The sequence below is a fragment of the Salvia splendens genome, chromosome 21 (genome assembly GCF_004379255.2).
Source record: "Salvia splendens isolate huo1 chromosome 21, SspV2, whole genome shotgun sequence".
NCBI classification, from domain to species: Eukaryota; Viridiplantae; Streptophyta; class Magnoliopsida; order Lamiales; family Lamiaceae; genus Salvia; species Salvia splendens.
This window is the reverse complement of record NC_056052.1, coordinates 27,581,927-27,653,336: the sequence shown is the minus strand read 5'-3', so window position 1 is coordinate 27,653,336 and position 71,410 is coordinate 27,581,927. Positions and strand designations below refer to the sequence as shown.

Here is a 71,410-nt window from a genome sequence, read left to right as displayed (position 1 = left end):
ATCCATTCAGTGCTATACCACACCAACGTCATCATATTTCAATAAGGCTTAGAAATAATCGAACTGACATTGCAACCTTTCACGATAGGTAGTCTAGGTCTATCTGGGTTATGAAATTCTTATTTTTCTTTGTTCAGAACTGACCGCGTACCTTAAATTGAGCGCAGCCCACAACCGGTCTACTAGAACAAAGACTTAGACTTATGTTATGTCCGCTTATACATTTAAATATGCAATAAATATCCATTAAATATAAAACATAACAACATTATGACAAAAATAATCTGTTGCATTCATTGGAAAATAATTATTAGAGTTTTACAGTATTCAATCACTCGAAAGGTGATTTCTAGTATACAAACCCTAACAATTTGGCAGGTTATTCATCATTTGCGGATCTTGGTGGCGGCGGGCGTGCTCTTACCCCTTCACTGGCGCGGTTGCACTCCGGCTGTCGACTTCATGCCTTCGGTTCCTCCTCGCCGGCGAGTTCTGAGGTCTTTGAGTGTGCTTTGGCATCCACCCGACTATCCTTGGGTGAAGCTGAACACCGATGGGGCCTTTATCACCTCGACGGGACAAGCTGGCGGTGGGGAAGTGGTTCGTGGTTCAGACGGTTCTCTCTTGGGGGCCTTTTGCACGCCTCTCGTAGCTGCGTCGGCCTTTGAGGCGGAGCTTTTAGCTCTTCTTCACGGCTTGACAATGGCTATGGAGTTCTCATCGCAGGTTTGGGTCGAGATGGATGCAGCAGCAGTGGTCGCGGTGTTCACTTCAGGACGCGGGGGAAGCAGCGGATGTGAGACATCACATGGCTCGCATTCGCACTTTGCTCTCACAGCTGCAGGTCAGGTTCTCTCACATCTATCGAGAGGGCAACCGGGCAGCCGACTTTCTAGCAGGTAGGGAGGCCCAGACCCCTGCCATCACCTTCTATGATGCAGATTCAGCGCCTCGGTATTTGAAGTCACTCGTGAGGATGGACCAGTTGGGCTATCCGAACTTCAGATTCAGATATCGAGATGGATGACTTCTACACTTGGTTCGTGGTTTTGACTTTTGGTTTCTTATTTTCCCTTTGGATTTGGCCAATCCTTGGCCATCATCCTTATGATTATCATGTTTTTATGTTTCTTTTCGCTTTAGATCTCTTGATTGTTAGATGGGTAGTACCCGGTCTGTGGGGATACCATAGTAGCTGTGTTAGCTCTTGTGATTTGTATCTCTTGTGCAGACCGAGTCACTTTTGGACTTGGTTGATGTATGTTTTATGGATGGTTTTTGATATAGATAGGTTGGGGGTCTGCCTTAACCCTCCGCCTTGATGGTGTTTGAGGGAAAAAAAACCCTAAACCCTAAACCGTCCAAACCCCTGCCATCACTTTCTATGATGCAAACACAGCACCTCGGTACTTGAAGTCACTTGTGAGGATGGACCAGTTGAGCTATCCGAACTTCCGATTCAGATATCGAGATAGATGATTTTTTGTACACTTGGTTTTGGTTTTTGATATGTATGTTTTGTACTTCCTTTGGGCTTGGCCATCACCCACGTCGTTTTGTTTGTTTTTAGTGCTCTTGCTAGATGGATAATACCCGACTTGTGGGGATATCCAAGTAGTTTTGTTAGAGTTTTTTATATGTATCATGTTGTGGACCAAATCACTTTTGGGCTTGGTCAATGTAAGACTTTCTTGTTGGTTTTGATATAGACTGGTTGGGGGTCCGCCTAACCCCTCATCGTGATGGTGTTTGAGAAGGAAAAAAAAACCCTAAACCGTCCAAAGCATTTGTCCTAGCGGCAAGGAGCTTAGACATTATTGTATGAGGTGCCGAGTTCGAGTCATCTTGACATCAGTTGTTATTTCCTCCTTTCTATAGGAGTTTATTTGTAATTTCTCCTTAATATAGAAGTTTATTTTTTTTTTAAAAAAATCATAAACCCTGAACCCTAAACTTTACCATACCATCCAAGCCCCTTGGCCTAGCGGTAAAGGGTGCTGGATACCGCGTCCATCCGGAAGGTCTCGAGTTCGAACCCTGGGTGGCGTAATTTGTCTTTCCTCCTTGTTATAGGAGTTGATTTGTAATTTCCTCCTTCATATATATGATATAAATATATGAAGTTAATTTAAAAAAAAAAAAAAAAAAAAAAAAAAAAAAAAAAACTTTACCATACCATTCTCCTCCTCTATCTTACTTTGTCAATTTTGTCTTAATTCACGTGTCATACTGATCATCCCCATATTTTTATGGAACGGGGGGGAGTATATAAATGGAACCCGCATTCCAATAACTTATTCAACCCATTTTTTTTACATTTCTTAAAACTCGTGTCCAAATCAAATAGGACTCCTATTATGGGACGGGGGAGTAACTTTTCACATGTTTTTTAAAGATGAAAAATATCGTGAACTATGTAAAATATTTTCTAATTTTTATTTCAGTTTATGATAATATTGTCATAAGTTTATTGTTGTGATAATATTTTTCAAGCTATATATGAAATTCAAAATATATACTTAAATTTGATATTAAAAAATCATTTTATATAATAAATTTGTAATTGAAGATAACGATTTATCAATCTAGTGATTCATATTTTTTCTCTAAGAAAATAATGAAATAAATTATAGGCTATGCATATTTGAGAATAAAATACTAATAAATAACGGAGGGAGGAGAAGACTCGACTAGAATCCTCGTACGAAATGAGGAAATTGTTCCTAAAGATACCAATAAAAATTAAAAGATACATAAAAGGCAGTGAGGATATACCGAAAGTTAGCGTTGTGGGGTCTCGCCCACCAATAACCAAAATGAACATGTTATATTCACATAAAATATTTCACCATTAATTTATACCACTCCCTAAAATCCTAAATAATACTCCCTACCATGGAGCTTTGACTGCAAGTTCAATCATTGAAAGTTGAAATGGAGAGTTAACTGTTCGCTACACTGTGGTAATAATTCAGAAGCGCAACTATATTTCAATTATTATGTTAGAACATTTGCCAATATTTCTATGCTTCGTGGCAGCTTTTACAAGGATAATACTAATGGGTTTAGAATATATTCATAATTAAGCATTTTTTTAAATCTAAATGAGTTAAGAATTTGTCTATGCAGTATCATCGTATCTTGAAAATATGATTTTATTATTTATATTCGTCTCAAGTTCATATAATAAAACTTGTTAGTTAACCACATGAACCTATATATATTTGTAAATTGTTTGAACAATCAAATACGATTTGCTGAACATAAAAAAACATTAAGTGTATTTTTCATATATTAATTAGAAATTATGCAATTTAGCTTTAATCTGTAAATATTCCAAATTGTCGAAACAAACATAAAAATATAATTACAATGTGTCAACTTTCGCGGATACCCATTAAATACTTGTATTGCAATTTTGTAAACACAAACAAATATAAAAAACCGCATCTTTAGGGTAATCCATTTTGTGATTGGCATCAAAATCAAGCAATCACATGTATATATAGGTCCACTACGTCGACAAAATATCACTATTATCTCATTGAGATATACTGATAAATGTCAAATGTAGACATAAATATCTAAATAGGAAAACTAAATTATACGCATTTTGAACACTAAAAACAACCAATGGTTGTGGTAGGCGCCTACGCGTAAATAATGTGGTGGTGTAGCACTTCAAATTATGCACTTCAAATGCAATCAAATTTTAGATCAATAATACGATTGTAGATTATACGAATAAAAAACAACAAAACATGAAAGCCATGTGGAAGAGAAGATATACATATCACATACCGATTATATGGTGTTGGGATTAATTTATATCTCTCCATTTTCCTTTACCAAATCCCACTCCTCTCCACTTTATTGGATTATTAAATCTTTATTTTTTCTTGTTTATGTTTTGACTTCGGCCTAACAACTTAATTTTATGCATTTGCACATTTTTTGTGGGAGGTCCAAATGTAGGGGGATTCATCTTTTATGATTGTTCCATAAAGTGTCTCAATTATTTGCGAAATTAATTATAGTGGTATTTCTTTGTCCACTCGATGCTGTCTTCCATTATCCCCAAAACCTTATCACTTCCATGTTGCCAACGAATCTTTTCGTTTATTCTCTATTTTTTGCTTCACATTAATGCAATCATTAATCCACAAGAAAATCATAAAAGGCGAGAATGATTCAAAAAGTTGTCTTTTCAAGTTTCACCTACAGAACTGACCCATCCTCAAGATAATCGAAATGGAAAATAAAAATGAATTTTACTGTGTTCCAGTTAATTTATGGCGTCCCGCACCCTATTCTAGTGTCAAATTTAATACTCCACTATCGTAATTATTTAATTCACTTTCTTATATGTCTAGTTTGATTTTAGAAAAGATTGTTGTATAGTTATCCCAATCTTTGTTAATATGGAGTAGCATTTAATATCATTTCTGGCAATAATTATTACTACTACTTACTTAGAACAGGGAAAATAATCTTATATGAATAGGGATAATAATCTTATGTGAATAGAAGAAGACGAGACGAGGAGTGTGTTTTCTTTCTTTATGTCCAGTTCAGTCTATCGGATGTATTCTATTACCTAGAACTATGCAGAGATTTATACGAGGAACAGTCATAATCATATGATCAAGACCCCGCATTGTTCACAAAAATTCGGCTTTTCTTTTTCATCTTCGATTACTCGAAAATTTCCACAAGTACAAATTCCACTTTTGATAGGCCCAAAATAAAAAATATTGCGAAGAAACACAAGACACTCAACTCAAGTATACATAAATCATATGTGGAACAGTCATAATCATATGATCAAAGCCCAAACTAACCAAAATACAAAATACAGATATTTATCTTCATTATGTCAAATGGCCCAACTAAAAATATTGAATTCAAAACTGCAATAAAAATAAACAGAACATTAACGCTTTAAAATAGGGACAAAACGGCCGCATGAAAAGGGAGAAAAAAACGATAATCGGATAAAGACACTTCCCTGCCATTGCCTCAAAAACCATAACATAGTAAGTAGCACTCCTACACAGTTTGATTCAAAAATCACGTCAAAACATTCAAGAATTCTCAGGGAATCTAGACTTGAGCATCTATGCATCTACTTAATTATGTTAATATGAAGTTCATCAAAACAGGGGAAGCAGTGAGGGAATTTAATAATCCCAGCCGCAGGCAGTCACCCCACCATACGAATCAGCAGCATATGGTGAATTCAATGTGGTTGCCCCACCTGATGAAGAGGCAAAATGATCATCGTATGGCGCTTCCATAGAAGTGCCATATTGGCTACAGTTGTCATCCACAAAGCCGTTGTTTCTGTAATAGTCATGGTTGGATGACCGATTGCTGCCCTCACAAGATCTCTGGGCATATTCAGTGAGCCAAGTGGGGACTTGCTGGCTAGCTTCTTGCATCAATTCAACAAGCCCTTTTGCAATGGGCAAGTTCTTGTCATTAAAGAAGGCTGTTGCAAGACCAGATTTGCCTGCACGGCCAGTCCGTCCTATCCTGTGAACATAGTCGCCAATGGCTCTAGGCAAGTCGAAGTTTATGACATGAGCTACGTGAGGAATGTCCAATCCGCGTGCAGCAACGTTTGTTGCTATGAGGATCGGAGTGTAGCCCTGTCTAAATGATCTCAATGCCCGCTCTCTCTCCTGAATCCAGGGAAAGCAAATGATGGAAATGACAGAAGATTTCAAGAATCAAAAGATATAGTTCAACACTCAACATTCAAGCAGAAAAAATACCTGACCTGCATTTTTTGAATTAGAGGAAACTAAAGATAGGACAAACTTGAGAAACAACGCAGAAAGAGTTGCAGAAATAAGTCAACTCAGAGATATTGAGACCCTATTAGAAGGGAAATAGGCTTACCACTTGCACCTTGTCGCCATGAATAGCAGCGGAGAGGTAACCTTGCCTGCACAACCAGCGTTCCAGTGCATCTGCTCCTCTCTTCGTCTCTACAAAGATCAGTGTCAAACCAGCACCCTGGAAGAGGGCAATGTCATATACATAAACAAAGATGATGTATGGAAGCAAGAAATAAGTGCAGCTCAACAGCTGCACATTACCTCAGTGATTTCGGAAGTGAGAAGATTAATCAGATACTCTCGTTTCTTCATGTCAGGGACATATTCAACTCTTTGAACAATGAGAGTGGTGCTAGAACCAACCTTTCCAGCAGCTAGAAATATGTAGTTGGATAGAAAATCTGATGCAAGCCTCTGAAAGAACAAGTTTAAGCGATCAGAACCAAATATGGTGTAAGAATCATAAAAAAAATAATCAATCCTAAACTATAAAGCAGTCAAGAGTCTGCCATCCTCCTTTCCATGTTCTAGTACAAATTATGTCACTTCATTCACATATTCTTAGTTTATTATAAAGAAACAAGTAGGATTCAACTTTGCTAGAATGAAAAAGTCCATGATGCCTACAAAAATCACTCTACAATACATTCTTGTAGACTGACCTTAATTTCAGCTGGAAATGTTGCACTGAAAAGCATAGTCTGCCTTGCACCTGGTGGAGGCATCCCCGACTGCTGAACAATCCTGCGCACTTGACGTTCAAAGCCCATATCGAGCATCCTGTCAGCTTCATCCAATGCCAAATACTTGACATTCTTAAGGGACACTCGCCTTCTTTCGATCAGGTCTACAAGTCGGCCTGGAGTAGCAACCAAGATGTCCACACCCCTTGCCAGATTTTGCAACTACAACAAACAAGAATCATAGTTTCACACAATTTGAGAGAGTTCATGAGGTATAATTCAAGTTCAACTATTATTTTTGGTCATTCTATAAGATTGATCATTGCACGGATGAAAAGTTGCTATATAGATATGCTTATAATTTATTCCATTTCATGTCGACCAAAGAAATATAATATGGTAATGCCTTTTACATTTGGATCAACAAACAAGAATCATAATCCTACAAAAGTTATTATTGCATGAATGTTACAATTGATATTCCATTTTTTTTTCTCTTTGTATAAGGTTGGAGATTATTGCATGAATGTTAAGTTGCTATGTACATATGCATGCAACTTATTCAATTTCTTTTCAAGCAACAAAAGTATGATATGATAATGCCTTTGATTTTGAGATGTGGATCAACAAACAAAAAACATAATATATGGAATACTCTAAAAGAGTTGTAATAGTCAACCCACAAGAAATGGAGATATTAGCATAAATGAGAAGTTTCTATGTAGACATGCTTTGCATATAATTTATTCCCGTTCCATTTCAACCCACAAGAAATACAATATGATAATGCCTTAGACATTGGGATCAACAAACAAGAATCATAATTCTACCAGAGTTGAGAGAGCTTGTCATGTGGTAGAAATGATGTTATAACTGACGTTCCACTTGTTTGTTCCTTCTTTTTTTGGTCATATATAAGACTGGCGATCATTGCATGAATGAGTTTGTTAAATTGATATGCATGTAATTATTCCATTTTATTTCAACAAAGATATAATATGATAATGCCATTGAGAAGATTGTTGAAAGATTGGAGATCAGCAACAGGTTTGTTGAAAGATTGGAGATCATTGCATGAATGAGAAGTTTCCATGTAAATATACATGCATGTTATTTTATTCCATTTCATTCAATCAAACAAAAATATAGTACTAATATGGTAATGTCTGAGATTTGGATTCACCTTACATGTTTAAAACACCAAATATTACCACCATATAATAGCTACATGAACAAGTCAAACACTACAATAAACTTATCAGTTTTAAAAATTACAACTAAACAAATTGAAAAACACATTTCAAATAAATAATATTAAATACAAATTAAAAATAACAAAAGAATAAAGGATGGACTAAATTGATGTGAAACATAAAAATAAATAAAGTCCAAACTGAATCATCTTCGAATTTCAAAATGTCAGATTCGTAGACCAAAAAGAGTTCAGATTTTTCAAAAGGCAGACTCTAAGGGCATCCATAACGCGTGTCTCCGCGGTGGCGCGTTCCGTGTCTGCGGAACGAAACTGCGGAGACACGCGTTGTGGATGCCCGTGTCGTCCCCATGCCGTGCCCATGGCATGCCGCGAGTCGTCGCCGCGAGTCGTCGCCGCGAGACGCGGCACGACACGTCTCGCCACGCGCCGAGGCGACGTGACGAGCTCCCAGAGCATGCGTGACGCCCACTCGCTGCTCCGCGAGTGGGTTTCGTCACGGTGACGCAATAATTCATTTTTTTAAAAAAATCGAATTTAATTTTAAAAAAATAAAATATTTGCAACAGTAATGTTACCGTTTTTTTTATCCGTTTTTTTTATCCGTTTTTTATTTTTAAATTTGTTTACTTTATAAATACTCCTATTTCATACTCATTTCACTCACAAACACACATCTATTCCTCTCAAATCCTCTCTATTTCCACCTCAATTTTCATCTGAAATCAACTCTGTTTTTCTTCTCCCAAATTTAATCAAACTAATGGATCCTTTTGAACAGATCCGTCAAATAATGGAACAATCACTTGAAGAAAACCCGAGGCGGGAAATTGGTTCGACCCCGAATCCCCCGGAAGCTCAACCGCAAGTAGTCCGCCTCGAAGTGGAGCGCATCCGTCTATACAAGAACGGTTATCTATTCGTGCAAGGACACGCGACTCTAGCGCCCACACCCAACTCCAAGAGGATCTAATTGAGCACATTTGGGCAAACTTTGGGGGATGAAATTATTAAATTGTGTACTTTTTTTTAGGAAATTAAATTATGTTTTTTTTACGAATTTTATGTTGTAAGTTTATTTTATGCAATGAAGTGTGTTTGTTTTAATTGAATTGGGTTGGAAATAAAAATAAAAAACGAAATTGAATAAATAGTAATTTAAGGAACGGTTAAGAAACGGATAAGAAAAGGATGGTTGCAGTTTCCGCTCGTTAGTTAAGGAATGAAGTAAAAAAGTATAATGGGGCCCGCAAATAGTAGTTTAAGGAACGGTTAAGAAATGGTGGGGGAACAGCGTACTGAATGGCCTAAGGAACAACTTTTGCAGAGAAATGAATAAGGCTGTAAACCTGTTGAAAAATAGGAGCTCCACCATAAGCAACCACCACTTTCACTCCAGTTTGATACGAAAACTTTTTGGCCTCCTCATAAATCTACAATACATCAAAGCCAACACAACCAAAATCAAACATGTATTAGTCACTAAAATTTCAAATTGCTCATAAAATTTGAAATTAAATTATATGGAAGTACAAGACCCTAATTTAATAATTCTTGACAGTTTTACAGATTCAGTTTTATAATGTGGCAAAAGGCTATTTAACACTTGCATTATCATTAAAACATGATCTGTTATAACGTGAAATAGGGTTTCAGAAAAGTATAGACAAATTTTTGTGATATGAATTTGGTGAGAGTGAAAAAGCATGAAGCTAGCTAGCAGAATACCGCAATCAATGATCAACAGAGCGAGAGAGGTTTAAATGAAACAGAGACTTATACAGTAACATATAGATGTGTGTGTAAAATAGAAATGGTGTGTGTGTGTGTGTTTTGAAGTTGAAGTGGACCTGACAGGACAGCTCCCTAGTGGGAGCCAGAATCAGCGCGACAGGGAAAGCCGTAGGGCCGGCGGAAATACGGCGTATAGTTATCCGCATCTTATCAACCACAATAGCGTTGATAATAGGGAAACAGAAGGCGGCAGTCTTCCCAGATCCCGTCTGAGCACACGCCATCAAATCCCTACCGATCATGGCGACCGGAATGGCGTGGCTCTGGATAGGGGTCGGCTTCACGTAGTTACAGCGCCGTATGTTGTCGTTCAAGGACTTGGCCGAGAATCTCATCTCCTGAAATGACGTCACCGGCGGCGGAATGTCCACCCCTTCCGCCTCCACGGGCACGCTGCCTTTCTCTTCTTCGCCAACATCCAACTCGTCGAACTTGTCTGCGAGTTGGGAGGGGACGAAGCCGGGTGCCAGATCGGCGAACCATGGCGAGGACATAGCTGTGTGTGACTGTGAGGAGAGAGAGAGAGAGAGAGAAAGGTGTGTTTGAAAAAGAGAAGGGTGAGTGTTATATTTGTGATATGAAAAAGAAAAGGAGAAGAGAGGGACAGAGGGGTGATATATCACAAAAACGGCATGTGTGTTTTAGTGTGTGGAATATGGCCTTGTCGTTATTATTGGGTGTGAGAGAGAGAAGGGTGTGTGTCTGTGTGCGTAGTACGGACCTGGCTACAGAATCACATCACTGGTCATTTGATGGGGAAGAGACGAAGATGGATCCAGATAGCTAAGAGCATCCATAGTGGTTATAGCCTAGTAATAGTCCAGCTATAGCCTAATCACAAATTACTCTTACCACATCAATACTAAAAATCCTCCTGCCATATCAAAAATAGTCCAGCCATAGCCTAGCCATATCATAAATAGCCCAGTCACATCAATAGCCACATCACTAAGGCCATCCACAATAGGAATAGCCCAGCAATAGCCCAGCCATAGCCCAGCCACTGCCACATCATCAGTACTAAAAATCCTCCTGCCACATCATAAATAGCCCATAAATAGCCCAGCCACATCATAAATAGCCCAGCCACATCAATAGCCATATCACTAATAACAATTATATAAAATGACATAATTAACAATCACACAATATACGAAATTTAATTTACGAGACATATACGGGAAAAGTTTAATAATACTATTAAAATTTAAAAAAGTACAATAATTTAAAAAAAGTACATTAATTTTAAAAAAAAATACATTAATAAAAAAGAGTGACAATTCACTCATCGTCTCCGTCGTCGTCGCCTCCGTCGCCACCATCGCCGCCGCCACCATCGCCGCCGCCACCATCGCCGTCACCTCCGCCGCCTACGCCGCCGCCGCTGCCACCGGTCTCCCTCCGTATAGCCTCCAACTCGTCCTGCAGGCTCATGAGCAAGGTTTGAAGCACGCCCTTCTCCACGGGATCCGTCGCCACCCGCCATTCGGCCATCGTCTTGATCAACTGAGAGCGCGTTTGGGCGCGAGCGAAGAATTTGAGCTCCTGGGTGGATTGGCCAAGGGGGGATGCCGACTGGACCTCCTGGGAAGCTCCGGCGTTCCCTCTCGCCGCCTGCTGAGCGCGCTTGCGCCCAATCGGGCGAGGTCGGCCACCGACCGAACGCGGCATGGGGAACTCCTGCGTCGTCTCGGGGAGGTCGTGGGAACCTCCGCTGCTGCCGCTGTAATCGCCGGTGTAGTTCAGTCGTTGCTTCTTCGGCCAGCCAGAGTCGACACCTACTCGGAACTTCTCGGACTCGCTCAGTACAAGATAGCAGTTCCAGTAGATGAAGTCCTTGTATAAACCCTTCAGTGGGAAGGCTTTCTCCGCTATTCTCCTGCAGTCATCCTCCGTTTGGCCACTGCTCATCATGCGGAGTGCGTTGGTGTACAAACCCAAAAATCGGGAGACCGCCGCCCTGATTCGGTTCCAGCCCTTCCGGCAATCCTCCCCGTTGCGGGGCCTTCCCTCCGGGCAAAATCTCTGGTAGGCTGCTGCTATCTTGCCCCACATGTTGACGATCCTTTGCTCGTTCGAAACGAGAGGATCGTCGCAAACACTCACCCACGCCTTGCTGAGAGCGACGTTCTCGTCGTCCGTCCACCTCCTCCGTACCTCCTCCTCACCCGGCTGCGACGACTCGCCGACCTTCTTCTTGCCCTTCTTCTTTGGGGCGCCACGCCCCGGCACTGCCCCCCCTGAACTAGAGTCTCCGGAGCTCCGAGAGTATCAAACCTCAACTCATCCAAGGAGAAACTATCAAACCCCAAGGGTGTTTGGGTCGATGTGTGCGAAGACCCAGTCGAAAAATCAAAACTAGGGCGATAGACATCCCCCGCCGTCGCCGGGGACCCCCCAGGAGTCCCCTGTGTAGCCGGTACGACCCCCGGAGTCCACTGTGTCGCCGGTACGACCCCCGGAGTCCACTGTGTCGCCGGTGCTCCCCCGAGCATCATCTGCATCCCGGGTACCCACCCCGGTATCGGCGGAAACCCCCCCGGCGGACTCCCCCCCATTGGGGCCCCGGGCATCATCTGCTGCCATGGGTACATGTTGTAGTACCCGGGCACCTGACCCCATCCACTTCCCACAGGGATCGACGGAGTTTGTGACCCGCTACTCCCGGAACTAGGCTCGTTGTTGAGATCCATTTCCCGTTGTTGATCTTGAACAGAAAGAAAGATAGAGAGAGTACTCGTTAAAACAAGTGGTGCGAATGAAAATGACGAGCAAAGCGCGTATATATAGTGTTTCGGAAAAAAAAAATTAATTTTCGCGCTGGGCGGTGCGCTGGGCGATCCGGGAGCTGCAATAGCGCCGAAAGGACCGCCCAGCGCCACGCCACCGCCCAGCGCTGCGCGGTTTCTCTCTCCAGTCAGCGGCTGGGCGGCTGCAATAGACCGCCCAGCGAACCGCCCAGCGCCGGCGCTCGGCTGGGCGGTCGCTGGGCGGTTATTGTGGATGGTCTAATAACACAATATACGGAATTTAATTTACGAGACACATACGGGAAACATTAATAATATTATTTTAATTTTTAAAAAAAGTACAATAAATTAAGATAGAGAGGGTACTCGTTAATAAAAGTGGTGCGAATGAAAATGAAGTGCAAATCGCGTATATATAGTGTTTCGAAAATTAAAAATAAAAAAAAAATCCGCTGGGCTATGCGCTGGGCGATCCGGGCGCTACAATGGAGCTGAGCGGATCGCCCAGCGCATAGCCCAGCGGATTTTGACCGCCTAGCGCTAGGCGAAATTGATTTCTGGAAAACCGCTCGGCGGTTTTCGGCTCCTCCAATGGTTCTCCTAGCGACCGCCTAGCGTCGGCGCTCGACTAGGCGGTGCGCTAGGCGTCATTGTGGATGCTCTAAATGAAGAGTTCCTACTTTTTCATTTGTTCTCTTCTCCAGCAACGTTTCAGTTTATTTTCTTTACGAGTGAACTACGACAAAAGTCTCTAACTTTTTTGTTTGTGATCGTATAGGTCCCTAACAAAAAAATATCATCAGACGACCATAATCTTAAATATAATCACATATCTTGTTTTTTCTGACTAGAGTGAACTACATAAAATGTCCCTGACGTTTTCAATTGTTTCACTCCAGACCCCTGACTTTTAAAAATATCGCCACAAGTCTCTGGCCTTTAACATAATCACGTATCAGGTTTTTTCGGACTAAAAGATCCTTCAGCACTAAAAGGGCATTATGGTCATACCACATGGATTCTGCAGTGGCCGCCCTGCATGCTGCCTGCAACCCTGCATGATTCTGTCTGCTTTACCAGTTTTACTATATATGATACCGTCATGGCAAATATATTAAATTCATAAAATGTTATTTTGTTTATTTAAATAATGTGATCGAAGTGTAGTAGTTCAAAATTTAATTGATTGTGATATTCTTCTCAAACTGTTTTGATGATTTGATGTTTTAACATGCAAGAATTTTCGGCCACCATGTGACTATCACTTTCACTTTGATTAGTATTACTTTTATTTATAGGTCAGAAGTCTAATATGGGGTATTTGACATAGTATAATCTATAGATGGACATTAATCACATTTAATTTAATACTACTATGTAAAATGGACTTGTCTAACGTAAACTTTCAATATGTACAATGAACTCGTCTAACGTAGTAATATTTAAATTGTTGGATGTATAAAAATTTAAAAAGTAACGCAGCTGGATTATTATACATGTGTATATTTTCTAAAATATAGTAAAATCCATATAGTGTCTCAAATAGCTTAAAAGTCAAAAGTACATTAATCACATTTAATTTAATACTACTATGTAAAATAAACTTGTCTAATGTAAACTTTCAATATGTACAATGAACTCGTCTAACGTAGTAATATTTAAATTGTTGGATGTATAAAAATTAAAAAAAGTAACGCCGCTGGATTATTATACATGTGTATATTTTCTAAAATATAGTAAAATCCATATATTGTCTCAAATAGCTTAAAAGTCAAAAGTGTATTTAATTATTAATTGAGGAATACAATCTAGTCAAATATGTACAGCCTTGAGTTGACAACGGTGCACAGACCTAACGTCTGCAAAAGTGCATACTTGTGCAGAGTATGCCTGCAAAAGAGGGCAATATGTCTGAAATGCTCTGGAAGGCATAAGGGTATTTTAGTCCGAAAAATGGCTACAAATATCTGATATGTGATTATGTTAAAGGCCGGAGACTTGTGGCGATATTTTTAAAAGTCAGGGGTCTGGAGTGAAACAAATAGAAACGTCAGGGACATTTTATGTAGTTCACTCTTCTGACTAAAAAGCCCGTAAGCCCTAAAAAGGCATTATGGCCATCTCAGTAAGAATGCTGACAATTGCAACATGCATGCTGCACATCATCTACTGTTTAAAGTAGTACAAATTTAAACTTATATCCTACATTAAATTATAAATCATTTTTAATTAATTAAAACTTATTGCTTTAAATTAGTGATTAGTAATTAAAAAGTCAAATTAATTAAGTAAATAATTGCTTTGAATTGATGATTAGTGACGGACGAAAATAAATCAATTCTCGGTTAATTATGGCAATCCCATTAATTTCATTAATTAAAAAACAATAAAATTATTCTAATGAATTGATAAATTAATGCCTAAATCATTGAATTTACAGCAATTGCGAAACCCAAAAATTCATTCGAAATTGTCGAAGATGGAACACAAAAATCCAACAAAAATGGAACAGAGAATTCAACGAAAATTGCTTAGACTTGCAACAAAATGAACTTGGGGATGGAAATCTGGCAGCAAGGAAGTTTCCTTCTGAGTTTGCCCAGCCAAGCAACGACCACCATCCAGCTCGTTCGAACAGATTGAAACTCAATTCGATTTTGCAAAAATCATCACATCAAAACCAAGAGAGAGGTGACACAAGACAAATTTAGTCGTAGGGGTACGGGTGAGATGGATTGTCGCGAGATTGAGGAGCAACCGAATGGGCTGCGACAAAATAGAAACGGACTTACGGGCCCGTTCTTGGAAAGCTTAGTCAGAGCTCAAGATGTACGACCCCTGATCGCCCAGAAATTCAATCTCCGAGAGAAAGTAGCCGCGTCAGTGTCCCCTTTAGAGTACAACGAAGGAGACCCATTCGAGAGATGAACGTTGCATTTTTTTTCTAGTTGCTTCTGATTTGTCTTGTCGAAGCAGTAGAAGTATAAAATAACTACACAGAGGTAAAAGCAGTGTGATCTCAAGGGGTTTCAGGACTGCAGACGTGAATCGGAAATGAATAATTTAAGTTTATACTAAATATTACGCCTACACATCTTATGTAATCAACTCTCTTATTTAGTCCGAAATATCAAATATGATTTGACAAAAGTCTTGGTAAGGTCTGCAAGTCAGTGTAGGTGTGCGCAGAGTACGTCTGCAGGTTGTGGGTACTTTGACTTAAATGCCCTTTAAAACATTTGGGTATTTTAGTCCGAAAATTGGCTACAAAAACAAGATATGTGATTATGTTTAAGGTTAGGGTCGTCTGGCGATATTTTTTTTTGTTAGGGACCTGCAGTGTTACAACCGGAAAAGTTTTGGACTTTTGAAGTAGTTCACTCTTTCTTTATTCAATGCCTAACATTACTTCATTCAAGCAGATTTAAATTGTTTTTAAAGTATACAGTATACTAAAAAATTAGAGTGAATTATATAAATAGTACCTGATCTTTCATTTTCGCACGTAAATAGTACCTGATCTTTATTTTATATCGTTTTGGTACCTATAAATCACATTTTTTGTACCTAATGCAATTTTCATCACAAAATGCCCTCTAAACAAATACATTTTTCCATTTATGTCATAGAGGATATTTTGGACATACATAAAATTAGTACCAAAAGTGATATTATAATATCTTCTCTCATTCTCCTCACTCTTTATACTATTATTATTAATCAATATTAATATTATTATTTGATGTTATAAATTAATAATTGATTTATTTTTTAATATCATTCAAACATACTTAATTATAATTATAGTTATAATTATATTTAATTATTATAATAATATTATTCTTATAATACTAAAAACTAGTAGTAATTAATAAATAATTATAGTATAATTATATAAATTATGAATCATATAATATTATGTAATAATAATAATTTATTATTATTATTATTTTACATTAAATTAGTACCTAATCAATATAGCCTTAATAAAAATTTAACATTGTGAATTGTATTTGAAGTAGCCAGAAATTGTTTACTGTGCGTGTACTATTGTATAATTCACAAACCCCAAGGTCCAGAGGATTTGCTAGATCACAGGGTCTAGGAGATCGTGGAACCTTCAGATTTCGGTCGTTGGACACACAATTTTCCGCTTCAAAAACCTCAACCCACTACACTATTGGCTAGTATAGGGAAGTAAAGGATCGATCCCACGAGGACGGATGAGTTAGCATGCATTTGGAGAGTTTTGGGAGGGTTTGGCTGCTGTCACGCAACAAGTGGGTCGAGAATTTTAAACTACTGGACTTAGGAAATGGAAACTAACTACTCTATCTACTGGGTCCTGAGTATTAAAAGCATGAAGTACTAGACCTAAGAACAGAGAAACATAAACACATTCATGATTCGGAACTTGAAATTTACTGCAGACGGTTTAATCAAACTACTGGGTCAAGTAGAAAGTTTTCCAAAATGGTGAGACAAAAAGCAGAAAGAAAATCAACGGAACAGGTTTCCTAAATTAGCTAGCGACAAGAAAAGCTGCAAAAAGCAAACAAACAACGGATCTGAGTCTAACTACCAACGAGGTTTTTGTCAGCCAACCGTCTGCTCCAATATTTCCTTGACGGGTTGACTGTTTTCTCCAGAATACCTTTGATCTCCCGATTGGAAATTTCTGTCTGCCCGTTACTTTGCGGGTGGTACGGAGTAGAAAGCCGATGGTGTACTCCGTATTTCTTCATAAGGGCCTCCATGGTCCGGTTACAGAAATGCGTTCCTTGGTCAGAGATGACTGCCCTCGGCACTCCATATCAGCTGAAAATATTAGCCTTGAGGAACTTCGTGACCTCCTTTGCTTCACATGTGGCAGTCGCCTTGTCCTCTATCCACTTCGATACATAATCTACTGCCACCAGTATGTAAGAATTTCCGTAGGAATATGGGAATGGACCCATGAAGTCCATCCCCCGGACATCGAATACTTCACAGACGATCACTGGAATATGGGGCATCTCATCACGAGTAGAGATTCCCCCAGTCTGCTGGCAGCGACCACAATTCTGGCAGAACTCATAAGCGTCCTTGTTCAACGATGGCCAGTAAAATCCGCTATCTAAAACCTTTCGAGCGGTTTTCCTTGGGCCAAAATGCCCACCGCATGCCAATGCATGACAATGGTCCAGCACGTCCCTCTGTTTCCATTCCGGAATACATCTTCTAATCACCTGGTCTGAACCCATCCTCCAAAGGTATGGATCATCCCATAAATAGTACTTGGCCTCACTCCTGATTTTCATCCTCTGGGCCCGGGAAATCTCTGGTGTACTGGGCAGTTCTCCTGTGACTAAATAGTTTGCCAGGTCCGCAAATCATGGCTCTACATTCAGCTGATACTTCTCTTTATCCGAATCTCCCGGACCTGTCACTACCAACACCTTCTCTCATCTAATATATCTTGAGGATTCCCCCATAAAATATAGATGCTCCTCTGGGAATGCATCCGGTATAGCTTCCTCTATAGCTCCTTGAAAAATTCTGCTTAGATGATCGGCTACCTTGTTCTCGATCCCTTTCTTGTCCTTCACTTCCCAGTCAAATTCTTGCAGTAACAACACCCATCGGATTAGTCTTGGCTTAGACTCCTTCTTCGCCAACAGGTACTTAATCGTTGCGTGATCGGTGAACTCTATCACCTTCGACCCAAGTAAATATGGTCGGAACTTTTCAAAGGAATACACAACAGCTAACATCTCCTTCTCCGTGGTGTCGTAATTCTTCTGGGCCTGATTAAGCGTCTTCGAGGCGTAGAAAATCACATAGCTCTTCCCATCAATTCTTTGACCCAACACTGCTCCAACGGCGTAATCACTGGCGTCGCACATCACCTCGAATGGGTGATTCCAGTTTGGAGCTCTGATTATAGGGGCTGATACAAGCTTGTCTTTCAAAAGTTGAAAGGCCCCTTGACATGCCTCGTCAAAGTTGAAGTCCACTTCATTCTGCAGAAGGCGGGTAAGTGGTCGTGCAATTTTTGCGAAGTCCTTGATGAAGCTTCAGTAGAATCCCACGTGGACTAAAAATCCTCTTACTTCCTTCTGATTTGTAGGATAAGAGAGCCTTGAAATCACGTCCATCTTCGCCTTGTCCACCTGAATACCTCTCTCCGAGACGACATGGCCCAGAACAATTCCATCCGACACCATAAAGTGACATTTCCCAAAATTCAGCACTAGATTCTTCTCTCCACATCTCTGTAGTACAAGATCCAAGTTAGCTAGGAAGGTTTCGAAAGAACTCTCATAGACTGTAAAATCATCCATAAAGATTTCGATACACTCTTCCAGCAGGTCCGAGAAGATGCTCATCATGCACCTTTGAAAGGTGCCCGGTGCATTACACAGGCCAAAGGGCATCCTCCTGTACGCATACGTCCCAAAGGGACACGTGAAAGTCATCTTCTCTTGGTCTTCCAGATCTACGTATATCTGGAAATACCCACTGTAGCCATCCAAAAAAGCAGAAGAATTGCTTGCCCGCTAGTCTCTCAAGCATCTGATCATTAAAGGGCAACGAAAAGTGATCTTTTCATGTTGCCCCGTTCAACTTCCGGTAGTCGATACACATCCTCAAGTCTGTTACCAGCCTTGTCGGCACAAGCTCATTCTTTTCATTCTTCACCACTTGTATCCCCGACTTCTTCGGCACCATGTGGACTGGGCTTACCCACTCACTATCAGGGATCGAGTAAATGATTCCCAAGGATAGTAGTTTCAGAACTTCCTTCAAGACCTCTTCCCTCATGTTTGGGTTCAGTTTCCTTTGTGGATCCCGGAAGGCCTTTGCTCTTTCTTCCAAGCGAATATGATGCATACAGAGGTCAGGACTAATTCCCACCAAGTCCGATAGAGTCCACCCTATAGCTTTCTTGTTTCTTCTGATCACTTCCAGTAGCTCATTTTCCTGTGTCAAGTGGTTGTTGACGATTACAGGGAATGTCTCGTTCTCCTCCAAATAAGCATACTTTAGACCAGGTGGCAGTGTCTTCAACTCCTTCTTTGGCGAGTTTGTCTCTTGGGGCAGTGGGTTCTTTTCCATTTCCTTGGTGACTAATCCTTCATGCCCTGGCAATTTTTCCAAAGTAGCCGCATGGGCTAAGTTCTTTGACCCGGTGGATTCAGAACCTTACAGAATTCTATAATTGCCTCTGCTAGCTCCTCATCTGTCAACTCCAGAGTATTCATGGCCTCACACCATCCTGCTACTTCTCTATCAATAGAATGGCTCAACTCTGAATTGTCAATCTGTTCCTGCATTAATTCAGTCTCAAGATACTCTTGGACCAAGGCACAGCATGCAGGTTTTCCACATCTAACGGTTTCTTCATAGCCTCGTCAATATTAAACTTGTATTTGTCTCCATGATAATCTAGACATATAGTTCCATCAAACACATCAATTATGGTCTTAGCGGTGCGTAGAAATGGTCTACCCAAAAGCACTCTGCTAGACTCAGCAGATTCATATTCACTCATCTTAATCACATGGAAATCAATTGGATACAAGAAATCATGCACCTTTACTATCACATTTTCCAACACACCCTCTGGACTAATGCATGACCTATCCGCTAACTGGATTACCACCTTCGTATCAACCATTCTTACTTCTTCCAGTTTCTTATAAATGGAAAGTGGTAAAACATTTATTGATGCTCCTAGGTCACACATAGCATGCTCAACTCTAATGTTACCGATTGAAATGGGAAGAGTGAACATACCTGGATCAATGCGTTTTGACGGCATCCTCCGCTTCTGAATCACTACCGACACAATTTCTCCGATCACTATCTTGCCATTGGGTTTGGTCTTCCCGGCGATAAACTCCTTGATGAACTTGCTGAAAATAGGTAGGTTCAAGGCCTGGAGAAATGGTAGGTTGATTTCCAGCTTGCCGAAGATTTCCATGAAGTCTACAGGATCATCCTTTTTCTTCTTGGCCTCCCCTCGGTAGGGAAAAGGCTTCACTTGTCTGATCGTGTTACTAGAATCTCCCTTGGAAGACTCTTCAGTCTCTTTCCTCTTTTCTTCAATCTCCAGCTCAGTTTCTAGGTTTTGGAAAAACGGTTCAGCCATTCGGGGTACTGGTTTTCCCAAGTCTCCGATCTGGATATCATCCTCTGTTCTAGCTTCCCCTGTTTCAACTTCCTTCTGTGGAACTGGGTTATCCTTTTCCTTGCTCACCATAGGAGGTGCTCCGTCATCAACCTTAATTGTTGGACATTCATACTCTCATCCAGACCTAAGAGTGATCTGACTGATGTTCGCCCTGTCCGGTGGCTTGACTGTGGCTGGAATCCGTCCCTCGTTTCCACGCATCTCACTCAAGGAAGTAGCGATTTGAGATAGTTGCTTAGCCAGAATGTCCATGGCTGCCTTGTGCTCCATTTGAGCATCCTGAAGTTTATGCACCACATCGTTGTTGGACTACATATTATTCTGCATGTGTTGTTGTGAGCTGACCAAATCATTCACCATCTCTTCGAGGCTCTTCGACTGCCTTGAGTTTGGTTGACTGGTATTCGGTCCTTGATGGTGGTTTGGTCTTTGTCCCTGATTTGGATGGAAATTTCCATGGCCTCCTTGATTGTTGTTGTACTGATGACTCAACCCTTTATACCCTTGATTTCCTTGGTAATTTGGCTGAGTGTTCTGGTTGTTGCCTGGTGTAGTGGCACATAGGAGTTGGCTGGATTGTTCTGATTCTTATGGACCCAATTAGATTGGTCGCCCTGGTTCTAGTTGCCCCAATTATCCTGCCCTTCCTGGTTTCTATTGGCCCAGTTAGGTTGCCGCTCCTGAAGGTTCGAATAGCTGGTTTTCTGCTGCTGGGGTGGTAAATTTGGGTCATTGCCAGACCATCTAAAATTTGGGTGGTCCCTCCATGGAGCGTTCCTTTGCTTCCCTGGGTTCCAACTTCCATTCGGATTCTAGCTTCCCATCGCATTCACCTGAGCTTGAATTTCTCCATCCCCTGGCTGACCATAACACTGGTATCCTTCCTCTGGGCCCGGCATTTGCTTGGCCTTTTCTGCTGGGTCCGGCGGATTATTTTTTCCTAAAGCGGTCAAAATTGTCTTCTCCAGCTTGTCCATCCTAGCATCCATCATATCCTCAGTTTGCACATTCACTGGATCCACATTTCCCATTCTAAGGATAGTACGAGTGGAGTCATATGCCTTCTTTGCATCAATCAATCTTCCTAAAATTTCTCTGGCCTCGCTCACACGTTTCTTTGTGAAATTTCCCCCGCTCGAAGAGTTTAGTAAGTCCTTGGACTCTGGATTCGCCCCTTCGTAGAAAATGTTGTAGACCTCTGCTTCACACATTCGGTTGTTGGGGCAAGAATCGAGCAATTCTTTGAAACGTGATCAATACTGGCTCAAGGACTCATCATAATCCTGTCTACATGCTAGAATCTCCTTCTTGATAGCATTCGTCTTGTTCGAGGGAAAGAAGTAGTCCAAAAAAAGCAGTCTGAAGTCTGCCCACGTGCTGAAAGAATTGGCCGGTAACCTCAATAACCATGTGTTGGCCTCACCTTTTAGCGCAAATGGGAGTGCGCGCAACATGTAATCTTCTTCGGTCGAATTTGGGGTCTCTTCTGAATACCGCAAAGCTTGCAGAACTCATGGAGAAATTCATATGGGTACTCGATCTTTCACCCGTAGAAATGCGGAATCACGGCCAACACATTTGTCTTGATATCAATCACCCTCTGGACTGGGGTAATAACAATGGCTTGGGATGGTTCGCCATTCAGATGGGCGTTTAGTGAGCCAATCTCGAGGTCGTTTTCGGGTTCAGCCGCCATGATAACACCTTCTTCTCTTCCTGAGTCTGAAGATGACTCTGCTTCTTCTTTGATTGGTGTGGTTGGATCTTCGTCACTTTCTGAACTCAACTGGATTGGATCTCCTGTTGCTAACCCTGATCTGCGGTGACAGGGAATACTGCTCTCATGACCTGCCAACTAGTCTAGGCGTCTCTCCAACCGGGTGAGTTGTTCTAGTGTCCAAACCTTGAGCCTCTGCTCATAAACTGAAAAGAAAAGGAAAAACAAACAAATCAAAACTATATACACCAAAATCTCTAAACACAGACATTAACAACGCCATCCATCCCCGGTAATGGCGCCATTTTGAAGTAGCCAGAAATTGTTTACTGTGCGTGCACTATTGTATAATTCACAAACCCCAAGGTCCAGAGGATTCGCTGGATCACAGGGTCTAGGAGATCGTGGAACCTTTAGATTTCGGTCGTTGGACACATACTTTTCCGCTTCAAAAACCTCAACCCACTACACTATTGGCTAGTATAGGGAAGTAAAGGATCAATCCCAAGAGGACGGATGAGTTAGCATGCATTTGGAGAGTTTTAGGAGGGTTTGGCTGCTGCCACGCAACAAGTGGGTCGAGAATTTTAAACTACTGGACTTAGGAAATAGAAACTAACTACTCTATCTACTGGGTCCTGAGTATTAAAAGCATGAAGTACTAAACATAAGAACAGATAAATATAAACACATTCATGATTCGGAACTTGAAATTTACTGCAGACGGTTTAATCAACCTAATAGGTCAAGTAGAAAGTTTCCCAAAATGGTGAGATAGAAAGCAGAAAGAAAAGCAACGGAACAGGTTTCTTAAATTAGCTAGCGACATGAAAAGCTGCAAAAAAACAAACAAACAACGGATAAGAGTCTAACTACCAACGATCTTCATCTTCTTCAGCAAATAAACATGAACATAAACGAAACAGAGCATCAGAAACAGAGTAAACATGGATCAGATTTCAGACATCACAATTAAACAGAAAACTATCAGATCTAAGCTACCAGGTCAAGTAAATCGAAAGCAACAGTAAAATAGCCTTAATCATACAGATTCAGATCACCACGTATCAGATCCATAACTCTGATTCACAATCCCTTCCAGATCCAACCGATCCAAACTCAACAACGTTCAGATCCATGAACACCGATTCAAAGAACTCCTCAACAAACGAACTCAGATTCACTAATCTCAACTCCGATTCACCATTCAATTGCGAAAAGCATCCAAAATCAGTAAAATCACATCAAACATCAGAAACCAAAGTAAAACAGAAAGTGTATTCATAAAATATAAAGAGTTGAATGTTTTTAGTTAGGTGTTTCAACCTTCAAATGAGTATAAAATAATTTAATAAAAATTATTCAATTGATATAATTACTTTAAATAATTAATTTAATTAGGTATTTTGTTCTTAATTTATATTATGAATGCAATTAGATGTATGTATAAAACACTAAAAAGAAAGAAGAAAAAGAAGAGAAAAGAAAAAAGAAGGAAGAAGAAACATAAACTAAGGAGAAAATAGAAACAAGAAAGGGAAATAAAATACTAAAAAGAAAGAAGAAGAAACTAAAGAAGAAAAAAAATGGAAGGAAGAAAAAATATTCACGTGTTTGGTACTATTTAATTAAAATTTCCAAAAATATCCCCCATAACAAAAAAATCACATGTTTGGTACCTAGGGTTATTTTTGTCACGAAGTACAAAAAATGATATAAAATAAAGATCAGGTACTATCTACGAGAAAATATTCAGTGGAACTTCCACACCAAGATGGCATTATGAGGTGGTGTACTCAACTATTTAATTTTTTACAAATGGAAACATAAATGACTAGACATGCCAACTAATGAAGATATTTTTAGAAGATATTTATTAAACCACTTTTATAGAATATTGCATAATCTTATTTCTCAAAATATGAAAATTTTTAATATTTTTTCTTCATATATATAAATGTATTGACACACTTATATAGTTATAATTTAATTTTTATTTTCATATTTATAACCTATTTAATGCATTAAAATCTTTAAAAAATTATTAAACCACTTTTATAGAATATTGTATAATCTTAAAATATAAAAATGCTAGTAATTTTTTTCCTCCTATATATAAATATATTTAAATAATTATAATTTAATTTAATACTCTCTCCGTATTCAAAAAATAGAAATATTTGAAACGGCACGGGTTTTAATACATAATTGGTAAAGTAAGTGAGAAAAATTGGTAAAGTAAGAGAGAGGAAAAGAAAATTGAGTAAAGTAAAATAGAGGAAGAGAAAAAGTAGTGAAAGTGGAGTTAGTGGATTGTAGGGTCCATGTCCTAAAATAGAAAGATTCTAAAGTTTCTATTTTTAAAGAACGGCCCAAAATGGAAATAGTTGTTATTTTTAAAAAACGGAGGGAGTGTAAAAAATGAGGTTTGAATACGTAAGTATTTTTAAAGATAAACTTTAGAATCATCTTTTTTTTCATTTTGGATAAATAATATAAGCAAAAAAAATAGATTTAGTCAAGATTGAATTTGCATTCATGATTTGGTTAGGAAAGTATTACTTTTTGAGTCATTCGAAGACATCCAATAAATCAGAACGATATAGAGAAGGTAATGTTAGGGTTTGTATACTAGAAATCACCTTTCGAGTGATTGAATACTGTAAAACTCTAATTATTATTTTCCAATGAATGCAATAGATTATTTTTGTCGTAATGTTGTTATGTTTTACATTTAATGGATGCTTATTGCATATTAAAATGTATAAGCGAACATAACAAAGTCTAAGTCTTTGTTTTAGTAGACCGGTTGTGGGCTGAGCTCAATTTAAGGTACGCAGTCAGTCATGAACAAAGAAAAATATGAATTTCATAACCTAGATAGGCCTAGACTACCTATCATGAAAGGTTGCAATGTCAGTCTGATTATTTCTAAGCCTTATTGAAATAAGATGACGTTGGTGTGGTATAGCACTGAATGGATCTAACAGCAAGACGAGTCTTTATGCTATCTACTGAAAGACGAGGTCTTGACAATTAATTTCTTAATCAATGTACGTTAGCATTGAGCATACGATATTGAGTATCTACTACTTTGACTTACCAAAGGTGCGGGTTTTTCGTCACCCAACGATCCAGGTATATTGGGTAGTGGTGATCATTATCTGACGGTGCTAGGATTGCTATTATGTTGAATCGTGCGCGAGGAGAGTCTCGTTTGATAACATCCACAAGAGGAGCTCGACACAAGGTTTTATTATTCGGAACCTAGCTAGTTGGAGTTTGATTACTCTATGAATAATAAATAAGATTTTCTTGCTAAGTCCACTCTTGGAGATTAAAATATGTTGATTAATTAAGTCCATAGCAGACATTGATTAATTAATGGATGTTTATATCTTAAGCGTGGGAAATGAATTAAACAAATAAAAGGAAACCCGGAATACTTGTAATTTCGGATTTGGAAAGGCAGTGCAATATTACTTCTGTAGTGGCTGCTTGTAATATTCCAATATAAGCTTTTATTAAATTGTGGGTTCAATTTAATTAGTAAAAAGCTAATTGGGTGAGGTCATGTCCAAATTCTTCCTTAGATCCCTGACTGTGCCCAATATGTGACTTAATATAAATAGGAGAATAAAGGAGACAGAAAACACAACTTTTTCCTCATCATAATTTTCGTCCCCCTCTGTTTAGAGAGAGAGAATCGAAAATTGCTCTCCTTCCGTGAGCAGATTTCTGTCTTCGTTATTTAAGTTCTAGTACACTAGTGAGATTTGCCCACACAAATATCAGACTACAGTCCGGGACATCAGTCAGAAGATCCGAGGTCGAGTTCTCAAGATCTTCACGTGGAGAAGAAGCAAGCCATCTTCGATTCTTAAGTGAATCAACAAGGTAAATTGGCTAACTCCGTAGTATGCATGTTTTAGGGATTATTTGTACTAAAGCATGTTTAAAATTCAAGTTATGAACATGATACATGTGATAATTACGCGAATAGAATTTGTCTAAATAATCTGCTAAATAGATCGGTTTTATGTGATCCGTTTGAACGCACGCTTCCGCTACCAACCCCTCCAATTGGTATCAGAGCCAGTCTTTGGCTCTGATTATTTGGATTTAAATTTCGCAAAATTCATGTATGCATGTGTTATTTGATTACGAAGTATATTCTTGTTAGTTTTTGTTTAATTTTATGCACGTTGAACTCAAGAAGAATCGAATCAAAGAACTTGAATTTTTCGATCGTACGAGACGTGCGATCCGTCGGCGCGACGGATCGCACCACGCGCGATCGAGACAGGGTAGTCGAAATAGTGGGAGCCGAGGGATCATGGTTCACAGGGCGACGCGCAAACGAGCTCTGGCTCGTGCGCGCCGCCGACCGAGACCAAACCGTAGGTGTGGTGCGGAAGTTCAACCTAGAACGCACCGGAACACCGAGATGCCGAACCCCAACCCTAGGCCGAAGGTACCGACCGTCCGCCCTAGACAAGGCCGAGAGCGACGCACCCCAAGGCGTGAAGCTGGCTGAGCCAGTAGGAGCGGCGGATGGACCCTGGCCGAGACGGGTCTTTGCGGCTGGCTGAGAGCAGCGCCACCGTCGTGCACGCTGCTGGCCGAGAATCGCGGCACCCGACGAACCAGGACACCGAGACGGAATCAGCGGCTGGCCGAGAGTTGAGGCGCCTATGAGCGTCTCGCTGGCCGATAGCTGCCGAGACACCGACGAGCCGGTGGTCAAGCTAGGCGGCCGAGAGCATGCGCTGCTGGCCGAGACGCTATTTGCGTCGTGATCCGACGACGAACTCGTCGGATTTTCGTCGTTCATTGTTCGTACGAACCTCGTGCGATGAGATAACGATGAAAGATTATTTTAATGATTATTTAATTTTTAATTAAGAGATATCATTAAAATATCATTATTTAATGGAAATAAAATCTTTTTGGAAAATTTACCTAGATTTTAGGAATATTTTTGTTATTATCTATATCTATGGTAATAAATAATATTATTTTATTCCTAGATGATATAGATAAGAATAATTTAATAGTTTCCTAATATTTATATATCTAGAACCCTAATAAGAATAGATATGTATGAATACATTAAATAATAAATCTTCTCTTCCTAATCTTGAACATGGAAATAATTTGAATTTAATATTTCATGTCTTATTAAGAATTAAATAACTTAATTATTTTAGATATATCTTATAGTAGACATGAATAAGAATTAAATTCTAAAACATTATTTTCCTAAAGGAAGATACCAATCATGAACAAAAGATTTAATTATCTAGCATATTAAATACCAACAGAATTTAATTAAGCCTTAATCTGCCTCAAGGCTAAGGATAATTAAAGAAAAACCATAACCAAAATATCTAAGCTGTAATTACGAACTCAACGTTTGTATATGGTCTCCATCAATTGGTCTGCAATTTATGAAGCTCTTTTCTGAATATTATCACCACCTGCTCTGTGGGGACAATAATCCTAAGAAATAGCGAGTTCATGAGGGTGGACTTCTCAAATATAAATAGTATGAACTAGAATGTGGTTTCCAATATTATCGCCGCCTGCTCTGTGGGGACAATAATCCTAAGAAACTGCGAGATTCAGAAGTTCACACAGGATTTATGGGATAACTTGATCTTGTTAGCAGCACATGAGCATTGTTATGGGAGTGTGTTGTAGGAATGAGACTCTGTAATGCTAAATTCGATGGTCTTGCTTAGGAAACATTAGGCGGCCATGTCACTCTGTAGTCTCTGGACTATTCGTCGATGATTGTGACCAGTAAAATTGTAAGATTTTAATGCGTATTGACTTCCTCACAAAATTTTAATTTTACAGTTGTAGGATTTTGAAAAGTTTTATGGTTAATCTGATCAAACATTTTACATAAGTTTATGACAAATAGTAAATACTCTGTTTTGTAGTGCAAAATCAAATCGTCAATATGTCGTTCAATCCTCTTTCTGCAATTCTTAAAGAAAACAAGCTCGAGGGCCAAAATTACATAGAATGGAAGCAAAACTTGGACATCGTTCTTACAGCAGAAAAGTACAACTTCGTACTCACAACCCCGCGACCTCCAGTCCCGCCGGCCAACGCAGCGGCATGAGTCAGAGATGCACACAGACGGTGGCATAAGGCTAATGAGATGGCTAAGTGCTATATGTTGGCATCTATGTCATCAGTGCTCAAGCATCAACATTCAGCCATGGAAACAACCGCCGAGATCATGCAGAATCTCAAGAATCTCTTTGGTACTCAGAATCAAACGGCTAAGTCTCAAGCCTTTCGGAGTATCATGTCGAAGACGATGAAGGAAGGCTCGTCTGTGAGGGACCATGTCCTCGAGATGATGGGCCACCTCAACCAAATTGAGGTCTTGGGAGGGACGATCGATCCCGAGTCACAGGTGACTATTATCCTTCAAAGTCTTCCCCCTAACTTCCAACAGTTCAAGCTCAATTTCGAGATGAACAAAAGGAACTACACCTTGGCAGAGCTGTTGACTGAACTTCAGTCGGCAGAGGACCTTATGGTCCAGGCTAAGGCGGCCATGATGACTTCGGCGCCTTGTTCCTCTGGCTTTAGGCCTAGCAAAGGAAAAAGGCAGGCACCGAACTCAGAAGCGGCCAAGATGGCTAAGGGAAAGAAGAAGAAGAGGACTAACAAGAAGCTCACGGGGAAGTGTTTCAAGTGTGGGGAAAAGGGGCATTGGAAGCCAGACTGTCCTTAAAAGGGCAAGGCTACAGGTATGCACCAAGCTTTAGTAGTCGAGTCATGTTTGGCATCGACGTCTACTTGCACTTGGGTTATTGACACATGAGCCACTGATCATATTTGTTTTGTGGGAATGACGAAAATGAAAAAATGGCACAAAATTTCAGGGATGAAGGGATTAGTAAAAACTGAATCTCACTTTTAAATATTACTCTCTCCTTTCCAATAAAGATACATATTTTCTTTTTTTAATTCGTCTCAATCAAAATGACACATTTTTATTTTTTATTTTTCTCTCTCCAATTATTACATCCATCCACTTTTTTCTCCAAATAAATATTCAATTCTCCCTCTCTTCATTTAATACTTACTTCCACTATATTTCTCCAATTAACCACATTAATCAACAACTCCTAAAGTTACGTACTGACTAAGAAATGTGTCATCTTAGCCTTGTGGAGGGAGTAATTTTATTGAGTAATAAAATATGAGTGAGAATGAGTTAGTGGAATGTGATGTCCACTACCAAAAATAGTAAGTAAAAAATAAAAATGTGACAAATTTTGTGGAATGAAAGAAAATGAAAATATATGATAAATTTTCAGGAATATGGAATAGACTAACAGTGAACAAAAGGAGAATCGGTGAATTTGAGATGAAATGGTTGAATTTTGTACTTTATAGTTTAATCTAGTTCGTGCTCCGTAGTATTTTAATTCTGTGTGGAATAGAGTTGTCAATTGGGTCGTGCCAGCCCGGCCCAGGCCCGGTCCATCAGTGGAACGAAGCAGGCCTGGGCCGAGCACATTGGTTGAATTGGGCTCCAATTAGGCCATTTTGCAAACTAGGGCCCGGTCTAGGCCCAGGACCATCTGAAACCTTGCCCAGCCCAGGACCAACTCAAGCTCATCAGAGGCCCACATTATATAATTGGATTTTTTAAATGTAATTAGGTAATTAACCACTAATAATGAGATATTTCTCTATTTATGCATGCCATCTTGTGTATCAAACATGTAACCTGGAGGGGTTGGTAGCGGAACCGTGCATTCAAACGGATCACATAAAACCGATCTATTTAGCAGATTATTTAGACAAATTCTATTCGCCTAATTATCACATGTATCATGCTCATAACTTAAATTTTAAACATGCTTTAGTACAAATAATCCCTAAAACATGCATACTACGGAGTTAGCCAATTTACCTTGTTGATTCACTTAAGAATCGAAGATGGCTTACTTCTTTTCCACGTGAAGATCTTGAGAACTCGACCTCGGATCTTCTGACTGGTGTCCCGGACTGTAGACTGATATTTGTGTGGGCAAATCTCACCAGTGTACTAGAACTTAAATAACGAAGACAGAAATCTGCTCACGGAAGGAGAGCAATTTTCGATTCTCTCTCTAAACAGAGGGGGACGAAAATTATGATGAGGAAAAAGTTGTGTTTTCTGTCTCCTTTATTCTCCTATTTATATTAAGTCACATATTGGGTCCAGTCAGGGATCTAAGGAAGAATTTGGACATGGCCTCACCCAATTAGCTTTTTACTAATTAAATTGAACCCACAATTTAATATAAGCATATATTGGAATATTAAAAGCAGTCACTACAGAAGTAATATTGCACTGTCTTTCCAAATCCGAAATTACAAGTATTCCGGGTTTCCTTTTATTTGTTTAATTCATTTCCCACGCTTAAGATAGAAACATCCATTAATTAATCAATATCTGCTATGGACTTAATTAATCAACATATTTTAATCTTCAAGAGTGGACTTAGCAAGAAAATCTTATTTATTATTCATAGAGTAATCAAACTCCAACTAGCTAGGTTCCGAATAATAAAACCTTGTTTCGAGCTCCTCTTGTGGATGTTATCAAACGAGACTCTCCTCGCGCACGATTCAACATAATAGCAATCCCAGCACCGCCAGATAATGATCACCACTACCCAATATACCTGGATCGTTGGTGATGAAAAACCCGCACCTTTGGTATGCCAAAGTAGTAGATACTCAATATCGTATGCTCAATGCTAACGTACATTGATTAAGAAATTAATTGTCAAGACCTCGTCTTTCAGTAGATAGCATAAAGACTCGTCTTGCTGTTAGATCCATTCAGTGCTATGCGACACCAACATCATCTTATTTCAATAAGGCTTAGAAATAATCGGACTGACATTGAAACCTTTCACGATACGTGGTCTAGGCCTATTTAGGCTGTGAAATTCATATTTTTCTTTGTTCAGGATTGACCGCGTACCTTAAATTGTGCGCAGCCCACAACCAGTCTATTAAAATAAAGACTTAGACTTTGTTATGTTCGCTTATACATGTAAATATGCAATAAACATCCATTAAATGTAAAACATAACAACATTATGATAAAAATAATCTGTTGCATTCATTGGAAAATAATAATTAGAGTTTTACAGTATTCAATCACTCGAAAGGTGATTTCTAGTATACAAGCCCTAACAATCTCCCACTTATACTCAAAACAGCTTTCGAGTATACAAAACAGTAGTGCGCCCGTCTAAATTTCTCCCACTCATGCTGAAAGCGAGTTGAGGTCTTGAACGAGTCAAACTCCCATCCCTTCAACATGGCCCTCGAACGGTTTCACCGCCAATGCCTTTGTAAAGGGATCTGCCAGGTTGTTCTCTGACGCAATCTTGACCACTTGTATGTCTCCTCTCTGCACTATATCCCTGATGATATGATACTTCCGCTCTATGTGTTTGCTCGCTTTGTGAGCTCTTGGTTCTTTCGAATTTGCCACAGCACCAGAATTGTCACAATAAACGGTGATGCTCTTGGGAAGATTCGTAACCACACCTAAATCCATAAGGAAGTTCTTGAACCATACTGCCTCTTTTGCAGCCTCCGAAGCGGCCACATACTCGGCTTCCATGGTTGAGTCCGCGATGCATTTCTGCTTCACACTTTTCCAAATTACGGTTCCACCTCCTAAGGTGAACACATATCCTGAAGTAGATTTTCTCGAGTCCTGATCAGCTTGAAAATCTGAGTCAGTAAACTAGAGCATAGTCCTTAGTCCGTTTAAGGTACTTGAGTATGTTCTTTACGGCAGTCCAATGTCCTTCGCCCGGATTTGACTGATATCTTGCCCCCATGCCAACAACAAAGCAAATATCAGGTCTCGTACAAAGCATAGCATACATGAGACTTCCAACTGCCGAAGCATATAGAATCCTTCTCATTGCTTGTATCTCAGACGACGTTTTCGGGCACATCTCTTGAGATAGATGGATGCCATGTCTAAAAGGTAAGAAACCTTTCTTGGCGTCTTGCATGCTAAAACGACTAAGTACTGTGTTGATGTAAGGTTCTTGAGATAAGCACAACATCTTTATTTCTCGATTCCGAAGAACCTTGATCCCGAGGATGTGTCCAGCGTCTCTCATATCCTTCATCTCGAATTGTTTTGACAACCAAGTTCGTACTGATGACAACATCTTTTTATTGTTTCCAATTAGAAGAATGTCATCCACATATAAAACTAAGAACACTACATTCCCCTTTTCAACCTTCTTATACACGCAGCTTTCACTTGGGCATTTTTCGAACCCAAACTTGCGAACAGTTTGATCGAAACACTAGTTCCATGATCTAGATGCTTGCTTAAGGCCATAAATAGCCTTCTTAAGCTTCCAAACCATGTTTTCTTTGCCCTTTATTGCATATCCTTCGGGTTGTTCCATGTAGATGGTCTCCTCAAGACCGCCATTTAGAAACGCAGTCTTAATGTCCATCTGCCATACATCCCAATCCATATAAGCTGCTATATACAATAGTATCCGAATCGATTTGAGCATGGCCACTTGGGAGAAAGTCTCGTCGTAATCGACACCTTCCTTTTGGGTATACCCCTTAGCCACTAGTCTTGCCTTAAAGACTTTAACTCGTCCATCTGGTCCACGTTTACGTTTCTATATCCACTTACTCCCAATGGCAGTACAGCCCTCGGGTAGGACGGACAATTCGTAGACGTCTTTGTCTATCATAGATTGTAGTTCCGAATCCACTGCTTTCACCCATTCGCAATGATCGACATCTGTCAGCGCCTCTGCAAAGTTCCAGGGATCTAATACATTGTTGTCCGAGGAGTGATCCATGGATTCTCCCAAACCAATGTATCTTTCGGGCTCATGCGAGACCTTCCCACTGCGGCGCGACACTACAATGCTTGGCGTAGAAGTTGAAGTTTCGGGAATTGTTTGTACACTTGATACTTATTCTTGATTAATAAAACTTGTGACAGAAATTAGCTCTTCAAGAGCCACTTGACTGTTGGGTTTATGATTCATTACAATATTTTCCAAATCTTTGTAATGCTAGATATAGTAGTTTTCCCCAAATTTCTCTGTGTCGCTATTGGGTTTGACACTAATGGCTTCCCAGCCACGAAGAGATGATGCTCAACTAGCTGCAGACGAAGAACAAGTGTTGAAATTGGAACTGGAATTAGAGGAAACGGCTCAAAAATTACTCGACTACCGAACCACTCTCCCGGGAAAACTTAGCTCCACCATTTCTTCGCTTCTTCAATCTCAAAGGCCTGTGCTTCCAGTTCCGGACGCGGATGCTGGCGTCAACCAAGGTTTGTAATTTATTTCAGGCAAAGGTGCACTTAGTGTTTTTGTATGTTCATTTATTTTTGGAAACTTTAAAAATAATAAGAATAATGTTTTACTTTTTTTGATAAATTACATAGAGACATGAATTTGACTGTGTCTGGTTGCAGGTTTTGGTGCTATTGAAATTTTCTTTTTAAAGATTTATGTTGTATGGTTTTTATTGGATACTTTTCGGTCACCAAACATGTGTTTGATTCATCAATCATTTCATGGTGAAATGTAAACATGGCATCAGACATTCACTATCCACTTGCTATAACAATTCATTTTACATGTCTTACAATAGCTTGTTAAAATTTTCTTGTAGCTTTTTTTCATTGATACTTGAGAAGAGTCAATTTGAATACATATAAATTGCAAGAACATAACTGTGATACTTGTTTGCTGTAGATATTGATGGAGATGGTTTGGATTTTGTGCTATCTTTTTATTCCTGGGTTTGAAGCTTAATTCTTTTTAACTTCAGATTTATTTCTGAACTTGTTCTAGTCAAGTTCAACAACTCTGCAGCTGTTATTCAATTTCTTGCTTCGTGTTATACGAATTTGCCTTTATTTTTGGTCGTGAGTTCATGGGGTGAACTGCTTTCTCCCTCTCAACATCGCTACTAGTTCAATTTCTATTACAAGAGACACAAGATGCCTATAGCATCTGCAGACTCTAAGCACCAGTTTCCTAGGCCTCTAGAATATTTTAGAGTTTAAATACATAATCTGCAAGCACATAATTGCAATAAATTGTTTGACGTAGATACAATTTATGTTCCAATTGACCTTTCTTACCTCTTTTGCATCATTGTATTGGTCAATGCAACATATGGGTTGCATTTGATATGAGAGTGAGGATTGAAGTGTGCACAATCTCATTCCACCTTTGATCAGCTTAGATATGTACCAATTTGCTATGCATGAGTATTGTGTGTCAACGTTGCCCTTGAACACAAGAGCTCTGTTGTAACTTCTTGATCTGAATATTAGAATTTTCTTCATCGTTGTTCTTGCTTTTCCTGCTGGTGTAGGTCTGATGAGAGAGAGCACGGGCCTTCCTGTTGTGGCAGATTCAGACGAAGCTGAGAAACTACAACTACTCAAACAGAAAATCTCAAGCAATGCCACTGCAATGCCTGTTGTAGTATTGAGTAGGCTGAAGGAATATATGGCCAGGATTGATGCCTTGGACTCTTCCAACGGGATTATCCATCCTGCTTTTGAAATGAAAAGAACCAGTTGATTCAGTTATGTGCTTGATTCCCTTTGGTTTTGATCTTTGTTTGACAGAGTGTTACTAAGGTGGGTATGTTGATGACGAACTTGTTTGTAACTAGTTGGAATTTTATTGATTTGAAGATCACTTTTTGCTTGACTACAAAGTGCAGATCGATAAGACGTTTTTCCCTTAAACTTGCAATGTGCATAATAATTTAGAAATATTATACTACTCCTAGTATAGTTTAAGTATTTAGAATTTCGATTCATTCACGTAAATTAAAAGTGAGTAGGACGAATCCAATGGTGCCATCCTGTCACTGAATTGGATCATGTCATCTTGTCTATTATGGTAATGGTATCTAACTAATTTAAATATGGCTAAGTTTGTACTTGAGAATATTAATGAATTATTGAAATGATCACATCAATACATTAGAGATGCCGACAAAAAAATAATTGGCCAATGGGGAAAGATACACAAATAGAGGTATTAGTTAATGTGAGGAGTCTGTGATGGACATGAAAAGAAACAAACAAAATGTGGAGTATAATTGACAGGAGTGATAATTTAGAATATAAATAGTAGGAGTATATGTTAGAGAGTAGCAAGAGTGGAATTAGGAAGGGCAGAAATGAGGAAAGTGAGAGTGCAGGATCTTCTGTGCATGTTTCCAGTAGCTTGTTGTCTTTCTTGTTCTTGCATAGGGAAGAAGAACAATTTTGGTATCCACGACGATGAGGATGAATTTGGAGCTCTAATGCCCACTAATCACCACAAATCATCTGCACCTATCAAGCTTAAGGATCTCATTGCTCCAACTCCCAACCATTGCCTTCCAATTAAAGCCTAAGGTACTTAGCTTGATAATATCACCATTATCTTCATAATTTATATTTGCAGAAAAAATATAAAATTAATACTTACTATGTGTGTGTGTTTATGATTGGATTCTTGATTTGTTTGGTAGATTGTTCAAGTTCATCTGCATCATTACCATTACCTATTTTGTTTCTTGGTATTCTTTTGCTTTTCTTCGACTGACAGGGCCAGGAAAGAGTTTGATTAATTCAGTGCTCTAACTAATTATTAACAATTATTGAGAAGGGCAAAACTAAAACAATCATATTTGTCTGGTGGATCATCTTTTTCTAAAATGTACTAGCATGTATGTATGCAGATGGTGGTGATGAAAGTTTCAATGCACTGTAATGGCTGCGCAAAGAAAGTGGAGAAGCACATATCAAAGTTAGAAGGTAATTAACTACACACCCCAATCCATTATTAAGACGAGGGCTTATATTCAACATGCAATTTGTTGAGGGCTTATATTTTTCCAACAACAGTTGAATTATTATTAAAAAGGTCTCATTTGTGGGGTACCTTTTAAAATAAATGTCGCTCACACCAACGATGATGAATTTTAAACAGGAGTGAGTTCATACGAAATAGACTTTGAAACGAAGATGGTAGTTGTAAGAGGTGATATTGTTCCTATCGATGTGTTGGAGAGTGTCTCTAAAGTCAAATATGCTCAGCTTTGGGAGCCATTCCATCAATCTTGATACATTCGCCTCCTGCATCTTTAATTAACCCGTCCTTATTTTTATTTTAACTTGGCGAAAAATATATATATCCTATATATATATATATATATATATATATATATATATATGTTGGAGACTGAAATATTCTCAATTTTTATTTGGTTAACTTGTAAATATTAGTAGTAGTAGTAGTCACGTACATGCGATACACTATTCGAAACCAGAAATTCGTGAACTCCCAAGGACTTTCTTGATTATTTTATTAAAATCAAAACAAAAATGTACTGGGATCGAGAACTATTCCGTCAATATAGTAAATGCCTTTTCGCACACCTATATCAATTCATGCAGCATTTGAATTAAAATCATCTAAGTTTTAAATAGTGTAGGATTTTAATTCCACCTATCTCGCCTGAACAAAATAATGTTACTGGAGTAATTTTTTTAGGATTATCCTCATCAAATATTCTCACTTTAATGCATAAAATGCGAAACAGTATTATTGGTAACAAGAATGTACACGCATAATGAAAATATTAGTTGTTGGCTTAGAGTTGAAATAGTTGAAGTAAAAACTCAAGAATTATAAAAAATGAAGCCTAAATATTAGTATCCTATTTTACATTTTCGACTGTAAAGTAGTGTCGAACCAAATATTCTTGTAAACATCAGAGAAGATACATACATAGGCCCACACAGATATCTCAGTATTCATTTCCAAAAACTCCCATATTCGTACGCAAAATAAAAATGGCACAATTCATCCCCATGGCAAGAGCCAAATCTGACGTGATTAAACTCCAAAACTTTTATACTCCTGAAGTGTGTAAATTGTAATTGTATTATTGGAAGATAAGGAAAACATAAGAAGACAAAAGTAGGCACATGACATGAATATCATCATTCACCGAAATTGAAAGTTGGATGGAGTGGTACAGATATGACATGCATAGCCAACACATTCAATAAATCAAATAACTGTCACCCCTCAATTGTAGGCACCTGCTTTCACTACACATACTACGTATAAATGTATTTACGTAAATACATATGCAAGATATTAGTATTTGGACTTCTATTTAATTATTTACACATTTCTATTTTAGTGTATCCTGCTTATTTTTTTAAAAGGCAAAACACAATTCAAGCTAGATTTTCACAACTCAAAAATTGTTTATAATTTTTTTTGCTAAATACCCCTCCCTAAGAGCGCTTATAGGCAACTTATTATAGTAGCAGTATAAATTACCAAGCTTGTAAGTTCAATCAAATACCCTCTTTATCTACAAATTTCTAATGCATAGAAGCCAGAGACGGACCCAGGTGGGGTCGACCGACTCCACCGCCGGTCCACCGGGCACTGCCGGAGAATGACATAATCGATCTTCCACCCATCACAGATACACTACCGACCCCACGATAACTTGAATTACATCCAATCCTTCAGCCTTTTCTAGGAAATAAGAAGAGAGGGAAACAATAGTAGGAAGACTGAGGTGAGAGATTGGGGAAGTAACACAGCAAATTCAAATATTCTACAGTGGAAAGATGAGGAAGACGTAGGTTGCTTTAGTTAGGTTCAAGGCCAAAAGTTTTGGGCCTATTTTATTTCGGGGCTTTAGTTAGTTTTGGTACTGGATTAGTTAAACGTAGTAGTCTCTCCGTCCCATAATAGATGAAACAATTGGGGACTGACACAAGATTTTAGGTGATGTTGTTTTGTGTGTTAGGTGGAAAGACAAAATAGTATATTTATATTAATGTGAGAAAGTTTTTTCCAAAAAAGAAAATATGACATCTTTTGTGGGACAAATTAAAAAGGAAAGTGTGACATCTATTATTGTATCCGACCCCATGGGCACTATTTTCTGGGTCCGTAGTTGATAGAAGGTTGCACATACATACTCCAAAATTCATGTTTAAAATCCACAACATAATCAACACATTCTACCCAAATTACTCTTTTACCCAAGTAATATAAATGAGTTGAGCAAATCAAGTATATGGAAACTAGTACGATAATAATGCAAGACAATCCAATAGTTCACTAGTGTTAGCCACCATATATATAACGTCATTTGAATCCAAACACAGCTTATTGGAGAGTGCCAAACTAGGCCCCAAGGCATCCAAATGCTTCCTGCTAAAGAAAAGAAAAAGTGTATTTTATAATTACAAAATAATACTCTCTTCGTTTCCTAAAAATAGAACTTTTCTTTTTGGACAGTTTCCTAAAAAAAGAAACTTTCTATTTTAGAAAATAGACCCCACAATCCATTAATACTAATTCCCCTACTTTTTCGCTTCCACTCACATATTTTACTCAGTTTTTCTTTTCTTCTCTATTACTTTACAAATATTGCATTAAAACCCGTGCCGTTTTAAAATTTCCTATTTTTAGGAAATGGAGGGAGTAACAGATTGGGCAACAAGATGGGCCATCTGATTTTTCCTAATGTTAGAACATCTGGATCTGGAAAGCAAGAAAAAAACTACTCTGTAGTTAAGAATTTGAAGAGATGCAATCGCAGCAAGGAGTTCTCCAACATTAAGGAGCATTACCCATGATGCATAAGATTTTTGCAATGACGGCATATAAGGAGAATCTTGATCATGTATTACTAAAAAACGAACTTTATGTTTTTTAAGAACAAATTTCTACTCAATTCCCTCTCAAAAGTAGAATTAAAACACATCAGAATTTTTAGTGTGCTTCTCACCTAAGATATCACCACTTCCAATAAATTATTTTCAGTTTCTACTCCAAAATGTCCAAAACCATCCGAGCATATCAATGACCAGTGTCCAAAGGACAATTCTTTAAAACAACAAAAACACAAAAGATTGCTTTAAAAATAATAAAGACAAAACTCGAGAGTACGGCTCAAATTTGACCATGGTTATCCTATAACTCGTCTATAATCTCCTGCTGTTATTCACTAATAAAACTGCTCCTTTCATATTGTACAAAAATGCTGGCTAAAAGGGTGCACAAAGATGAACATGTGTAAAAGGGTATATATTGAGATCAATCAGCTTATAGCACAATGCATTAATGCAATGTGAGTATCTCACATCCATTAAGAACAAAAGTTGGAATCCTATTTGAAGGGACTGAACTTAAATTTAACAATTTTGGCAATATGAGTATGGATGTCAAAGTAGTTGCTTATACAACTAATGTCTCATTGCACTAGGACTGGAGCCCCAACTCCATGGGTTTAGGCCACCAGTGTTACATTTAAGTTGAGAACATTGTCATTTGTGAAACAAATACTAGTAGTAAAGAAGTTTTGCAATCGCCACATCAATCTTTTCATCATTTCTCAAAGTATAGTACATAGTACTCCGAACACATATGGTTATGAATAGCTGCTCGAAGTAAAAACTTGAAAAACAATCAACAATATTCATGCTAGCCGTTGTGAACAACAGATGCGGCAACGGCAGGAAAAATAGACTAAAATATACTACTACTTCTGACGCATATATAACTAAAGATAAGAAAACTGTATCAAAAGAAACTGCTCAATCGAAACTCAATAATACGAACAATAAAGGAAAATTGAGAGAGTTAGAGATGACCTAGATTATCTCTCTCTAGGAGGAGGAAGAACGGAGGCCTTCGCAGGGCGGCGATACGTCGAAATTCTTCGAAGGATACTTGGCGGTGACCATACCAACCTCGAACACCAAATCCTGGCCACTGGATCTGATTCCAGTGATCCCCCACCACTTGAAGAACGCCCTAACGCTGATCCCGTCGAGCTCGGCGATCCGATTCCCGTCGATCTTACCAGTAATTCGCTTGGAATAGGAGGCCAAGTAGTTATCCGGAGGCAGCGTGACGCGGCACTTATCGCCGAGCAGTACCGTGAAAGCGCCGGAGGTGTGATTGAGGGTGTAGGAGTCGATGTCGGCGGGGAGAAGGCCGACGGGGAAGCCGTAGTTGATCAATTCGTCGTGAGCGGAGATGGCTTTGGACGTCGTTGAGGCAGCGGCGAGGAGAGAGAGGCAGAAGATGAGGAGGATTGGAGATGTCGCCATTAATGGAGGCCGGGGTGTGGACATGTGGTGGTTATTTGACAAAGTTGAAGCTGAATATCCAATGCCAAAGCATTCTATATCTAACTGCCACCTCACTCCTTGAAAATCCAATACAGGCTATTTTATTACTATTAAAATATATATTTATAATGAAACAAATTATTGTTTTAATAAATTAAAATATTTGAGAATTTGTCATTTAATTTTTGGAACTAATTTGTTTGATTCATACTACTACAGCCATAATTGATTGAATTAAACGAACTATTCCAATTTACCTATTCTACTACCGCAAATCATGTACAGTAGATATTTGAAATTGAAACTATTAACGAATCAGAAATCATACCATTTCAAACTCAATACACACAAACCATACAATCGTACAACTAACATTACAGCACTGATCATAGTTACCAAAGAATTGCAGTAAGCAAAACTTCATAAATTTCTATTAACTTTATTGCAATATCTATTTCATGCAAATCCAGTACTCTATACCTAAGTTCACTCTACAGAACCTGCATACATCGAATACTGTTATCAGTTACAGCTTTCTTCTCCTTGCACGATGAGATTAAAAGTTAGGAACACTTCCTCAAGTTCCATTACCTCTCTTTGTTCATCTACCCTTTAGAGCCGCAAATCTAGCAGCTAGATCGTCGTAATCAGGTAATTTGGGATGCACATGCGTAGCCTGATTATCCGGCTGGAATGTGTTGGAACGCGCAAAAACTTTCTTTGCTTCTGGTGGAGCAGCTTGTTCACGAGGAAGAGAAACAGACCTAGCCGGAGTTGGAAATGCTTCAAATTTACTATCATGCATATTCATGATTTGATCAGAAGATGATTCACTCCCACAAATGATTTGATGTGGAGGCTGGCCCAACATTTTTTTCTTCAACTTTCCTGCATCAGAACTTGTTGGTTTCTTGCTGTAATGCATCAGCAGTTTATCTATCATTTTTTCTTCATCATCTTTTATGTGGTGCTGCTCATCATCAAACAGTACCTGCAAGCCCTTCCTAGAATGATCCTTTCTCCTGCTACTTGAGCTCTTATTTACTGCCTTAACATCTTCAAGAGTATCAACGGCATTGTTGTTGGATGATGATGATTTATGATGTTTCCTTCGAATTGATCGAGGTTTTGGTAAGGGAATTCTCTCGTCTTGATAATCATGCTCCTTTTCAAGCCCATAACTCTTTACACTGGCAGGAGCAGCATTTTTTTCATTACGGTCACGGTGATCTGATTCTGTATGAGGCCTGCCCGAGCAGTCGTTGACATAACAACTTCTGTTGCGAGAGCCAGGATCAATTATCTGTTCATCCAGATTAGACAGAGAATCCTTAGAACCTCCACTGAGTTTATGTTTATCTTCTTTCAGCTTTACATAAGGAGGGCGAGTGGCACTCTGATTTGGTTTGATGTATGGTGGAGGCAGGATGTAACTTGAGCAAGATTTCAACCTATCAGATCCTTCATCCACTCCTTTCATCGTTGAGCCCACTGAACCATCGTTACTGGAATACTTAGAAGACAAAATGGCATTTTCAGTTTTACCAAGCTGTTCAACACAACCAGGAAAAAAGTTTGTCTTCTCACTGAATAATGTTGCTACACTTTCTCCTTTCCTTGAATTAGGGATACCATTACTGGCCCTTGAGTATGTACTCTGAGCATTATTACCCAGTATCTTCCCATGAGATGAATTGTTCGATCTTTCTGCCTTAAAGTCTGCATCACATGTCTCTGTAGGATATGAAGGTTTATTTACAGTTAACATGTGCCTTCTGCCATTCAAATTATCATCATCGCCTTGCAAAGTACTCCCTCCATTCTCCAAAACTGACTTTTCTCTATACCTGATTACATCCTTCGTTCTAGAAATTTGATGATCACCTTCATCTCTTCTCCAGATTTTACCTCCTCCACCACAGCTTTTTAATCTGCTTTTCTCCTCCAGAAGCCCAGGGCTTTGTTTCACTACATCCACCTGAAAAAATGTACATTCAGTAGTCATCATACATGATCCATAATTCATATTGAATGTTTTTTCGGTTGAATTATTATAAATTATAAAAAACTATTCACATATGGTTGGTAAGTGTCACAGCAAGTTATATTCATGTCTCACTAGTATACACGACCAAATTTAAGAGGGGGGAATAAAATGCCCAAATTATGGAAAGGGATATTGGTCCCTAAGACCATGAACTTTGGCCAAATTTTGGTATTTTCACAAACTTAAAATTTGGTCTTAAATATCACAAAATAAACTTCACATTCCTATGTGTTATTCTATGTGGGAAACCGTAAAATATTTATGATATTTTAGATCACTTTTTAAGTTCGTGGTAAGTAGGATAAAAGCCACATAGAAAACCAAGTTGATTTATTAGTGTCAAGTAGGATAAAAAAATGCACATACGTTAGTCGATATGGTGACTGGCCTGCCATTGGAAATAACAAACAACAAACAAAATGTAAACTTTGTGATATATAAGACCATTTCAAAAGTATATAAGACCATTTCAAAAGTTCGTGGGAAATACCAAAATTTGGCCAAAGTTTATGGTTTTAGGGCCTTATAGAAATATGCATTAGCATTATCTAAGATGATTTTCACAAGTAGAAATACCAGCTAGGTGGCTTCATTATAGCAGTGAGCTAATAATATTTTCCAGAAATAAAATCAGAGCACCCGCATACAAAAGTAAAACACATAATGCAGGACTGGCCCTTAGGCCAACAGATGTTATACTGGGTTGCATCAATTTCCTTCTAACTCCATCATAGATAGTCTATATTCTTAGTAAGTTACTGTTTTTTGTTTTGCCTCATTGATAAGGCTAGGTCTTGACTGCAGCATCCTAAAATTATTTCCTCTATTCTTAAATTTGGTTTTTATTGCGAGCCAGAATCTCGTAAGAACAACTGTAAAGTAGTTGAAACTTGAAAACAAACTACTGACCAAAGGAAAATCATCAGAACTTGCAACGTAAATGCCAAGTACTCCTTCTGTTCCATTAGTGTTGGATTATATTCCTTTTTGAGCCTTTCCATTAGAGTTGGGTCATTTTCTTTTTGGCAAAATACAACTCACTTATCTCTCTTACTTTATTCACTCTCTTACTTTACTCACTTCTACTTTATTCTCTCTCATACTTTATTCTCACTCCACTTAACTTATTAAATATTTATTTCTTAATCTCTGTGCCCAAAGAAATGCTCCAACACTAATTGAACGGAGGGAGTATAAGTTTCTAGACAATGTTAAGTGATAATAAGAAATTCTCAACCCAATGTAATACTGATCCGGTAGTCTGGTACTTGTTGCTAAAACCTCCTATTCTAATATAATAGCCACACATTTCAAATATTAACAGATTCAGAAAGATCAAGAAAGGTTGACAGATAATCCAAAAGTCTAGCTTGGATGTCGAGTACATAGGACATCAAAATAGCAGTACATGGCTTCTCTTAATGTAACAGCCTTTGAGGTTACATGACTTACAATATTTCAAGATAAGTAAACCACTGGCTTTATTTGGTAAAAATAGTAAACAGATAGAAAAATCAGTGACATCCAACATATTTTAATGATGCAGACATAATCCAATAAACAAGAAGTTTGAACATGACAGATTAAATTCCAAAAATCAATTCTAATTGAAGACTTTTATTATTGCAGGTATCCTTCAGATTCTACTATAAGCATGCCACCTATAAAACTTCAGAGCTGAAAGAAATTAAAGAGGTTATGATTTGATTTTTTTTCTTTTACATGTTTTCCACTTCTTACAGAACATTATTAATGATTAAAAGTTTTACCTGTGAAACCACTGAAGGAGCAGCCATTCTCTGTTCAAATCCCTTGGAGTCCCACTTAATTGAGAACTCTGAAGCTATGTCTTGCAACACCTGCAGTCTCTTTTCTTTTGGAGGAGGCCTCAAAGACATTTTCTCAACAAACTAACAGAAAAGAATCAAAGTCAGAGATTCAATATTATTATGACGACTACAACCTTTTCAACAGAATAAGAGCATTACCTTCTGATTAACAAAGGCTTCTAAACTACCATATTTCTGTTGAAATACATCTCTAAGATCTCGCAGTTCAGGAAAATCAGAGAACCTTGCAGCAGCATACATCAGGGATGCAACAACTTCTCTACATTCTTCAGGACATTCCCTGTAAGTAAATGCAATACCATGCTCAGTGATGCAGCATGAAGCCACAGAAGAAGTAAGCCGCATTGCTACAGTCATCATCCATTCCAGATGTTGTCAGTTATTACCAAATAAACATATTTTCTTTGTTACTTAGCATAATCTTATAGACTAGTATAAATATTAAATATATAGTTTAGTTGAAAACTTGGAAGACTACATGGAATCTACAACTATAAAGACAAGTGATCACAAATATCATGGATTGAGCAGACATCCCAGGTTACATTTTACAGACAGATATAACATGCAACTGTTTTATGTGCGCTTTATATTCCAATCAATATAGTTTAGTTAAATTCTAAATAGATTGCATCATGTCGTTGATGCCCTAAACATGTTCTTGACTTATTTTAAAATTATAGCACTAGTTATATCATTGCCATAAAACAAAATAATCGGTTTGCATGCTTTTGACTAATTTTAACCGAAGAAGCATAAGAGCCACCACAGTAAGCAATATTTAAACAAAAAAATGAGTTACTGTATGTGATATACATTTAAGCCCATGCAAAACTTGTTATACATACCCTTGTTTCTGCATTCTTGAAAGTTGCTTCAATATATAGTCACAAGATTTCTCAACAAAGTCATAGCATGACAAGAGATTCATTCCAGCAAGAAACTCTTCAGTCTGTTTGACATGTTAAAAAAGCACCAAGATAAGACTAATTTAAAGCATGAGCCATAAGCAGCCTGTAGACCGAATCCATAGTCACCATGCAGCAAAACAAACTATTACAATATGAAATCAGAATCTAATTATGTCCATGGTTCACATAGTCAATCAAGTACCATGTAATTAAATTACACTACTATGGAAAGCACAGAATGAAACAAAGACAAAAACTATATCTACTTATTTCTGATAGCAGTTCTTCTCTTCGCTTGCAATCTAACTGGTTGTTCCTTGCTACTTGTCACATCCATTTCGAGCCACTAAAGGCACCAAACAGAACTATCTGTTGCTAATGTAATGTAAAAACTTGCTCATCTTCTTGGTAGTCTATCAGTCTAAATTAATTTCATCTATGCTTCTCGTAACTTCCATTTGACAGCATATTCTCACTTCTCAGAAGACCTAATTTTAAGATCAATCACCATCAAACTAGGAGCTCCTCGCAGAATGACTCTTTTGACTTTGGACTCTTTTCACCACGACCATTGCTAGGGTGCTCGAATCAGAAAATAACACAGAATTACATCATTGCTATAACTAAGATGCTTGGCAATGACACCTCCAAACAAATGCAGTCAGTAAAAGACAAGAAGATGAGAAAATTACATAATTATTGCAAAGAAAGGCACATACAGTACACTCACTGACACACACACACTCACAAGTCACAACTAGCTCACAGTGATATCTACCGAACTAATTAGAATTATTAAGATAAACATATATATAAAAAAATGTGTATAAAATAAATACACCTTTCAATCCAGCCAGACAAAAATGTGCATCCATTGAACAACCAAACAAATGACAAAAATAGAGAAAATTGATGTACCCTCCCATAGGCGTTGATATCAAGGCCATTGGAGAGTAGCTTGGCCAGATCTTCATTAAGGAACCTCTGCTTCGCCTCCACTCTCCGCCGCACCACCGCGATCCTCGCTCCAGTTGCTTTAATCAGAGATTTGCTGCACACAGCCACATTAATTGAGCTGCGACAACACTCAATTTAGAAGAAAGGCAAAGGAGAGATCGTACCATTTGACGCTGAATCCACGGCCCAAAATTCCGTCGAGCATTTTGAATCTGTGATATCAGATATGTTTCCGTTGAAAATAAGGTTATTCTATTTCAAAAACATAAGACTTGAGTGAAGTCTAGCTCCTTTTTATTTTAATTGGAGTAATTGTGTTTACTTTTTGGCCAAAGAGGATCAGGAAAATGGGTCCGCCATTAGTAATTTTCGTTATTAAAATATGTTAGTACAACTTACAAATACAAGTGGGAGGAGGCGATATATTTGTCTTTTATTTAGCGCATTATTGTTCGGCCCACGGGAATTCTTTATTTAAATATAGTTTTCCAATATAAGGCAATGGCATCACAAGACCGCAAATATAGTTCAATATTTTCCACCATTTATATTTATGGATAATTATCATTTATTTAGATTATATGATAATTTAAAAAATTAGCTACATTTGTGATATTAATGCATGTGATAATCAAAACGCACGAATTTTTCTAAAAATTCCATATTGTTGTGTCAAACAAGTGTAAAGTCACCTACTAGGATATAACTCCTGACGAATTGATAAGCATCCATGTATGGAGAATCCTCGTTTCGCTCAATCCTCATTTTGCTCAGCAACATGATCTCTGTGGAACAGCCATAACTCTTTCCACCGAACTTTGATTGACGCGTACAAGATACTTAAATGAAGCTCTTTCGAAGACAAAGATATTAGTAGTCTTTGAATAGCGTTTACACGTCATCACAATAGGCCGATTACTGTTTGAATCCAGCTTCAGCTGCAATTTAGCTCATTGGCATGGCTTTGCTCTCTTCTTAGGGCCCCAATCTATCCACGGCTCACGGCGTACTAGTGACTTTTGAGGCCAAGCACCCATGGTCGCATCACAAATACTTAAAATAGTTTTCTTAATAAAATGCCCTCAATTATGTTTGCGTTGGGAAATCAATCTCCACCTTTTTCTGGGAAAAACAAAAGGAACGAGAAACAAGAAGGAAAAAAAACCACCATCAACATTAGAAAAATGTAGACTACGATGGCAATGTTTAAATGCTGTAAAACATTACCTGCACGTGCTCTTTATCACCATAAAAATAGTAAATGCAATATACAATTTTAATTCTACTATGAATTCTATATGGAGTACAAAACTTTGGAAAAGTCGGCACAGTAAACGCAGCCGCAAGACAAAATCCCCCTAATATTACTTCAAGCAGACGATACGACCACTTGCTAGAAGCACATATATCATATATTAATACAAGACAGTACCCAATTTAGCTCATTGAATCAAGGTCGAAAGATTCTCATGGCTTTTGATACTTGGAGGCGACAGAATGGACACCTTGAAACTGCAGAGGAGCATGTCCTACACAGTACATGCCCACAAGGAATCAGCGAAACATCGACTTCACTGTTTAAACACACCCGGCACGACCATGCTGCTTTTGCTGTATCAGCTTCTTTGGTAGCCATGTCAGACTTTTCCTGCATAGATAACGCCAAATAAATGGAAAAAATCAAACTAATGTAATGAAAACGGGTGGCATGAAACCTTATAAGTTGTATAACAACATAGATCTCTCAATTAGCAGAAGCTCCGTGAGAAAGGGAAACCAAATCAATATAGTACTATAATACTTCCACTATTAGTCCAACAAATATGACTAAAGAATATAGAAGGGAATGTTGAGTTTTCACATAACAATGATTGTCATTTTGCAGAGATGGAAAGATAAAAACCTGTTCAAGCAATAATGCAGCCTGGGATTCTTTAAGTTGTTCTTGCAGTGTTAACGATGTCTGTAATAGTGTCTGCTTTTCAACATCTAGACTGATGCCAGCTGATGAAAGCATCTCATGCACAGCTTGGACGAATTCGGCTGCTGATACTCGACCACGCTGAAGGTCTTGCACAGGCTGTGGCTGCCAGTGATGAACATGACAAGTAAAGAATAAATATGCAATGCAAAATCCGATGTTAAGCTGATCCAGAAACAGACATGAACTACACAATGATTTCATGGTAATGTAAGAAAAAAAAAGATATGCATTTCAACAAGATGCATCACTTGAGTGTCATGACTGCTTCTCATAGCAGTTTCACCAAGTCAGGGAAAACATCATCAATTATTACATAAGCAACTACATCCTCCTGACCAGATTACTCCTAGGAACATCAACTTTCACTGTATTATAGTATATGTTTCCTCTTAACTTAGGTTCTTTATGTTTGAGTAACCATACCTGAGAGGAGCTTGTCTTAACCCCTGAACTTTCTGCCTTTTTGTGTTCATAAACCATTTTATCGCCCTCCTGTAAGATAGCTGATGAATCTTCACCACTATAAGAGATATTCTTAAACGAGAATATGTTCGAAGAGATAACTGGCTCGGTAATCCCTGGTGAAATTTCCAGCATAAATCTGTAAAGTGCTTGTCCTGCTGATGGCTTGACATTTTCTGGTACCCTGCCATACTTAAGTCTTTCTCCATTTGAGGACCTCCAAGCCACTATCTCTCCCTTATAGAAAGGTCTTAGAGGATGGAATTGCACCCGAGTAGCATCTTGAGGAAGTATCTCTTTACCAAGAAAAGTCTCAATTCCACCTCCAAACTCTGCACTTCTTGTGTGAAAACAAAGTTTCAGGACATCATGTACTGCAGTCTCGGAGTACTCAGGGCAAAGAAATAACGATCCGAGTGGTAAGGAAACTGGTGAGTCCAGAATGCGACTTATCACTGCAGAAACTAGATCTGTAACGGCTATATAATTTGGTGGTTCAGCAATTAAGACTCGTGTTTTGAACTGATCTATGAAATAGAGGGCCCTATGTTGCAATGTAGCATCCCACTCTGGAAGAACAGAATTCTTAGAAACAAGGGTGATGTTCACAGATTTTGGGAGCAATAAGAAACGAGTGTATAAGCATTTGACGAACTTCAATCTTTCTTCAATAGATACCAATGTTTTTTGGATGGTCTCAAGGTTTGGCCTGCCGTATCCGGGATGGCTACTAACTAAGGTAGTTAGTATTCTCCACACTGTCACCTGGAATGATTCACTCAGTAACTTACGCCGGATGGCAACAAGCAAAATAGAACCGATACACTCCAGTTCACATAAGTCTTCACCATTGTCCAGTTCCTACAGAGAATGGACATCAGACATTGTAAAGTCAGAGATATACATTTTGAATTAACAGGTTTAACAAAAAAATCTTCAATAAATTGAGTACCTCTTTTACGACATCTGACAGCCTTTTGATACCTAGGGACTCAGAGACCCTCTCTGGAAGATCTTGGTGAACAAATCTTATTCTGGAAGTGTCAATATGTTTAACATAATGGGAACCACGAGAGTCAATATATACACATGATTTTGCTTGGACCAACCTGCATCCATCATCAGGAACAATTGCTTCAGAATCCCAGTTGGAGATTTCTGGGCTGTTCTCATCACAAATGAAACGTAAAATTTCCAGCGCAGCACGGAATTCATTTGGATTCAGACGCTGATAACCATAAACTCTTTGAAGATCTGAAAGAAGATTCCTTGCAGAAGCAACAGAAAGTGAGTCTTGAAGGCCCAAATCGCGGAGAATCTTCACATGAGGGAGATATGCCGAAGGCAGCTCAAATGCAAATGGAGAAATATTTATAGTCAAACGGGCAAAAAGAGAGCTTGCTTTCACGAGGCGGGTACCATTTGCCGCAGGCAAGAAAGCTACTTGCTGCAGCTTCGTGATATCTAACAATGCAATGACAATAAAAATTGATTAAACTAATAGTATTAAGGGATCAAGGAAGTACAAAAAGTTCACAAAATCAGATCAAATAAGGCAAATCATTTCCATAACTGTATTTGTGAAAATACTATTCCCTCCGTCAACAAAAAGTTTGTCACATGGCGGATGGCATGGGTTTTAATAAGATGGTTGGTTGCGTGTGAGTGGAGCAAGGGTGATACGGACCAAATATCCGATCTACAAATAACAACCGAGGTAGGACCGGATGACGTGCCCCAGACTGAAGAGGAGCAAAGCGAGACAGATGAAGAGGCTCAGCTCGAAGAGGAGCAAAGTGAGACGGAGGAAGAAGCCCAATCAATCGCCAAAGATCGGCCAGGACACAAGGCTTCTCGACAAGTTTTTGGAAGGATTATGTTTCCAAATAGAGATATATTTTAATCAAACCTTGCCTTGTTTACAAGACTTGATATCGAGTCCAGAATAGATTTATTATTTAATACTCCCTCTATCCCATGCTACTTGCACATTTCATTTTCGGACCATCCCAAACAATTTGCACTATTTCTTTTTAAGTAAAAATTATGGTTTTTTTAATCAAGATATTAGAGTTAATAAAGTGTTCCCTTATTAAGCGTTGCCTTATTACACTTCAAATTCGAATTTAATTACGCTAATTACTCATGTTCAAATTTACGCTGTCAAAATGAAAAGTGCAAGTAGCATGGGATGGAGAGAGTTTTTATCTTCTCGGATTTTCTTGTTGGTTCTTTCCCGAGTAGTATTAGGAGAGTGGAACCATCTAGGGTCCGGATTCTATAAATACTAGTAGAATCCATTAGATTATTAATCATCAAGAAATAAAGACTAAAATGCATAACACATTCTAGCAATTAACTTTCCCCATAACATAGTTCCCCTTTTGGTTACATATCTAGAAGAATCAAGAATCAATGTCAGCACATAAGTTATCCAATAATCAAGCTCATTTTAAAGCATAAAACAGTTGAAGAATACAAGTGTTGCAATTTTGTCATACAACCCAAGTGTTAACATCTCACTCAATGGATAGATAAGGTCTTTCCCAAAAGCAAGAAACACGCAAAATCATTGAAACATTTGTATTATGTTTATGAACATTTTGAAATATAAGAAGGCACCAGAATGAAACTCTATGAAGTTAATCTTTGTGAAAAGTTCAAAGTAAAAGTTGCAGAAGGTCCTTAAAAGCTAAATTGATTCGGCCATTGCACACAAATACACATCTTAAACACTAGTCCTAGAACGGACATCTTCCTAGATGGCTTATGAAATTACCTGAAGAAGAGAGGGAGCTCCAAAATTTGTCCAGATACCTCAAAATCTCAAGTGCAGCTTCGTCAACTGTTTTAATACCTGATATAGCAGGCCAATGAGCAAGGGTGTCCTCACCACCATTTCTTCCAATAACCTGCAGAATTTGGGTCAGAAATGTTAATCAAAGTTATAAGCTCAAATCACTATCATGAATATTCATACCTGAAGGTGACTAAGTACACATGAGAAGGCTGGAGGACTCGACAGCTGAAGTGGTCCCCAAGCATACTCAGGGGGTACAACACTCTGCATTGAAAGGATTGGAGCACAACTCCAAGCAAGAGGCCAATCCTTCATCAGTATAGCTTCAGAGTAGGAAGAAAGCACTCTATTCCCACTTCTTTTGCCACCTATATTTGGGAACCCTTTTTCAGCGGGAATACAAGCAATCTTTCCAAGGAGATTGCAGAAGTTGTTTCCATAGAGAACAGCAAAATTAGAGAAAATTGTTTTGACCAAAGTTTCAGCCAACACCCAAATCTCAAAAGATACTTCGTTCTTGGGATTCCAAACACTTAGTTCATTGGGAACCTCTGCATCTTTCATACATTCAACTCCAAGATACTCCACTCTCTTTGCACACTCTAGAATAACATCTGCCTCAGCAGAAGTTCGGAGGCCCGCTTTCCGCAAGATCTGAAGCCATCCATCAGAAATGAACCGCTCTCCTGGAAATTTCTTCCTCATACCAGAAAATACGGATGTCAATAAAGCATCACCAGGGTCAAATAGATCTGGGGGTTTACAGAGGTTTTCAGAGTGTTCATCAGCTGTTTTGACAAAATTAGAGACTTTCAGCACCTCAATTACAGATGAATCTGATTGAAGATCTTTCCAGTTTGTATACAAATATATCATGATATCCTCCTTCTCAAGCCGAGGTTTATGTTCAAATCCAGGCAATCCAAATTTTATAAGAATCTGTTTATCATCAAATTCAGGAACTCCAAGTGCTCGAAGTAAAGAACTTTCAGTAGAATCGGCAGACTTAGAAAGACACCTATCTTCAGATGGTTTGAGAAATGTTTTCGAAGAGACCATGCAAAGATCCTCATTTTCCAATTGGGTATATGTCCCACGAACTGTTCTGTAAATGGGAAGATTGCGTAGCACTTCAAGTTCTTCCCTTCCATAATCAGAACTACTAGAAGAGAAACCAGAAGAAAATAAACTGAAAAGCTGATCTCGTTCAGATTCTGAAAAGGATGTAAGTTGAGGAAAATACCCAGCTCGTTTAGCTGCTACAAGTTTAGATGATATAGTCCGCCCTAATGACTGCCCCTCTAGTGGCAGACACTTCAATGAAGTAGCACAATCCAGGTAATTAACATCAAAAATGGGAATATTATATTGATTAAGCAGCGAAAACAACCAAGGGTACTTCTCATCTATAAATTTATATGACAACAGATATGCTTCTATTTCATGAGAATAAGAACATTCAGATTGACCAGCTTCAGGTAGCTCTACTTCAGGAGTACTATCAGAAATTGCCAAATCCCTAATAAGGGGAGGAACGAAGACAAGATGACGTTCTCTCACGCGACACAAGATTGGGCGGCCAAGAAAAGCAGGAATAATGGGCCAATCAGAAAAAAGAGAGAGGTCTTCAGATGAGCTACGGAAGATTTTCCAGAAAAGTCTTATCCACTCTGGAGAAGGACCTGCTTCACAAGCAGAACTTGCTGATCTTTCCCATGAAAACCAGGGTGCATTTTTTGAGTCAATTAAATGATTTGCCCAGTTTTCATGAAAAACAGATGTCATCTGGCTTGAAAGCAAGCGAAGGGAGAACGCTTGAAGTTTTAAGAATGATTGTATAGAGCAGTTAGAAAAAATATTCTGTAGCACTGGTCTCTCCACCACTTCTGCATGAATAAACTTCCCAGCTAAAGAAGTAACCAGAGACTGTTCCTCCTTATTTCCAATATAAACCTCAGTAAACCCCAATTTGATAAGACTGTTTTTTGCAGTTGGACAAGGTAAACCTTTGATTTCAGAAGATATCTGGAATAGCCGCTGTTCCTCACTTGTACTCGAGCCATGAGGCCCATATATAGTATGTCCAGTCAAAGGATGCCTGTACGATGAAGAATCTCCTCCCCTGCCTATATCTTCAACAACACCACGTCCAAGATCAAGTAGAGCCCTCCCTAAGCTTGTCATCATTTCAATTGGGTCTCCTCCAGAACCAACTGAAGTGGCAGTGGAAACCCCATGATGCCTACGTCGACTGGTTCCTGGTAAAGCAAATGGATGACCGTCTTCTTTCTGGCTTACAGAACCAAATTCAGGAATATTCGAGTCCCTTGGAGTGGGGAGTTCACTGGATGGCTCCACAAGTTGGATATCAGATAAGCAGTACTCAAGTACATCTATATAGGTGTCAATCGACCAACTGCCAATAGATGGGGATGAAGCCCGGAGAAGGTTCCGGACCATCTTAGGTTTGATTTCTCTTACGGAAAAACCTACCGCCTGGATTTCAGTCACCAGCTCCCACGGGACTGAAAAAACAGGATAATGTTCCTTGACAAAAGCACAAACAGTGGCAGGTAGCAAATTCTCACCCACTCCATTTCCAGGTTGTGAGAGAAACATACCATCTGCTGCCTTCACCAAACTTCCAGAATATAACTGCCAAACAGGAAGTTCAACAAGTCGAGAATACAATGGCCTAATTACTTGTTCAATTAGATGTTTCCAGTCTGTCTCAAGAGGGTTCGGAGTTCCATCTTGACCATCTAGATGTTGCTTGAGCAGGTTGTTCTGGCATGACCTAGGCCAGAACGAATACATTTCATCCCTGTAAGATCTTAAACTCAAACTCACAGCGTGGCCTAAATTTGTTTCAAGAATAGAACCCAGAGAGTCTCTCCGTAACTTTTGCATCTCAACTATCAACTTGATATAAGAGTCACGAACACAAGACAACAGCTCTATGTTCCAAGCTTCAATCAACTGACTTCCAGCATCGGATTGTACCCTAAATTCTCCTTTACCCTCTTGAGATATGAGAAGATACCGACCCCGATTATGGCGCACAAGAAAAGATCCCACCACTGTTACTGGCATATTTATAATGCTTGATAGAGGGAGAGGGGACATGATGGCATTTGATGGATGTTCGTCAATAGGATGGCCATTTCGTGATATGTGAGCTGCAACCCCAGCTACAGGTGTGAGGTTGTATGCAAGATACCTCCTGCATATACAAAACATTATCTGTTTAATAGCACAAATATAAATGAGGACATGTGATCTAAGTGGAAAATCTATGAACTTAAAACACGAACCAGCTTCGAGTACTTTAAAGTACATCCAAAATGAGGCTTACGAAATGCATATTCATGGTTCAGATTTTTAGAAATGTATTAACAGTATCTGAATTTCTAAGTTTGTACCACCTATGTTTTGTACTAAGTGCAACAATCTGTTATGAGTGAACCCTGATTAACAGAATCATTCATTTATTAGACTTGCAACAGAAATATCCATGATGCCAAGAATAATTGTTTTATAGAGAAAAGATCAAGAGTAGTAAATGATTGTAAAAGGTAATAGGTGAAACATATCATTCGAGTTGAGACATATTAAATTGCAGTAGTAAAGCAGATGTAACACATATGCTTCAGCATGAATGTTTTGCAGAATTAGGATTATTTTAGTTATTCATCAGTTGGCATACCTATCTAGTGCCATATTTCTTGTTTGACCAGAACCCATGCTGAGCACAACGAGCCATCGATCAACAAATCTCATCCCCCCTTTATTCAAGTTTAAGTCCAGAACTTGCAACTTAATTGCAGCAGTAGAGCTTCCAAATATACTTGAGAGTTGGAATTTCTTCCACTTCTTTTCTGAAAATGGATTTCTAGCAACAGCAGACAACGGATCAATATCAATAGAATAATCAAGGCATGGTTCTGGGCTTCCATCTTCCCATGTTGACAAGGATACCTGCACAATAATAGTTTATTTTCAGAAGACTGAAGACATTTGGCAATCACCTTTTTGTCACTAAATAAATCAACTGTCCGTTACCAATTTATTATTAAAGTTCAACTTAACAATGAATTTTACTCAGCAACAAAGTTCCTTTGGTAATGGCAGTAAGAAAATTTGTAGTTAACAGACTTTTGTTGGACAGGTGTTTCTCTCCTTGGATGCTGTTATAACTTAATCTACTTTGCCGGTATCTTTATCACAGTAACTTGCATTCAGGAAGGGGCTAATACATCACTGGACTGATTCGGGCTGTTCCTCTCAAGTTTAAATACCCAGTAACACAATTGGATAGGAAATCAGAGCTGAAAACATTCAAGTTTATAATACTTCAGTCACTATTCCTTCTCATGAACCTTTCAGATATATTTCTGACAAGCAAATATGTAAAATGTTTCAATGAATGTGCCCCATATAATAACAGTGTGATATTTCAATCCCTGAAAGTTCTTATTTCCTTTTCAGCGTCATTATGTAATTCGATCATTTGAAGTTTTAGTAGCCATTTGTCCTTGGATGAATATCAGAAGGTTTAATTTGCTATATCTCAGAGTCTTTCTATCTTCATTTGATGAATATTGTGAGATATTTTCTATGGCTAGTCTCTCATCCTTATCTTTCTTCACCATATTTATCTCCAAAAACAGGTCAGATAAAACTGGAATTACCTGCAAAATTGACTTCAGATATAGAATTGGTTTAGAAGCATGCTCCATGAACTTATCAAATATCCTTGTCAGGCGAGAGTCGACTCCATCTTCCATGCATTTAGATGAAAGAGGCAGGCGTATAACAGTGGAATCAGCTGCTGACCATGGCATATTTTCATAAATCATCATTGGACTAAACTGGTCACGAAATCTCTCAGTCAATTTGGTACCTATATAAGAAAAGGAATATCATCCTACTCTCTCTTTAACAGCACCAAAGGCAGATATACGACAAAATCAGAATGCAATAAAAATTTATTAACTCTTCAATTTTCAAAATTAAGATAACAGAATTAGTGATCTCCAGAAGAATCCAAATGGAGTGAACAGGTTCAATGAGTTCTGTTTGTGTTCGAAAGCTTGGTCATGATAACAGATTCATTACACCCCTCAACTAAGCCACACTGCCCCGAATCTCGACAACACCTTCTCTATCTGCTCTATATGTTGTACCCGAGTCATCATGAATGAGAAGGAGCTAGTGCTCCGGAAACAAGTTTTAAGATGCCCTAAACGACTCTGCCACTTAAATAACAAAAGTGGCCAAGGGCCCGGCCCAGAAATAAAATCCTAGTCCATAGCAACTAGGGCTTTGGAAACATAATCCCAGGCCACCCTTTTATTCCAAATTTCCAACCCTAAATATCTTAATCAAAAAAGGAAATTAAAGATAACCATGAAAAAAAATAAAAATAAATAGAAGTATCAGGAATGGTAACAGAAGAAATGAATGTGAGTGAGGATCATGAGGTAGATGAGCATTGGCTGGTACAAAAGGTTTGTTGGGACAAGGGGGTAGCATAGTGGCACAGAGGTGGCTGACAGTCGAATTCAATAATGGTATGTAGCTGGTGGGTGGTGTCGAAACGTGTGTGCAATATAAGAAAAAAAAAGTGAATTAATCTGACATAGAAGAGAAAATACAATAAAGGAATATACTAACTTGAATTTCAGTCATTTCCCAAAACATATTTCTAAGTCTTACCCTGAACCCCCTGCCCCAACTTGGAAATGGTTTGACCCAAATTATCAATCCATCAGAAAATGGAAATTAATAGAAGAACAACTATAGCGCTAGGCAGCAGCACATTGCTCTTAACTTATCCAAAATCACAGTATCTAATGGACTTCTCACATAGGCCATCTCAGCTAAACAAAGCAAAAACATGCATGAGGTCTCAACTAACGTCTATACCTCTCAGGGGAAAAACTTTCGCAGAAGGTGAGTGTGTTGTGGATGTAGCAATTACTACACCCTGAGGATCAAAAATATACAAAAAGCCATCAGATATCACTGATGGCAGATCACTGATGGAGAAACAGCTAAGCAATCCCAAGCCATAGTTTACAGTGTCACCCCTCAGACTCCATGGTGGAAGAAACTGGAGACTAGCAACTTCATCTCCACTTAAGCTGGCTCCCTCTAAGATTGCCACCAATGCAGGCCCTTGAAATTCAGCTGCATAGGTTCAAAATTAGTCATGTGCACTGAAAAAATAGTCAGAGAAATAAATAGCCTGAAAAATCTAATAGCTCAAACCCAAACAAGATACAAAGGAACCATTAAAGCTGGGTAGAATTTTAGAATCCAGTTTGCTGCTACATAATTACTTGCCGCAAATCAATTATAGTATTAATTATTGGCATAGATGGGTCAAAGTAAAAATTCATAACTGATTACCTAGGTTGTGCTGCAACAGAGACTGGCGTGGATGTTCCCTCTTGTCAAATATGAGGTGAAGCTTTTTGGCTTTGCAACAATCAGCCAACTCAAGCAAATCAAAAAGAAGAAATTCGTAGTTGCCATGTGATTCCAGTAACTCAATTATCTTGCTATAAGCCATGCATGGAAAATCTTTAGTCAATTCTTTACTGACTAAAGAAAGAGACCGAAGTGATTGAATGCCCAACCTGTTGGCAAGATCAAAGCTGATGGAGGAATGAACAAAGCGTTTACCAGCAAGAGAATTGCTTTCCATCCATGGTGCATCATTATACACAAGATCTGCTGAACCCATAAGCACTCCAGTAGAATCTGGAACCAGTATCATACTGGGATTCTGTAGTCCAGACCCCTCCACGAAGCTATCTGCAATTGTCTCAAGGACACATTGGACAAAATTCAGCTGATCAATTGAGAGGGTGTCACCTTTAACATCATTATGTAGCCGTTTCAGAACTCTAATATAATCTGTAACATCAAAATTATGTCTTACTCCTAACGCTAAGAGCAAATCCTGGAATATTGATAGCTCAGATGGTACCACATAAATGTAAGGACTAAACTTCACAGGTGAATCAAATGCAAGCACATCAGGCGCCACAAAATCATCTCCAATCCAAACCCATTTAACACCAGTCAAGGAAGACTGAAGAAGTGCCAGCTCATCAGACTTCATATAATTTTGCAGCTGTGAATAAATCAATGGTATTTTCTGTCTCAGTTCTGCATCATGATGCAACCTGAGCTCATCATAGGTATTAGCTAACCCCACTAACTGGGCACACAAGATATCCACAGGCAGTGGATCCAACCATCCAAGCTTGTGCTGTAGGTATTTAGAACATTCACCATCCAATATATGCAACTTCGTGGACACCATCCACATATGTGATTCGGGCCTGGTAGTAGCTGGTGCTGCAATCGTCTGGACTGAGGCTAACCAGGGAAGAGCCTTGACTGGCGGATCAGAATATACTGGACACCAGCTGATACACCGCAGACCTAACCAGAAATCTTCACCACGTGTATCACCAACCAAGTTGTTGACTATTGAATGAACATTTAAAGACTTAAATAAGGACTCCACTGAACCAGAAATAGGCAAGTCCTCTCCATCTCCAGGTTGTGCACTCTCTTGGTATTCTGTAGTATCAGCGGTATGCTCACTCTTTTCTGCATACGACAGTTTCAGTGACAGTGAATTTAAACAAGAAAGCAGCCTCCTTGCAAATAATAATGCCTGAGAGTCCATTGATTCGTACAACATGGAGACCGACCTGGCACAATCAAGCAATCCAGCTGTATCCAAGGTTTTCTTAAGCCCAAGAGTGACCAAAATTTCCAAGATTTCAGGGTTAGAGAAATTCTCCGAGGGGAAGAAAGCTCCGCTATGGAGAAACAAGTTAAGTTCAGTAACACGGGGATCATAAAGCCTGTGATAAGAATGTGTTAGAATCATTATGTACAGTGTTGGATCAAATTTTTGAGATCACAATACTATGATCTACAAACAACAATAATGCATCCCATTCTTCCCTACATCATGACCTAGTTCATTGTTTGACCAAATGCAGAGGGTGTCCTTAAGTTCTGGAACACCATTCATAAAATCAAATCAAAACCTACATAAAGAGTCAGTATTTACTAAAGTATCTTCCGACAGAAGTAGGAAGTTCCATCTATTGCCATTAAAGTAGTCATTTTCAGAAACAAGAAAATCTAGACTTTAAGTATTGCTACTAATATACCTTCTTTCACAACATTCTAGTGACAAATTAACCGTGAAACTTTAGACGCTTACTCCTCTAAATGTCAAACAGCAGCATTGGAAAAACTTAATATATACTCATTACTCCATATATATTGGGATGTGATAAAATGCTAAAACATCTTTAATATGCTAACTATCAATAAATAGTAGCCATTAGATCATCAAATCAAGGCCGAAGATGATCAAGCCCCGAGTATCAATACTACGAACAAAAAGCATCAATAAGGGTAATAATTATCAATGTCAATTACCAACAAATTAGTTATAACTAACTATTTTCTCTCTCTTAAAAAAATGTCTCAAAACATTGAATTCATATAACTATATCGATTTAAATTATTTTTTCACACTAATATCTAACTAAAGGTAATTTTATAATGATTCTAACGATATCCTAATTGCATATTTTCGTGCATTTTAATATACTAGATAAGCAGTTTAATATCAACATAGCTATCATTATATGTCAATGTAATCCATGTACAATGTCATTGAGTCAATATATGTCAATATAATCCATGCGTTGACATACTCATGTCATATCATGTCATTGTATTGATATTTTTAATAATTTGAGAGAAACTTTCCATTTTTGAATTAGCTTATTTTTTGTGGACACCTCGAAATGGAGGGATGAGACTTTTTTCGTAGACGGGGAGGATTATAATGTATAGGCTTGATGAAGTTGTCCTACAGATGTGATACTTTGACATTTATAATAGATGACATTGATTTGACAGATGTAATACTCTGACATTTATAATAGATGACATAGATTTGTTAAACACATAACATAGATATCTGCAACCACCATTCAACTAAAATGCAGTCTTTCGAGTCACTACTACCCAAGCATTTAAATAAACCTACAATTAGCAGCACATCAAGAAACATACCTGAACGGCTCTCTCCAAGCTCCTTCAGATGACTGAACAAAAGGAACAGCAGAGAATGCTTCTTTGCAAGTGTTATCCTCCTCAATCAAGGATCTCATATCATGTAAAATATCTAAGAGAAGATCCTTTTGGGCGATAAGTTCAGACATCTGAGGGATTACATAGTTTTCATAGAAATGCAATCTTGATGGTTCTTCAATAGCTAAGTATTTCTTCAGGATTGTTCTTTCTTTCTCTGAATCCAATTTCACAAAGTCCTCATCTAAAAAGCACTCCCGTGCAAATTCTGGCTTCAGCCATTTAAGAGATTTTAAAGGTGCAAGTTTCCTACTCTTAAACGACTCAAACATAGGTATCTCCTTGATAATATTGACATGAGTGTTGTCCATTAAATCATCAGAAAACCATCTTGACTGAAGAATAAAACTTCTCATCTCATGCAGTCCCCCATCTGTAGCATGACTAAAGAGATGCCCAACACCATTTAGTCCACCGGCGACTGCCATCAGTGCATTTAGAACACCCATTGCTGTCGAATCCTGTACATAAACTTTCAACTGCGGATGTTCAATTCTGAGATCGCGCCTCAGGATTAGGCATCCCGCTCTCTGCAACAACCCTGACATGTTTTCACTCCACGCACCATCTCTGATCACATTAGAATTTTCAACAAGCTGCATGAGACGACTATCTTCAACTGGCAAAATTGGCCAGTTAGAAAACAATGAAAGATCCTCACAAGATGATCTCAAATAGCTCCACAGTAACCTTATCCATTCCAAACTGGGATGAGCTTCATGGCCAGGAACCCAAGTCACCTCCTTAGCATTATTCCATTCTACAGGAACTAGCCTAGGAAGAATATTTTCAAGGAGTTGACAGGTCAGGAAAGAGAGATTAAATTCTTCGGTTTCAGCTAGACAACATAACTTATCATAGAGATAATCGGAAACTGTGCAGTCTACCAGTTGATGAGGAATAGAATCTTTCAGAAGACTGTATCCATCTCCCCTATTTAGATAAATTTGTTCTGCCAGCCCTCTTCTGTCCAGTTTTGTAAATGCGCCACTTGAAAGTGGTATTAATGGTAACCCACACAAACTCTTTGAGGCAACTGGACTTCTAAGATCGAGAAGGCAGTACTCAAGGGTTAAGATCATTGAACTTTTTTCTTTGAATTCACGTGTCTTACGAATTAGAAGTGTTCTCAGTAATTGAGGATTCAGGAAATGAAGTGACGGGCAAATTTCCATAAATTTGTTAACTATCTCCTTTGGAACATCAGCCACAGGCAAACCTGCATCAGATAATGCTTCAGCAAGTTCCTGTGATTTTTCAAAATTGTGATCAGGAAAAATTGCTTGCTTGGCCGAAATCCACTGCCCTCCTCGGGCCTTTGTGTATAACACGCGAAGACCATTCTCAGAGACAAACTGGTAGAGCTTCTGTACTAGTGAGGTCCAAGGTTCAAACCCTCCAGTTTTTGGCCAAAAAGAGAAGAATAAATCACTTGGGCCAAACTCCAGGGCAACTGTCTCAAGAAGATGACCATAAGCAGGAGCAGCAACTTCTTCAATGAGGTACATGTTCCAGTCTGCACGGATCTTCCCATCCCCTACCATGTCATCACCAAACCATATATCCCTCCGGTTTGAAGACAACTCAAAATAGGCATTTATGTGAACTGGAAGACCAGTGCTAATTGGAAGTGGTAAAAAGCAAAAAGCACGGCCATCAAAATTAGAAGTGGCTTGCATAGATGTTTGAAGGATCTGCAAAATGTCACCAGTATCTGGAAAAGATGAATCGGAAACATCCTCGCTACCGCCGCTTCTATTTTCAACCTCAACAGAACTGACAGGTGTTGCTATACAGACCCAGGGAACAAACTTGCACAATTTCTTGTTCAAGGTAGAAAACTTACCCTTCCTGTGGAAATTACCTAAGGATTCACAAGTTAACCACAAGCATGACCTAGAACCTGAAAGGTTCTTCTCAGACACCAAAAGCTTCTGAAATCTCCATGGAACATCTGTTTTGATGGATTTGCTCAACTTGTTAAAAAATTGATCCATAGACAATCTATCCCGTTGGTTCACATGCATAGAGTTAAATATCTGATGAAATGGACTTTTTTCAATTTCAGGCTCATTAGCACAATCTTTGCGAACACAGTGCAGTAATTGCATTTCACTATCAGGCCATTCTTTAACATAAACAGATATAGTCTTCACATTGCGCAGAAAGAGAAGAGTAGCAGTAACAACCTCCGTAAAGGAAGAAAAGAGTGATAGGACATCAGACGGTTTATAGACCTCTTTTTTTATTTGGCTTCTAGAGGCAGCATTAGTTGTCCTAAGAGCAAAACGGAAAAGAGTTCCAGGAAATGGATGCTGCAGATCACATCCAAAGTGTAGAAATGGTGAAAACTGATCAGGAAACTGCTCCAGAATATTTCTGCCTGCAAATTTAATCCGGAGACCAGGGTGGCTTGGAGATATTCCAGGCAAATTGCAGGCATGAGGATCAAACATGACAATATTTTCTCCCGAAACAAAAGTTGGAATATCAGTGAAGTGATAAACGCAATTAAAACCAAGACCAAATCTTCCAATTGCAAATGGTTTCTCTAGTTTACTTTCTTGGCCGATCCGGGAAACAGCATAAAGGTCTTGTGAGGTAAAAACAGAGTCATTGAAACAATACAGTGCTGGGCCTTGCCAATCTCCCATTTCAGGCGAAAGAAGAGATGATGTCCCATAATGAGATTTATCCAATAAAAATGTCACATTTGAAGCTCCTGCATCTTCAGCATTTTGTACCAACTCAAAAAGAACTGCAGGCCCATCAGCATACATTTCCAGTATATGTCTTAGTCTGGTTGTCAATGCTTCATGCTGCCCAAATGCTTCAGCAGCTCCAGATAAACTCAAATTCATCGAGTCAGCACTCTCTGCAAGCAAAATCCTTCGAAATGATCTTACCCCAAGCTTTTCAGCAATATCATGAGAAATATTACCGTGAACAAATTTATGAACAGCTTGTTTTGCACCTAAAGACATAGCGGCACTGCCGAGTAATCTGTCAGAGTTATCAGACTCAAGCAACCAGGGTGCATCATTGTATGCTAAATTTGTGGCATTGACAAGTCTGCCTGATACATCTGGAAGGTATATGATAGTATGATCTTCACAGAAGTGAGCTTCAGCAAGGTGCTGAGCAATAAAAGTAGCAGCAGTAATTTCCTGAGAATCCAAAGGAGTTGCACCCTTCTTAGAGGCCATTCTATTTAATATATTTGCATAATCAGAAGGCTGCAAATATTCCTGAATTCCCAGATCCAGAAACAAGTCACTGAAGGCAGCCAAATCAATAGGGATGACACGGATGTAAGGGGCCAAATGAAGAGGACCATTGAGGACCACCTCATTCGAGGTGGCAAATCCATCTCCGACCCATATCCACCGGCAACCTTCTAGAATGGCTTTTACAATGTCAATTTCATCAGAACCAAGCAAGCGCATCAAGAGAGAATATATCTTTGGCATTGCCAGAGCCAGTTCTTGCCGGAGAATGGGATCAGAGACCATCTCATTATTTTTCCCAAGCTCAAGCAACTGAGCAGCAATTATACTTCCTCCTGGAGGGTTAGACCAACCAAGTTCATAGGATAATGCAGACGAGGAGCATTCTCTGTCTAATATCCGCATACTTGCAGAAACAAGCCACAAGTCCGTGTATAGTCTTACCACCTTTGGAGGCGCCACCAAAGATGAAACAATTGGCCACGGTAATGATTTGTATGGAGGAGAGATAAGAACTGGGCACCATGAAATCAACCTGAGCTCATTCCAGAACTTTTCCATCTCTGATTTGAGATGACGGTATTTAAATGCATTCGAAGCTCTTACAAAAATTCTACTGACTGTTCTTTGCTCACCCTCTGATGTATCGGAAAGCCACTTTACTGCATTGACCTCAAGATATGAAAGAAGTATCTTTCCTCTTGAATGAGCTTTTTCTTGATTTATGTGCATTAAGCGTTCCACATGACGAGCACTTTGTATGACTGCCTCAAAGGAAGCAGTTGTCTTAAGACCCAATCCTTGTAACATGTCTAAGACACCTGATTCCTCGAAATCACCAAAAGGAAAACAATCAGAATCTTCTAATAAAGCATACAATTCCTCATTCCTTGGATCATACAGCATGGCAGGACTTTTTAGGGTGCCACTTACAGTTGGCACAAACTCCAGATTTCTCAAATATTCTCTGAACAATGTATCCTCCATACACAAATGTGGTAGCTCCTGAAGAACTGAAAGCATGATGTTGTTGCGGAGATCACTTTCCAACTGCCCTATTCTATCAAAAACATTCATCATTAAAAACTGTGTCTTCTTCATTCTTTCAATACCATAATATCTCCTTAGCAACTCTTCATCAGTGCTCGAGAAATTAAAGAGAAACTCTCCAGAAAACAGGCACTCTGGACAGTCATTTGGGGGCAAGAATTTATTAGGGTTTACTAAATCAGCATACTTGAAATTTTCAGCAGATTCTCCATCATAAACTCTATAAATAGGAAGCCACTTGCTACTCTGTATATGAGAATCATCCAATTGCTTTCCAACAAACCATGCAGGATTCAGAAGAAACTGACGAAGCTCATCTTTTTCATCTCCTTCCAGACACTGAAGAAGTTGAGTAATATTATCATTAGAAGACACATCATATATTGCATCCAGAACGCCTGCAGCATCAGCATTGTGCACATATTTCGTCAGACCAGGGTGTCCAATGCAATAATTGCTGTTCAGAATTTTGCATCCCATCTTGACAAGGATACTTTGTAATTTCTCCGACAATTTTTCCGCATTCAGCAATTTATTTTGCCTCGAATGCCTATACAAATGCCCAGTAACTGATGGTATTATAGGCCAATCTCCAAAGGCAGATAATTCTTCACATTGTTCATAAAGGTAGCGCCAAAAAAGCGAAAACCAAGAGATACTAGGATGAGAAGAACTGGAACTCGGACTCCAGAGAACCTGAGTCTTATATTTCCATTCTGCAGGTACTAGTTCAGCATATATTTGAATGAACTCATTTACGGTAAGAACAACTAGGTTTGCCCCTGAGACATTTGCTATCGATGTAAGTCTGTCATGCAACTTTGTGGGAATACTCCTATCAATAATTCTATTAGAAACTTGTTGAAGAAGCATATATTCAAGCTCATTACAAATATAATACGTAGTGCCTTCCAAGGATCTGGATAATGATCCAAAATTACCATCTGCCAGTGGAAGAAAAGGCAGGCCAGATGCATGAATACCAACATCTGTGTCAATCAAGTCCTCAAGACAATACTCCAACAGCACAAGTTTCTCTAGTCTGCCAATTACATGTAAATATCTGCACTCTCTCAAATACTGACGCACAGAATCAGGAGTAACAACTTTCTTATCGCGGACTGATTTGCAACTTAAAATCATCTCAAACAGATCACTAGGCAAAGAAACAATAGGCATCCCAAGCTGGACAAGAACATCATAAATTTCCTTAGTTCCATAAATCTCCATGTCATGAAAAAATGCTTCCTTAGGTAAAATCCACTTTCCACCTTCAACATTTGAATATAAGACTGGTGAATCCCAAATACTTTTGTAGATCTGCTCAACTAACAAAGTCCATGGCTCTTCAAATGACCCAATCGGCCACAAAGAATAATAGTCTTTTGTTGAACGGAGGAGTTCTCGTCCACTAATCAGCAATTTACCAAAACTAGGTGCTACAACGTCTTCCAACAGAAGCCTGTTCCAAATAGAACGAATCTTACCAGATCTGTCCATGTCATCGCCATACCAAATACCACGTCGGTTCGAAGAAACCTCAAAATATCCATTAATTTGAACTCGGAAACCAGTTTTTACTGGCAGTGGAAGAAAACAGAATGCACGCCCAAGTTTTAGAACATCATCCTGTAAAAATTCACATAAAAAGTGTATTCTCTCAGGACATAGAAGAGTCTCAAAAGTTGGGAAATTTTTTTTGGTGGCGTGTGAACTAGCAATATGTTCATTTCCCCTGTCATCCAAGGCATGTCCAATAATAATTTAAGAAAATCTTTTACTAGCTCGAAACATCGAATTACATGTAAAGTACACATAAGTATAAGCATAAGCATAAGCATAAGCTGAAGTGGTCAGCACGTTAGATCATTGAGGTTCTTTCTTCTTTCATTTTTTTCTTAATTTATATACTTATAAAAAGCCAAAGTTAATCAAAGAGGTATAATGAAAATGAGCAAGCCACGAAACAAAAGTACAATCTATCTCTTGTAACTTTTGTCCACAAAGTCATAAACTGGAAATTTAAAACTCTTTGGTAATCAAAGTTCAGAGAGCGCCAAAGATAAAATCCGTAACAGCCCAAGGGTTAACTTTACCAACCAAAGAATTCAAGATATTCAGCAAAGGCTATCACTTACAAAAGTAACAGTGCACATGGCTATGTTCATAATTACTAACATCTGAGCATATGCATAATTAGACATATATGAGCAGCTATAAAAGTGTACATTAAAAGATTGACATAATTAGTGTGCGAAAATGGAATGGTGCAGAGAAGTAGCATAGTGTCATCCAAGGCCTATTGAGTGAGAAGAAATTACATTGAGTGAATCATCTGATATACATGCTGCCACCGATGCCCAAGGCAACAGATGCATGTCATAGTCCTTTGCTGCCTTTGCAGCAAAAGTACCAATTCTACTTGATGATGATGCCATCATTTGCACTATATAGAACTTATGGGCTCTTGTTCTTGGAACATCTCCAATAACAGCTTCACTCAAGAAATCCAATGAGAAAGCACCCATCTCACTATCAAAACCATGGTTCAGTTTAGAAATTCTTTGAAGTGATTGGCGATGCCACAACACATTTTCTTTTGCAGAACTGATAGAGCAAGAGTACAATTTCCTTGGCTCCTGCATCCCTACATCCCACACATACATTTCTATAGACAGAACACATTTAAGAAAAAGTAGGAGGAGGATTCCTTCCTCAAAGAGCTGAGCAAACATGGAAGATATATCTTCTTCGGGATAGGCTTGCATTGAGAGCTTACTATTTGCAGCCTGGTCTGCTTCCCTTAAAGGAAAACGAAATAAAGTTCCATGGAAAGGGGTTTTCATGTCACAACCAAAAGCACAATATGGTAAAAACTGATCTGTATACAGTGAGATAGCTGAGGAACTAACATAATCAATTCTCTTCCCAGGATTAGCAGCAGAGACATTGGGAAGATAAACACCCTGAGGATCAAACAGAACAACATGTTTGCCGCTTACAAAAGAAGGCAAGTCAGTCAAATGGTATACCGAGTTGAAGCCCACCCTGGAAAAAATATAAGAATTAAACAGAAATTAACTCCGAAAGACCACCTCTACAAACACCAATACATCCTGGTAATGCTTCAAACATTGACTCCCTCACCAAATTATGTATATCATAATGCAAATGGAAATGATGCACACTATAGAATCACAGTCAAATATGATTAGAAAAAACGTAAATGCCAATACAATACCTGCATATGTATAATGCAGCATTTATATCATTTTAGAAAAACAAATTGTTGAATCAATTTGCTGTTTGCTTAATCTTAAGAAATGAATATAAAGGATCCCAATGATACTAGGTGTGTTTTGAATCCTTCTGGAAAGTTCTTATGCAACTCCTTTGTGTTGCTTTTTCCATCATTTCTATTCAAACCTTTTCTAATTCTCCTACCGTACGAAATTAATAGATAAAACCACAGTCGGCACACAAGCAAACTATCCATGAGCAAAGTTAACAATTGATGAGCTAGACTATCCACAAAAATTTGATCAAGTTTGACCACACTGGTTACAAGGACGACATAGATAAAATTCTATTCTACTTTTTAAAACTCAATGCTTACGATTCTGAATTCATCCAGCATCACAGTCCTTACTCCCAACTTCACATATATGCGATAAACGATAAACACAGACCAAATAAATCACTCCACATGCACGGCCACATTATAAAAGAATGCAAAAATGAGGCAACAATTACCCAAATCGACCGGTCTTCCAGGCCTTGTCGTGCTTAGTGCTGCCACCAATCCGCGAAATACTAACGAAGTCCTCGTTAGTGAAAACGGCGTCGTTGTATACGAGCAGTGCAGGCCCTTGCCACTGCGCGAGGGTGGGGGAGAGCAGGGAGTCGACGCCATGGGTGCGGCGGTCGAGGCAGAGGCGGACGGTAGTGGCTCCGGCGTCATCAGCGTTCTGAATGAGCTCCTTGAGGACGGTGGTGCCCTCCGGGTAGTTGAGCAGAACCTCTCTGATCCTACGCGTCAAATCGACCTTCTGCCCGAAGTCTTCCAGAAGGACCGGCTGCGGTTCCATTTCCCGCCGGCGATGTATCGTCTCTTTGTTCGGTTGATCGATCAGTCAACTGCCGATTGGGATTTCCATGGAGTCGGTGACAAAAGAACCAGTTAGTTACAACCAATAGACAATTTTTCCGAGATGGGGGAGTACTAGTATTTATTTTCTAGTGGAATGACGTCACTGTTTTCAGCCGGCAAAAAGTATTAAGGCCATTAAGAGTGTCCACTATAAGGCGGACACGCCCAATAGCCCCGCCCCAGTTTTTGTCAATAGCCCCAATTTTGTTGTCCATAGCCCCAAAATTTTGTGTCCGGCACTATAGTGGACACCTCCAATAGCCCCAAAATTTTATAATCAACTTTTATTTTATAATATTTCAAGTAATTATGAACAACTTTATCGGGCTATACGTAATTAGAAGAAGCCGACTATACGAATTAAAAATAAAAATAAAAATAAAAATAAAAATAAAAATAAAAATAAAATACAAATTAAAATTAAAATTAAAATTAGGATTACACACTAAATTATATTTAAAATTAAAATCACACACTACATTGAATCTAGCACAAATCACTATCAAGTTTACACAACGCCACCACCTCCCCTACGTGCCCACACTTCTTCAATCAAATCGGCCTGCATTGTGTTATGTGATGTGGTCCTGCGCATATCAGCGAAGCGTTGGATCAAATATTCATTGCTCCGTGGTACGCCCATCTGGATCGGCGCGGAGGCGACACCGTGACTTGTACTTGCACCCTCTTCCGGCGCCCATCGCTCTGCCGCAAATCCTTCATCTTCTATTATCATATTATGCAATATGATGCAGGCTAACATAATATTCGCGACATCATCTTCGTGCCAAACTCGTGCCGGACACCGTATAATAGCCCACCGCGATTGGAGGACACCAAAAGCCCGCTCAACGTCCTTCCTAGCACTCTCTTGTTTGTGCGCAAAATATTGTTTCTTCGGTCCTACCGGTTGGCGGACAGTCTTCACGAATACGGGCCACCGCGGATATATTCCATCTGCCAAATAGTAGCCCCTACTGTACTGCGTACCGTTGGCTACGAAGCTGATTTCTGGCCCCTCCCCCCGGCACTCCTCGTTGAAGAGAGGCGACGACTGAAGAACATTGATGTCGTTGTTCGAACCTGCCACGCCGAAATACGCATGCCAGATCTTCAGTCGGTAGTCCGCAACGGCTTCCAGTATCATCGTTGGATGTTTGCTTTTGAATCCAGTAGTGAACTGGCCTTTCCATGCCACGGGGCAGTTCCTCCACTCCCAATGCATGCAATCGATGCTTCCTAACATTCCTGGGAAGCCGTGCACCGACCCGTGCATATCAAGTAGGCGCTGACACTCATCCGGGTTGGGCTTCCGTAGAAACTCCCCACCGAAAATTTCCCGGATCCCCTTACAGAACTGCCTAAGCACCGTGAGGCCAGTAGTCTCACCCATCTGTAGGTATTCATCGAACATGTCCGCTGGTCCGGCGTAGGCAAGCTGTCGGATTGCAGCGGTGCACTTCTGTTGTGTGGACAGCCCGATCCGGCCAGCCGCCTCACGCCGGAGGGTGAAGCACCGGTAACGCTCCGCCAAATTCGTCGCTATATAATTGAACAGCCGCTGCGACATCCTAAATCTCCGGCGGAATATCTCGGGTGGATAACGGGGGTTATCCACGAAGTAATCATCCATTAAACGTTGGTGAGCACCGACGTGGTCTCGTGGGATTGTCCGCCGATGAGTAATGGTGCGAGGGATCGGATCCTCCGCATCCTCCGCCTCCTCCGCCAAATGGGCCGCTACCTCCTGGGCGGCCTGGTGTTGCACCTGTTGAATCAGAGCATTCCAGTTGTCTCTCCACAAATTGTTCATTTCCGACCCCAAATTGTAGTGAGAGAAATTTGTATAGATGTTGTGTTTGAATGGTGTGAAAATAATGAATGGAGTGGGGTGTATTTATAGGTGAATTGAAGTGAAAAAAAAAAAAAAATCGCATGCAACCGCCGCGGCTAATGTCTCCACTATAGGCGCCGCGCCTATAGGCGCGGCTATTGCACCCCCGCCGCGTCCTCGCCGCGCACACGGCTATCGCGCGTCCGCCGCATCTCGCCCCACTCGCCGCGTCCACCCCCGCGCCGGACACCCTTCCCACTATAACCCGCCCCGCTTCCGCCCCGCTTTTTCCCCCAGCGCGGCTATAGCCGCGCCTCATTATAGTGGACACCCTAAGGGCATGTTCAATGACCCAGAAATATTAAAAAATGGGGTTAATTCGTGGCATTAGCAGCCGTTCAGATTTCAATATTAATTTGTGGACAGCCCGAGGTAGAAATGAAGGTCCGCACTGTTGGGCTTTGAAATATGCATAATTCAGTTCTTGGTCTTGATGTGGTTTTTAAATCAGCTTTGAAGAATGTGTCAAGAA

At 39.1% G+C, this 71,410-nt stretch overlaps 6 protein-coding genes and 1 pseudogene across 8 annotated transcripts; 2 read left to right on the top strand and 5 right to left on the bottom strand.

Moving 5' to 3' along the window:
- Nucleotides 1-4,987: 4,987 nt before the first annotated feature.
- Nucleotides 4,988-10,176, bottom strand: LOC121783996 (DEAD-box ATP-dependent RNA helicase 52C-like). Its single transcript, XM_042182177.1, has 6 exons — nt 9,590-10,176; nt 9,089-9,172; nt 6,506-6,748; nt 6,105-6,257; nt 5,905-6,021; nt 4,988-5,684 (listed from the first exon to the last, which is right to left on the bottom strand). Exons 1-6 carry the CDS (start codon nt 10,025-10,027, stop codon nt 5,181-5,183), a joined length of 1,539 nt encoding a protein of 512 aa, XP_042038111.1. The 5' UTR covers nt 10,028-10,176; the 3' UTR covers nt 4,988-5,180.
- A 7,551-nt stretch (nt 10,177-17,727) lies between these two features.
- LOC121784475 lies at nt 17,728-20,528 on the bottom strand. Its single transcript, XM_042182607.1, has 7 exons — nt 20,063-20,528; nt 19,635-19,711; nt 19,473-19,593; nt 18,926-19,407; nt 18,376-18,771; nt 17,980-18,285; nt 17,728-17,865 (listed from the first exon to the last, which is right to left on the bottom strand). Exons 1-7 carry the CDS (start codon nt 20,526-20,528, stop codon nt 17,728-17,730), a joined length of 1,986 nt encoding a protein of 661 aa, XP_042038541.1.
- Nucleotides 20,529-33,249: 12,721 nt separating this feature from the next.
- Nucleotides 33,250-34,946, top strand: LOC121783234. Its single transcript, XM_042181247.1, has 2 exons — nt 33,250-33,547; nt 34,603-34,946. The coding sequence occupies exons 1-2, from the start codon at nt 33,337-33,339 to the stop codon at nt 34,812-34,814; spliced, it is 423 nt and encodes a 140-aa protein (XP_042037181.1). The 5' UTR covers nt 33,250-33,336; the 3' UTR covers nt 34,815-34,946.
- A 131-nt stretch (nt 34,947-35,077) lies between these two features.
- Nucleotides 35,078-36,406, top strand: LOC121783233 (annotated as a pseudogene).
- A 3,211-nt stretch (nt 36,407-39,617) lies between these two features.
- Nucleotides 39,618-40,498, bottom strand: LOC121783232. Its single transcript, XM_042181246.1, has one exon. It carries the CDS (start codon nt 40,406-40,408, stop codon nt 39,938-39,940), a length of 471 nt encoding a protein of 156 aa, XP_042037180.1. The 5' UTR covers nt 40,409-40,498; the 3' UTR covers nt 39,618-39,937.
- Nucleotides 40,499-40,703: 205 nt separating this feature from the next.
- On the bottom strand, nt 40,704-46,625 carry LOC121783231. 2 transcript variants are annotated; one of them, XM_042181243.1, is made up of 6 exons: nt 46,335-46,625; nt 46,132-46,264; nt 45,151-45,254; nt 44,441-44,582; nt 44,222-44,362; nt 40,704-42,383 (listed from the first exon to the last, which is right to left on the bottom strand). In XM_042181243.1, the coding sequence occupies exons 1-6, from the start codon at nt 46,373-46,375 to the stop codon at nt 41,007-41,009; spliced, it is 1,938 nt and encodes a 645-aa protein (XP_042037177.1). In that variant the 5' UTR covers nt 46,376-46,625; the 3' UTR covers nt 40,704-41,006. The 2 variants fall into 2 exon arrangements, with proteins under 2 accessions (XP_042037177.1, XP_042037178.1); XM_042181244.1 differs by lacking the exons at nt 46,132-46,264; nt 46,335-46,625 and adding an exon at nt 45,480-45,988.
- Nucleotides 46,626-47,346: 721 nt separating this feature from the next.
- On the bottom strand, nt 47,347-69,096 carry LOC121783230 (sacsin). Of its 2 annotated transcripts, XM_042181242.1 has the most exons (14): nt 68,648-69,096; nt 67,216-67,942; nt 60,540-66,523; nt 57,831-59,305; nt 57,345-57,608; nt 56,108-56,319; nt 55,123-55,394; nt 51,597-54,639; nt 51,396-51,528; nt 49,726-50,080; nt 49,569-49,650; nt 48,578-49,477; nt 48,074-48,256; nt 47,410-47,818 (listed from the first exon to the last, which is right to left on the bottom strand). In XM_042181242.1, the coding sequence occupies exons 1-14, from the start codon at nt 68,980-68,982 to the stop codon at nt 47,621-47,623; spliced, it is 14,163 nt and encodes a 4,720-aa protein (XP_042037176.1). In that variant the 5' UTR covers nt 68,983-69,096; the 3' UTR covers nt 47,410-47,620. The 2 variants fall into 2 exon arrangements, with proteins under 2 accessions (XP_042037175.1, XP_042037176.1); XM_042181241.1 differs by having other exon boundaries at nt 47,347-47,818; nt 49,569-50,080.
- Nucleotides 69,097-71,410: the final 2,314 nt, after the last annotated feature.

Excerpts from the sequence above, each read along its gene's own strand:
- LOC121783996 (XM_042182177.1), bottom strand. The coding sequence starts at position 10,027 with ATGTCCTCGCCATGGTTCGCCGATCTGGCACCCGGCTTCGTCCCCTCC. Across the intron at positions 6,258-6,505 it reads CATTTCCAGCTGAAATTAAG|AGGCTTGCATCAGATTTTCT; the intron begins GTCAGTCTACAA and ends TTGTTCTTTCAG. Across the intron at positions 6,022-6,104 it reads TCACTTCCGAAATCACTGAG|GGTGCTGGTTTGACACTGAT; the intron begins GTAATGTGCAGC and ends GCCCTCTTCCAG.
- LOC121784475 (XM_042182607.1), bottom strand. The coding sequence starts at position 20,528 with ATGGTGAGCAAGGAAAAGGATAACCCAGTTCCACAGAAGGAAGTTGAA. Across the intron at positions 18,772-18,925 it reads AGCTTGTGCCGACAAGGCTG|ATATACGTAGATCTGGAAGA; the intron begins GTAACAGACTTG and ends GGGTATTTCCAG. Across the intron at positions 18,286-18,375 it reads ATCCTACAAATCAGAAGGAA|AATGAAGTGGACTTCAACTT; the intron begins GTAAGAGGATTT and ends CGCCTTCTGCAG.
- LOC121783234 (XM_042181247.1), top strand. The coding sequence starts at position 33,337 with ATGGCTTCCCAGCCACGAAGAGATGATGCTCAACTAGCTGCAGACGAA. Across the intron at positions 33,548-34,602 it reads GGATGCTGGCGTCAACCAAG|GTCTGATGAGAGAGAGCACG; the intron begins GTTTGTAATTTA and ends CTGCTGGTGTAG.
- LOC121783232 (XM_042181246.1), bottom strand. The coding sequence starts at position 40,408 with ATGTCCACACCCCGGCCTCCATTAATGGCGACATCTCCAATCCTCCTC.
- LOC121783231 (XM_042181243.1), bottom strand. The coding sequence starts at position 46,375 with ATGCTCGACGGAATTTTGGGCCGTGGATTCAGCGTCAAATG. Across the intron at positions 45,255-46,131 it reads ATATCAACGCCTATGGGAGG|ACTGAAGAGTTTCTTGCTGG; the intron begins GTACATCAATTT and ends CATGTCAAACAG. Across the intron at positions 44,363-44,440 it reads AAGCCTTTGTTAATCAGAAG|TTTGTTGAGAAAATGTCTTT; the intron begins GTAATGCTCTTA and ends CTTTTCTGTTAG.
- LOC121783230 (XM_042181241.1), bottom strand. The coding sequence starts at position 68,982 with ATGGAACCGCAGCCGGTCCTTCTGGAAGACTTCGGGCAGAAGGTCGAT. Across the intron at positions 66,524-67,215 it reads TATCAGATGATTCACTCAAT|GATGATGTTCTAAAACTTGG; the intron begins GTAATTTCTTCT and ends GAATTTTTACAG. Across the intron at positions 51,529-51,596 it reads GTGTACTTAGTCACCTTCAG|GTTATTGGAAGAAATGGTGG; the intron begins GTATGAATATTC and ends CAAATTCTGCAG.